The sequence below is a fragment of the Benincasa hispida genome, chromosome 8 (genome assembly GCF_027475165.1).
Source record: "Benincasa hispida cultivar pf3 chromosome 8, pf3_genome.v1.1, whole genome shotgun sequence".
Classification (NCBI taxonomy): Eukaryota; Viridiplantae; Streptophyta; class Magnoliopsida; order Cucurbitales; family Cucurbitaceae; genus Benincasa; species Benincasa hispida.
In genome coordinates this window covers 42,552,197-42,624,285 of record NC_143485.1, presented here as the reverse complement: position 1 = coordinate 42,624,285, position 72,089 = coordinate 42,552,197, and the positions used below count along the sequence as shown (strand labels likewise).

General features: G+C 35.2%; 4 protein-coding genes across 9 annotated transcripts; 2 read left to right on the top strand and 2 right to left on the bottom strand.

Moving 5' to 3' along the window:
• Window positions 1-18,100: 18,100 nt before the first annotated feature.
• IQD31 (IQ-domain 31) lies at window positions 18,101-23,582 on the top strand. 4 transcript variants are annotated; one of them, XM_039038664.2, is made up of 8 exons: window positions 18,352-18,442; window positions 18,566-18,622; window positions 19,363-19,463; window positions 19,877-20,173; window positions 20,490-20,693; window positions 21,149-21,229; window positions 21,742-22,834; window positions 23,176-23,582. In XM_039038664.2, exons 3-8 carry the CDS (start codon window positions 19,380-19,382, stop codon window positions 23,205-23,207), a joined length of 1,791 nt encoding a protein of 596 aa, XP_038894592.1. In that variant the 5' UTR covers window positions 18,352-18,442; window positions 18,566-18,622; window positions 19,363-19,379; the 3' UTR covers window positions 23,208-23,582. The 4 variants fall into 4 exon arrangements, with proteins under 4 accessions (XP_038894591.1, XP_038894592.1, XP_090172576.1 ...); XM_039038663.2 differs by lacking the exon at window positions 18,566-18,622 and having other exon boundaries at window positions 18,101-18,442; XM_090316450.1 differs by lacking the exon at window positions 18,352-18,442 and having other exon boundaries at window positions 18,450-18,622.
• A 1,988-nt stretch (window positions 23,583-25,570) lies between these two features.
• On the top strand, window positions 25,571-34,105 carry LOC120083882 (ABC transporter A family member 7-like). Of its 3 annotated transcripts, none has more exons than XM_039039788.2 (18): window positions 25,571-25,981; window positions 26,468-26,849; window positions 26,980-27,059; window positions 27,213-27,357; window positions 27,587-27,706; window positions 27,832-27,956; window positions 28,726-28,884; window positions 29,218-29,380; window positions 29,458-29,583; window positions 29,659-29,742; window positions 30,191-30,546; window positions 30,925-31,125; window positions 31,327-31,436; window positions 31,519-31,603; window positions 32,531-32,659; window positions 32,738-32,843; window positions 33,113-33,201; window positions 33,633-34,105. In XM_039039788.2, the coding sequence occupies exons 1-18, from the start codon at window positions 25,904-25,906 to the stop codon at window positions 33,930-33,932; spliced, it is 2,838 nt and encodes a 945-aa protein (XP_038895716.1). In that variant the 5' UTR covers window positions 25,571-25,903; the 3' UTR covers window positions 33,933-34,105. The 3 variants fall into 3 exon arrangements, 2 of the variants coding, with proteins under 2 accessions (XP_038895716.1, XP_038895719.1); XR_005483571.2 differs by having other exon boundaries at window positions 25,695-25,981; window positions 32,531-32,609; XM_039039791.2 differs by having other exon boundaries at window positions 25,753-25,981; window positions 26,468-26,888.
• Window positions 34,106-35,924: 1,819 nt separating this feature from the next.
• On the bottom strand, window positions 35,925-36,602 carry LOC120084054 (uncharacterized). Its single transcript, XM_039039955.1, has one exon. The coding sequence runs from the start codon at window positions 36,600-36,602 to the stop codon at window positions 35,925-35,927; it is 678 nt and encodes a 225-aa protein (XP_038895883.1).
• A 7,428-nt stretch (window positions 36,603-44,030) lies between these two features.
• LOC120083681 (putative serine/threonine-protein kinase PBL3) lies at window positions 44,031-48,790 on the bottom strand. The gene is made up of 6 exons (XM_039039520.2): window positions 48,442-48,790; window positions 46,706-47,040; window positions 46,484-46,619; window positions 46,155-46,291; window positions 45,767-45,890; window positions 44,031-45,112 (listed from the first exon to the last, which is right to left on the bottom strand). Exons 1-6 carry the CDS (start codon window positions 48,665-48,667, stop codon window positions 44,691-44,693), a joined length of 1,380 nt encoding a protein of 459 aa, XP_038895448.1. The 5' UTR covers window positions 48,668-48,790; the 3' UTR covers window positions 44,031-44,690.
• Between the last annotated feature and the right edge of the window lie 23,299 nt (window positions 48,791-72,089).

The window sequence follows — 72,089 nt, the reverse complement described above, 5'->3', positions numbered from 1 at the left end:
GCCTTATTCAGCTGTCTATAATCGATACACAATCTGAGGGTACCATCCTTCTCTCTTTTTTTTTTTTTTACAAACAGGACTGGTGCTCCCCAAGGCGAAACCCTAAGCTGATGTATCCCTTATCAATCAATTCATATAATTGCACTTCCAATCCCTTTAGTTCAGCTGGCGCCATTCTATACGTGCCTACAAAATAGGGGTTGTACCTAGGATTATGTCAATAGTGTTCTACTTCCCTGTCGGGTGGCAAACCTGATAACTCTTTAGGGGATACAACCAAAAACTCCTGTACTACCAGCACGTCTTTAGGTTTTAGCTTTTTATCCTAGAAAATCATTACATGAGCCAGATAGGCTTTACATTATTTACTCAACAGCTTTCTAGCCTTCCATTATTGATATTAAACTACGTAGAAGTGGTCCTTTATACTCTACTATTAACATCTCCTGCCTACCTAATCTCTCGAACATTATCTATCTTTAAAAAAATCCATAGGGTCGTAATATTTACTCGGGAAATCCATGCCCTATGGTGGCATCAATTCTAGAAAATCTAACGGAATTACTTGATAAACTATAGTTATCAATAACTAACCTAGGGGGCCTGTAAAACTCTTATACTATTACAACCTCTCCCACGTCATAAAAATAACTACTTAGGGACATGCTCTCAAGCATCTTCTCTACATGCAATGCAACATGCTAGATACAAATAAAGGCATAGCACCATAAGCAACTATTACATAAATAAATTGGTACATAAAGTTACTTTACCATTGACGATATTATAAGACTCCTCTGCCTCCTGGTGGGTCACTTTGTAAAACCTGCCCTGCTGCTGGGGTCTTCCTGCTCCCTTTCTCATTTTTCTTCTATGGAATCCTTTCCTCTAGCTTCTGAGTCACTAGGCTTATCTACATTTTGTAAAATCATTCTCTGTTATGTCTGGACTTTTCGACCTAGCTGGGGACATTCGTTCTTGAAATGTCCTGCCTATCCGCACTAAAAACAGACGTTTTTCCTACTGTAACACGTCCTCTGATGACGCTTACCACAATTCGTACGTAAGGGTTTCTTACCTGTACTAGCTACTGGCTCGTCAAGACGCCCAAACCCTGATCTATCACCCAAACTAACCACAGGTCTTGACTTCTTCCTTCTTACACTTTGTTGACTTCTAGGTCTCTGTCTCTTCTTAACTGCCTGACCAGAAAATGGAGGTATAGAACTCTCACCTTTCGACTGTGTTGAAGCTTGTTGTCGTTCTTTTTTTGCTTCCTATCCTTGGTTAATATCTATTAGGTTTTTCTCAATACCGTACTTCCTTTCCAAATCCGCCTTTCACAACTTAATTGTTTTCAATATGGGTTTTTCCATTGCATTGAAAGTGGAGTTATTATTCCCAAAATTCATTCTCTCTTTTTTTTTCTTCAAATGATCGTAATGCAATGAACGCAATTCTCCAAGACCGCTGCCACCCCCAAACTTAGAGGTTGACAGCGTTCTCACCGCAAAGCTAAAAATAAAATTACAAGAATGTGGTAATAAATGTTTGAGCAAAGGTTTACACAAAATAAAACTCAAGACTTTCAAAATTTGAAGAAGCTATTAAAAGTAAGGAACGCCTTGCGATGATTAATTAGAAGATGCGGTGAATTATACGTACCATCATAGAAACACCACAAAGCAACGCAATCGGGAAAAATAGAATTTCGAAAGGATAATGCATAACAAGAAAAGAACCTCAGGCGAAATAACACATGCGATTATGCGTTGGAATCCATGCAATCGAAGCCATACGTTGAAGGATGAAATGAATTCTTCTGTTGAATTGTGCACCGAGGAGACTTATTTTTCGCACCTAAAAAGAGAAAACGCACACAACCAAGGAAACAGCCATATATCCAAAATAACAATAAAAATAAAAATAACCTAAACTAAGAAAGCAAAGTAAAGATAGAATAGAAGACGTCCCTGGAAAATTAGGAGTGTTGCCACCGTAAGGAGTCTTCCATGCAGAAGATGGCTCTCAACTACTGAGGTCAAGTAGCTTAGCCTGACCATTGGAATTTTTGGCAATTGTTGGGCGCATGCGGCCGTCATGTGCTTAGAATTACCTTCAGCTTTTGCGACTGATTGCCCTTCTACCTTGGGGTCAATATTGGCCTTTGGCGCATCGCCTACACTTCAATATTGTTTGCAACCTAGTCGCACAAGCTGCAAGATAAAAAGGTTGCCTGCAGAGGCACAAAACTCAACAAACAATTAACTGCCAAGTCCCCAGCAACGGCGCCAAAAACTTAATGATGGGAAATTAGATGTCAATTACTCGGCAATTAAAGTTCCGTGGACACAATATGCGATGCATGTTCTTAATGTATGCATTGATTATCATGCGTCGGTGGTCATGCGTTGGAATGATTATGCATTAACAAATGTATGCGATGACCATGCGTCCTGTCACAAGTTTTCTTGCGCTCACACCAAGTATAACGCGAACGTAAGTTTCTCAGGTGATCCGAGGTCGAACTCAGGGACTTGTAGCTGGATGAATGCGGTAATGTTCATGTGGCGGTTGAATAAAAGAATGGATGGGAGGTTTATATGCTAACACTACTCCTACTTCTAAGTAACAGACAACACAATGAGAGTGTGAATGAGAGGTAAAGACACGACAACTCTTGACATGAAACAAATGAATGGGAAAATAGATAAAATGTGGAGATGTCTTTATTGCAACCATTAAGAGTGACCGCAAGGGAAACCTTAGTCAACGCAAGCCATGCGATCATGCTACACACACTAAAAGCCTAAATCTAGGACGTATGCGGTGTGTATGCATCGTGTCGAGATGATCGCATATAGCCACCATATCCTACTTCCTGGACACATCCATTGTCCTCTCCGTAGGGTGCATACGTTGTGTAATAACAAATGGAGCTTATTCCTAAGTCTTCATTCTTGCTTATGCAAACCTAATCTAGCCCTCTCGAGCATCAATTCTAACCTATCTCTCTCGATTCTTAGGTTCTTTCTTTAGACTCTCTCTCAAGCAGCTCTAAAGGTGTGATGGGCGCATACATAAGACAAGGTAACCACACAAACTTGGCTGACGCAAGATTATTCCTATCTCTAGTGAACAATAACTTACATTGCTTAATGCGACCAACCACTTACCTTCTCGGACAGTTAGTTGTTGTTGACTTTACTCATAGACAAGCGTTGCATCTTCCTATAGACAGGCGTTGCTACAGGTTCACACCAAGAAAATAAGATTTTCTCACACACTCACGCAATGCGCACATCTCTCGGTGATTTGTTACATGCTTCATATCTCTAATCCACATGACTAAGTATGTGATACTCTAGCAATCTCACTAAGTGATACAATGAAAGTTAAGGATGCTAAGTAAAGAAGATGGAGATGGAATTGAAGGAAACACAGAAATGCATTGAACACATAATGTATTAATTCCTTAATCACAAAATGTAATACAATACAATGTAAGAAAAGAAGAGAAAATGAAAGGACCAGCAGGAAGCAATGACTTACTCCCAGCGGATGTGCGTCAAGGCTGTCGGTGGTGCCATGGATGGGCAGTGGAGCTGACTCTTTCGAGATCTAGCTCCGATCGAAGGCTCCGGTCGTCACTCGGAATGGAGGAAGGTGATGAAGAACTCTCAAGCTTTCTTCTCACCCATTAGTCTGGATCGCAGGGATAACCCTGGATTGTAGGGATAATCCCCGGACCAGTTGGAATTCAGCTCATCTGCTTCTTTATATAGAGCTTGGATCGCCAACAACATTAATGGACTGCTCTAATTCTGACATTCGCGGCGCATTTAGTCCTTTCTGAATCTCTGCTGCTAATGGCGTGGTAGGTGAAATGTCAACATCATCTTTTGATTTTCCCGAGGTAGATGCATTGATGCATTCATTCCACCAACCTTGCATTAATCTCTTTATCATGCGTTATCGTGTAGCCGCCATCATGCAATGACCGCAACTTCTACACGATGACTGCAATCGCTTAATGAGCGCAACTCCCATGCGATGGACGCATGCGGCTGATTACCACAACACCCATGTGTTGATCGAACGTGTTCGCCTTTGCGATGGAGAGCTTCTCCGCATGCGGTCATCTATGCAGTAGTCTGGTTTCCGCGTTTGCGTCCACTTCCTGTGTTAAACGCATAATAATGCATAATAATGGGTTAGCTGAGATTCTTAATGCTGAACGTTGCAAGCTTAATTTCTTATGAATTCCTAACATAATTGTCGCATATTCTACTTAACAATCCTCATAATTCTAAATAAAAGGCCTAAGATGACATGCATTTTTGCCTGTCATCAACTTTCTGTCAATCTCTTGGCGATCCTGTTAAATATTCTATCTTCTAACTGAGGATCTATTCCTATCTGTGGAATCTTCGACTCCCCTTCTGAAGTCATTTCTTTAGTTACTGAGTATTTACCTTTCCGTTCACTAGAATTTAGATTCCCTCGAATCTCATAACTTCTAAAAGTAGGGTCAGGGTCCCTATCTGCTGTCTGACTACTCTGTCTGCCACTTTTTCTCAGCATCCTTGCCTAATTATGTAGTACACATGTTAGGAACTTATGTTAAAGGACCTAGACTCGGGCATGAACTCTCTCTTCCTCTCAAAATCTTATGCTCTAATACCAACTTGTCACAGCCCCTCCCAAATTACCCTCTTAACCTGAAAAGAAATGTGACGGCAGCAGTTTCGACCGTCTCACTGGCATTTACTGCCTCACTTACATTTATAACCTGTTTTAAAACCCTAATATGGATTTATGACTTAACCGTAACAATATTTTATAACAGGACCAGCAAGTGCAACATATTTACAACCTCAGAGCTTAACATACTAAACGTACTGAATAGATTAACCGAAACTTAACATTCTTACATCAACAAGGTTCCATAGCTACTATTCATATTCACAACTATGTACACTATAAAATCCAGTGAGCCCATGACACTAAACTTAGTCCCTCTACGCACAAAACATGTGTACTAGTATTTACAAAACAAAGACCTGTGTACTAGTATTTACAAAACAAACACCTAGTCTTTCTTTAGCCTTGAGTCTTTGAGTGGCAAAGCAACAACAAAATTAGCTTCTGGGGAGTTGACCGCTACCTGGGAAGGAAAAACATTTAAAACGGGGTGAGCTACTAGCTCAGTAAATGACTTAATAAGAACATAAATCTCATGCTTAAACTGAAAGCTAGAAAACTGAATACTAAAACTAGAAACTTGCCAAGCAAATGTGAACATAAAACTTTTAAAACCATCGTATCTGAAGCTGAAGTGATTCCTAGTTGAGAGAGAACCCTTTTGCTTGATCTCTCAACGTCGAATATCCTTGTTTAAGAGAGAACCTTTTTGCTCTATCTCTCAAACATAAGCTTGGGCTAGAGTGAGAACCCTTTTGTTTAACACCTTTCAGCCAATGCTGGGAGAACCCTCGTGGTTCAATCCTTACTGAACTGATTAACTACATACATGCACTAGAGCAAACTGGATCCCTATATCAAGGATCATAACTGAAGCAGGGTACCACTGCTTGTTACTAAAATTGGGTGAACTATTCTGATACCTTCTCTGAGTATTTCGGTATCAGAATTATAGCATAACTGAAAACTAAGTAGTACAACTCAGATACCTTCTCCTCGTACATCCGTATTGAGCTAAACATACCTTATAGGAAAACATTTTCATAAAATAAGCTTACTAAAAACTTGATCTTTTAAAACATAGCTTTCATAAAAACGTTATTTTCTAATGTACGCTCGTAAACATTAAAAGCACATAAGCTTTTAGAACATCATAACAAATACTTGTAGCTTTAAGCATGCCATAGAAGCTTCCTTTAAAACTAGCATGGTTCAACAAATGTACTAAAACATACTTCATAAACTTGTAATTAGCATGCATTTATATCAGTAGGGAAAATGTGTTGCTTGGAAACTTAATGTCAAACAACTAGTATAAAGGTAAACTTTCAGTACAACATGGATTACTAAAGAATTTGTAAAACATTTATAAATCATTTATAGTCACTCACGGTTTTTGGGCAATCCTTTAATGGTTGATATGCTTCCACTATTGATATCAATCCTGAAAACATAACATTATGCTTTAGCTTCCAGTAATGGTCTCCTTTTAAGGGTAACTCTCCTAAATAAGCTTGCATTTAGCGTTTCCTAAAATGTTTTCAAACCAACGCATACCTTACTATGCGTTCAACACTTAGCAAATTCCTTGGAGCTTTAATTCCTTACTATGCGGCTAACATGCTTGATCAACGCATCCCACAAGGCACCATTGCATGCTCCAAGTGTTTCTTCCAGCCGCACATGATCGCCCACACTACCACCTATGTGTCCAAGTTCTCAACACATGCCCTCTCTGCCAACGTATAGAATTTAACATAGTGGCGTTCAGCCTTGCCTCTGCCCGTGCGCCAATTTGAGTTGCTTGCTTATTCAACCCAAGCAGCTACCTGATTATTCAAAGAATTTCATATTTGACATACTTTCTAAATAACTCAATTTCTGGAGCTTATATCAAGAAACTTCCTTCTACAAACTTGTTCAAAAATGTCTTAGGAAGCTTACCTTAAAATTTCAGCCCAGAAATCTTTGTAGTTTAGTCAGAAGCCTCAAATCTTTAACGGTGGCCTTGGATTACCCGAGAGCTTGTCCTTTCTTCAATTCTTTAATTTTTTTTCCAACTCATTCCTGGTGGATTCTTCTTCCGGCAACCCTACACCATCAACTAAACTTCTTCATCTAAGATGGCCTTGGAATTTCTTCAATTGCTCGAGTGGTTTGCTCAAACTGAGCTATGAAAATGAGCCTTCATTTTTATACCTGAATCTGTTGATCACGCAAGGCTTAACAAGCTGCCACCTCCACCTTTAAGTATGCTTAACCCTCAAGATTAGGACAATTGGTTTCCATAAACAGTGGTTAGTATTAATCAGCTTCCCTTTCTTTCAACGCAAGTCTTGCCTTCAACTAGCTTTAACGCACATAACCCTCACGCATGCCAACTTCAACACATGTCTTAGAGACCACCTGTGCCTTGGCCTCTTAGCTTCAATCACCATTGCATCGCCAACCCTTAACCTTGCAAGGCCTAACCAACGCAAGCCTTACTCACCGCACGCCAAGCTTGATCATCGCACAACACCAAGCCATTGCCCAAGTCAATACTCACTCAACGTCCATGGCTTGTCTTATCGTGTGCCCCTCATCGCATGCTAATCTCTATGGCGCTTGTCAATGCACGCTACTCTCATGCACAGCCCACGGTCATCGCATCCTTTACACGCGTGCGCTAGGCTCAGCACCTAGCCTTATGCCATTGCCCGCATGCTCACTAACCTCGCAAGCCCCTTGTTGTCGCATGTCTTGTCAACGCATAGGGTTGCAAGTGCTCAACAAGACCACCTAGGCGTGCACAACTCCAACTCATAGCTCCACCACACTCGGCCATACTTGGCCTCCACAAGAGCTCGTCTAACTTCTAAAAGAAAGACTAGCGCATAAGAGCTTATCTCCAATGCCCAACACAAGGCCAACACATAGGCTACATCCCAACAACACTTAGCCAAATTTTCCCTTGTTAGGTTCTCACCACTTCACCCGAGAGCCAAACTTGCACCCTAACACATTTTTCCCTTTTATTTCTTTATTCTTCACCCATTTCCCTACAATTACACCTTAATTCTAATATTAAACCCCTCATCATACTAATCACAAAAGTAAACATACACAAGTAGGGAAATTAGGGTTCAGGGTTTACAACCTACGTCATTCAGCTCGTGCGCAACCCCGCCCCGTTATGTTATGGAAGAATTGAACTTATTGTGGGGCTAGTTATTCAAAGCTAGCAATTGGCTGTCAGATTTCGTCCCGCAGCTAGAGTCGTTGTTCATGGTCGAGCATCAGAGGTTGTTCCAACTCAGTCCATAGATCTTCTTGAGAAATTTCCAGTAAGAGAGTGAGATATATGTGGAAGAGTTCTTAAGAAGTTATGTTACTTGCCATATAATTCATATCAAACACATGCAAATAATTTCATGCTTGCAACTATTATATGCATATAACTAGTCATGCTTCTCAACATTGTCGAAATAAACATAACATTATCATGCAGTCTATGTCGTCTGGCTCAAGGGCGATTTTAGTAGTAATATTATTTACCTTGATATCATGTCCAATTACGTTCAAGCAAGCTCATCTCCCCTTTGCAAAAAAAAAAAAAAAAAAAAAAAGGGAAGAAGTCCTTGAATGAAGCCCTGAAACTATAAACCAATTTAATCCCAACTTTAGGCCAAATTCCATCACAAAATTAACTTAAAAAGTTTCGAATAAATGCTTACCCAAAGTATGGCTTGAACCAATACCACTTCAAACCTTAATGAAGAACTCCACCTTAAACATAGACCATATTAAGGATTTTAAACCCAAAATTAGAGTAACCATAATGAACCTTTATGGATTTTGGAGCATTAATACTCACCAAAAACTTATCGAAACACCCCTGAAACTATTGGACAACGAATCTAAAGGCTCCAAATTGCCAACCTAACCTCTAAAATATCATAGGCATCAAGGGTGTTAGCCAAATTTTCCTTTGCTAGGAACTAATTCCCTGAAATGAAGAACAAACATGGTTAGTGCCAACCTAACCAATATTCAATGGCCACTAACCATGTTTGTTCTTCATTTCAGGGAATTAGTTCCTCACGGCCACTTGATGCTGGTGAGATGACGATGTGAGTTGGAATCGGGCACGTCATCTCAGTTGTGGCAGTGGGAGGTCTCCGATTATCTTTACAGAACAAATTTCTCATTCTGAATGATGTATTTGTTGTTTCTGATTTAAAAATGAACTTAGTTTCTGTAAAGTGTCCTTTAAAACATAAATATCAGTTGAAATTTTCTTATAATGAAGTTTTTATCACTAAGAATGGTGTTGATATATGTTCTGCTAAACTGGAAAACAATTTGTATGTGCTAAGGCCGTTAGCAACAAATGCCCTCTATAATATAGAGATGTTTAAAACTATCGTAACTTAACATAAAAAACCTCAAATTTCTCCTAAAAAAAATGCTCAACTTTGGCATCTAAGACTAGGACACATTAATCTCAATAGGATTGAGAAATTGGTGAAGAATGGACTTTTAAGCGAGTCAGAAGAAAATTCGTTACCTATGTGTGAGTCATGCATTGAAGGCAAGATGACGAAAAGGCCTTTTACTGGAAAATGTCATAGGGCCAAATAACCTCAAGAGTTAGTGCATTCAGACCTTTATGGTCTGATGAATGTAAAAGCTCGGGGAGGTTATGAATATTTCATTACTTTCACTGATGATTATTCTAGATATGAGTACGTTTATTTAATGCAACATAAGTCTGAGTATTTTGAAAAAAAAAAATCAAAGAATTCAAGGCTAAAGTTGAAAATGCATTAAATAGAACGATTAAAACATTTCGATCTGATCGAGGTGGAGAGTTTATGGATTTGACTTTCCAAAAATATTTGATAGAACATGGAATAGTATCCCAACTCTCAGCACCTGGTACACCTCAGCAAAATGATGTATCAGAAAGGAAAAATTGAACCCTATTGGACATGGTTCGATCTATGATGAGTTACACTTCCTTACTTTACTCGTTTTGGGCTTATGCAGTGGAGACTGCAGCGTATATCCTGAACTGCATTCCCTCTAAGAGTGTTGCCAAAATACCCCTGAAGTTGTGGAATGATCATAAAGCTAGTTTACGTCATTTCAAAATCTGGGTTGCCCAATACATGAGTTTGAGGCCAATCCTAAGAAATTAGAACCACGTTAAAGATTATGCCTATTTGTAGGCTACCCCAAGGGAACAAGAAGTGGTTATTTCTTTGATCCTAAATAAAACAAAGTATTTGTATCAACAAATGCTACTTTTCTTGAAAAAAGACCACATAAGAGAGCACAAACCCAAAAGTAAAATCGTGTTGAATGAGCTTTCCAAAGAAACTACTAAATCTTCAATAAGAGTTGTTGAATAGCCTATTACCTCAACAAGAGTTGTAGAAGTAGGTTCATCTAGTAGGTCAAATCCACCTCAAGTGTTGAGGGAACCTTGACGTAGTGGAAGGGTTGCAAACCCACCTATTCGCTATATTGGTTTAACTGAAATCCTAGCTATGGTAGCTGATGGCGAGGTTGAGGATCCATTGTCTTACAAGAAGGCAATGGAGGTTGTTGACAGAGATGAATGGATCAAAGCCATGGATCTCGAAATGGAGTCTATGTACTTCAATTTAGTATTGGATCTTGTAGATCAACCTAATGTGGTTAAACCTGTAGGTTGTAAATGGACCTACAAGAGGAAATAGGGTGCTTATGGAAAGGTGCAAACCTTCAAGGCTAGACTGATGGCAAAGGGTTATAATCAGGTAAAAGGAGTTAACTATGAGGAGACTTTCTCATCTGTTGCCATGCTGAAGTCTATCCGAATCCTCCTATCCATTACCTCATATTATGACTATGAGATATGACAAATGGATATCAAGACTGCTTTTCTGAATGGCAATCTTGAGGAGACCATTTATATAGTGCAGCCCGAGGGATTCATAATCCAAGGTCAAGAGCAAAAGGTTTGCAAACTTAATTGGTTCATTTATGGACTGAAACAGGCATCTCGATCTTGGAATATAAGGTTTGATACTGCGATTAAATCTTATAGCTTTCATCAAAACATTGATGAGTCTTGTGTTTACAAGAAGATCATCAACAGTTCAGTAGTTTTCCTAATGTTGTATGTAGACGATATCTTACTCATTGAGAATGATGTAGTTTTACTGACTATAGTTAAGAACTGACTAACGACCCAATTCCAAATGAAAGATTTGGAAGAGGCTCAGTTTGTTTTAGGTATTCAGATCTTTCGAGATCGAAAGAACAAAATGCTAGCATTGTCCCAGGCATCGTATATTGACAAAATGCTTGTCAAATATTCTATGCAAAACTCCAAGAGGGGTCTATTTCCTTTAAGGCACGGAGTTACATTATCTAAGGAACAGTGTCCTAAGACACCTCAAGAGGTTGAGAATATGGATGGATCCCCTATGCATCTGTCATGGGCAGTTTGATGTAAGCGATGTTATGTACTAAACCTGACATTTGTTGTGCAATAGGGATAGTCAGTAGATATTAGTCTAATCCAGGATTAGATCACTGGACAGTCATTAAGAACATCCTCAAATATCTAGAACGAGGGATTACATGTTTGTGTTGGTTCTAAGGATTTGATCCTTACAGGATATACGGACTCTAATTTTCAGACTGATAGGGATTCTAGGAAATCCACATTAGGATCAGTATTCACTCTTAACGGAGGGACAGTAGTATGGTGAAGCACCAAGTAGGGGTGCATCATGGACTCCACCATAAAGGCTGAGTATGTAGCGGTTTGTAAAGCTGCTAAGGAAGTCATTTGGCTCAGGAAATTCTTGACTAATCTAGAAGTAGTTCCAGACATGTCAAAGCCCATCACACTTTATTGTGATAATAGTGGTGCTATGGCTAATTCCTGAGAGCCTAGGAGTCATAAGCGTGGCAAGCACATAGAGCGAAAGTATCATCTCATCCAAGATATTGTGCATCGAGGGGATGTCACGAAGATAGCTTCGAAGCACAACGTTGTTGATCCATTTATGAATGCCCTCACGACTACAGTGTTTGAGGGTCATCTGTAGAGTATGGGTCTATGGGACAGACCACGGCTGGACTAAGGCAAGTGGGAGATCTTGTACTGGGCGTGTTATGCCCTAGTTTATTGTTTTGTGTACTTTGTATTTGTTTATATTGTACACCCTCACTAGCTTTAGGACAAGTGGGAGATTGTTGGGGTTGATACCCTAGATCTCGTAGGGTTCTATAGTCTGTAAATAATGTATGAACAAACTCTTATGTGATTAATAATATATGATATTTTATTCACTTTGTCTATAAAATATGTGATATTTTAGTTGCATTAACCACAAACCAATAAACTTACATCCAAGGTTATCATTGTAACTTAAACGTGTATGTGGAGACATACAGATGGATCATGTTTAAGTGATAACCTAAATGGTCTGTAGTATATGGATAAGGCTGGGAACCTTATCTTGGTGACATGAGTATGGCTCACTTTTTAGATGTTACAATTGTTGTAAAGTGCTACAAATGATTTAATAATGATCATTCATATATTAGACATGCGAGTGGGGATATTCTATACAAAGGAGTTTGTATAAAACCGGACCACAAAATGTTTAGTCTCATTATATAATACCATTCATAATAGAGACTTCCATTTCACCAGGATGACCATAGGTAACATGACATCAATCTTGAGTAAGTTGTGAACTCCTGCCTATGAGGGCAGTCATTTAATTTGTATGGATGAGAATGACCAGATTGCTGACTCAAGAAGCCTACCATTCTGGAGTTTCGTCTGATTGGGGAGCTAGGAACACAGCTACACAAAATGGAATTCACTCATTCCTCGAAGTAGGGGTAAGTAGATAAATTGATCCCTTAAGGGTTGATTCCAGGTCTTGAACAATGTGGCGCCACACCCTCTCCTGACCCGAGAGAGGTTTAGTCATAGTAGGACTATGATCTATTGTTCATTAAAGGGATCAGTGGTATGTAAGGAGTTAGATGTAACTATAGAGGCAAAACGGTAATTTGGCCCAGCTATACTTACGAGTAATTTGTAAAGGGACATCGTACTGTTGATTGGTTATATCCAATGGATATAGAAATATATTTGTAGTGTGAATAGTGCAGCTATCGGTCTTTAGTGGAGTGTTCGACAGTTAATAGATGGTGGATAATGTAATTAAAAAGTTTGATTAATTATTCATGTATCGTTGGAGCTTTAAGCTACAGGTCCATAAGGTCCCATTGGTAGCTCAAAGGATTTAGTTAAGAATCAGTTTTTGGGTTAATTTGAATTGTTCAAATTAATTAGAGGAATTTAATTATATATGCTTCAATTATATATATGATATAATTGTTATAATGTATTTGATACATTATAGTTTAATGGAGGAAATAAATATTTGAATGAGATTCAAATATATTTTCTATGAATGTGATTCGTGGTTGTTAAATTTAATATAAATATGATTTATATTAAATGTCATAAAATAGAGAAAAGAAACTATAGTTTATATTGTATATGATACAATATTAAAACTATAGGTTATATATTATATTTGATATCACATATAATTTAATATGAATATAATATGATAAGTTAGTTATCATATTTATTTATATTATTTTATTATTATTTAAATAATAACTTCTTTTTTTCTCTCCAACCACCTTAGTGGGTGGTTATCAATCTTATGGCAAGAAGAATAAAAGAAAAATTAGTTTTTCTTTTTTTACTCAGTGAATTGTTGAACGATTGTTTTTACAAAAACGTTCTGTGTGATTCAATATTCTTCTTCCTCCAAACTCAAACGATCCTCCTAACCAAAATAGTCTGAGCCCACCATTCATGGGTTCTTACCCCTAAGAATACCAAAGGCTCGTTGTGGTTGTGTCTTTGTTTGGCTTGAGAATATCTTGAAGAAAGTCTTCAAGAGGCTGAGTTCGTGACTTTTCGAGGGAGTTACGTGAAGAGAAAAGGTCTTCCAAAGGTAATGTATCTTGAACCCTTTTCTTGTATCGAGCATGTTGTAATTTATTTAGAATTCATATCTTGTATGTTTACTGTAAATTTAGTTTTCAATAATTAATGAAATTTAAACTATCCATTTTCGCTCAAGGATCTCCTTCAGAACAAGTTCCTTCATCTAACACCAAAACGTGATGAGTATTAATAAAATGAAGCCAAAACTTTGTGGGTAATAAAGGTCTATAGGATTTAGGGTTGGCAATGGGGCCGGGACGGGGTGGGGGGCATCCCCCGTCCCCGGCCCCGCGAGGGAAATTCTCCCCCATCCCCATCCCTGTCCTCGCCATTTGAAGGTGGAGACGGGGGCGGGGATTCCCCGTTGAGAAAATGTGATGAATATTATTAAGGTAATTAAATTAAAACTACCTGAATCAATTAAAGAAATAATAATTAAAAAAAGGACATGAATAAGAGAGATTCTTTTTCCTCTTTTAAGTTTAATAATTAAAGTGTTATTTATTGAAATAAGGTGGAATTTACCCAAATAAATAAAAAAAAGTTGGAAACAGAACAGAATTTACACAAATAAATAAAAGGTGAGGAAACAAAAAAGTAATGTTTTGGATTGATAGCATCTCCAAGAGGTTTGGTTGTCTTGTCTGATACAAATTAATATCATAGCTGAAATTATATGGTTTGGACTTATGACAGTGACATTTCAACCAACTTTATGTTTTAATTTATTTATTTTTCATTCGAAGCATATGTTTAATTTGTGAATCGTAAAATGAAAATTTTACTTGTCTGTCGTATTTCGAGATTTTCGAAGAAGTTGTTATAAAGTAGGATTGGAAGTGTCGGTGTTGCATTTGGACAGCTTAACTTAATCTGTTTGTTTGTTTTACTTTTCACTTGTTAATTAAAGCCTAGTTGCGTTCTTAGCCATTTGACAATGAAATTAGGAATTATTATTAGAGATTATATCAAATATAAGGGATTTCTTACAAATTTGATAAAATAAGTTTTAAAAATCGGGCGTGTAGTCTATATTTATTACTTTTACAAAAATGGTAAAAAAAAAAACAAGCCCAATTCATAAAAAATAAAAAAAAAATACGGATATACCTCTTATTACACATTTGATATACGTAATACAGTGATACATTTGATACACTAAAAAGTGTCATATCTGCAAAATAGGAAAAGTGTGTGACATATTTTAATTATCTTTTCTTAAATTACCATAGGTGCAATTTCCCAAATATAAATAGATGTTTTCTTTTTAAAATGAATAAATAGAAACACGTGAGAAGCACGCGCGGAGGTTATGGGCCCAGTGGGCCTTGAGGAAGTTGGGCCGAAAAGGAGTGGATGATAAGATAGAGATGCTTACGTTGGCCGACACAAACTGACAATCCACGTTCTGCTTCTGCACCCCACTCCTTAACGGTTCTTTTACTTCTCTTTTTATTTTTTCTTATTGTTTTTACTTTTTTCCAACCAAAAGAATGTTAAACTTATATTTTATAATTTGTTTAATCACATTCTTTTTAAAAGTATTTTATGATTAAGATATTTGGGTATACTTTTGATTCTTGCCGTTTCAAAAGTTTCAATTTAGTTCCTATAAGTTGAAGTTTGTTTTAATTTAGTTTCTATAATTTTAAAATATTTAGTATGATTTTTATAATTTTTATTAATTTCTTAATCCATTTTGTATGATTCGATAAAATCTTATAAGTGGTTGATAAAACTATACTATTTACCACCTCACAAATGGTTAATTTTTTCGATAATCCATTTTATATGATTCGATAAAAACTTACAAATGGTTAATTTTTTTAATCCATTTTGTATGATTCGATAAAACCTTACCAATGATTAATGTTTTTAATTCATTTTATATAATTCGATAAAACCTTAGAAAGATTCTTCCATTTTCTTCCGTTGCAGTTAACTAACACAGTTAGTATTGTTATAACTTCATTTGATAACCATTTGACTTCTGAAAATTGTGATTGTTTTCTCACAAATTCTTATTTATGGTTATCATATTTTCTATATGGACATTAAGATTGTTAGACCTTTTTTTTTAAAAAAAAAAAAATGCTTTTTGAAAACTATTTTTTTAATTAAAAAAATTAACTATGATTTTAAAAACACCCTTAAAATGTAAATAACAGGCATTATTTAAAAAAGAAAAATCAGATTATTATTAGACAATACCTAATTAAAAAGGCTCATTAATATAAACGATAATACACGTGTCAATTACGTAGTTAAAGATGTGACTAATTGAAGTTTGAATGATTTATTAAAGTTTGACTTAATATATAGAAACCATAAAGTGAGACTTTTAAAATTAAAGGGATCAAATTAAAATGAAACTCAAAGCAATAAGAACTAAACTTAAGCTTTTAAAATCACGATGATAGAAATGAAATTATCTTGAACTATAAGAGTTTGTTTGGACCTCCAACTTCAATTAGGTGAAGCGGGTTAAGTGGATTATTATAGCTCGGTTCATCTCTATGTTTGGGTTCTATTTATAATAGTTGGTATTTTCAACTATTATAATCTATAATTAACTATAGAGCTATTTCATATATATATATATATATATAGCACTTAAGTATATACCGTTTATGTTATTAAAGAAATGATAACGAACAATAATGAGACATTTTTCAAAATATCGCTCGCATCAATATTAAGAAAGAACGAACTAATATGCTAGCTAGGTGGACTAGAATTTGTTTGATTACATTGGTAAAAAACATTGTCTTTTAACATTGTATATATACTTGGATTAGACGTGGTTTCCCAACAACTCTTTTTCCAACACAAATATTTTGTATTCTCTAATTTTTGGTTGTCTCAAACATTCTTTAAGAGTTATGCCTTTATAAAATGATTAATTCAACCAATAATAACACTCTTTTCATTTAGTAATTCACAGAATACTTCACAAAAAAGGACCCATGCAATGAAAATATTCACTAGCTCTTCATCATTTATAAATGAAGAATCTCTCACCAACCAAAAAACCAAGTTTTGTTAGTTTTCTTTCTCTTATTTGCATCATTGAGTTGCAACCAACACCACATCAATACCCAATTAGGTTATTTTTTAGTGGTTTTTGGTGTCCTTGCCAACTAACATTCAATATATTATGATATATATAGAAACTTGCCCCCACAAGTAGCAAACTACATTATTATTAAAAAAAAAATGCAATATCAATAAAAAAAAAAACAATAATTTCTCTCTCAAATTTTTGTATTAAACAAATTATATAAAAAATTAAATATACCCTAACCTACATTAATTATGGCTCAATTTGTTATCGAGAGATTCCATTCAAATTCTCACCCTCATCTTGTTTTTAATATAATTTAAAAATAGAGAACAAAAGCTTAAACACCATTTGATAGTCATGTAAACCCATTTAAAAATCATTATATATATATATATATATATATTTTAAATGATGCTAATTTTATTAAGATTTCTTTACCACAGTCCACACCTTCTATTTTTTCCTACTAATCATTTAATTTTTTAGCTATTTAAAAAAAACAAAATTTAAAATTTATTATTATTATTTTTTTAAATTAAAACTTTTGCTTATTCATAAATAGAAACAAAAACAATAAAAACAACACAGGAAACTTATACGTGGAAGGTACGTGTTAAGTATCAACATAAACATAACACAATTAACATAAAATACATAATCTAGACTAAGAGATTAGATTAGATATTCGAATCACCATGGGTACATTATTGAACTCAGAAAAAAAAATTTAAAAATGTTCATTCATATGAATTTACGAAGGACCAAGTTTAGGATAAATATGTAGAGGAGTGAGAAATTTACATGGGAGAAACTAGTTTGATATGTTAGCCAAACCTACCCAAAATTAAAACTTTCATTCCGAACTACTCTAAGATATTTAATGATGGAGAAATATTTGAATTATATTAAACAATACAAGAAAAAGGAGCTATTTATAAGTGAATGTGATGCCCCACTCTAAAGTCTATGTCTAATCATCATAAACTAATTTTAAATAATCAAAATTAATATAATTGAGCATTACTCAAATGACCGTACGAGCTCCTTCCAGCGTGACCCGCATGCAAAGCCTCTACAACTTCCACGTGCACAACCCGACATCCTCCCGCCACTCTCACGCGCGTCGTGGGTACGATGTCTGTGACCTTCACTACCGTCACCTACTCTCTCCTTTCCCTACGCGCTTCTCCCGCGCGTCATCTTCAAAACCACCGCTCGCAGGGCTAAACCCGTAATTTCATCTATGCTTCCGAATAAAGAAGCCCTTCCAACACTTGGTTCCGAAGTAACTGCCCCGGGGACCACTCACCACACCTTCCCTTCTTTAATGAACACAACTGTTTTTTCCATTTATTCTCACCGTCCGATCAAAACGACTCTTACATTATTCCAATCTGACGGTTCAAAAAAATTCCCCCACTGCATTCTGCTGGATAATACCGCACCGTAGCGGTTTTGTTATTTTTTTAATTTAGGAGTTTTTTCAGGGCTGGGTAAAATTATTAATTATTATTACTATTATTTTTTGAACTCACCAATGTCAGTATGAGAGCAGAGTAAAGAAGCTAATCCAGAGCAGCTAAAGAAAAAGGGGAAAAATGAGAAAAATTAAATTGATGGAGCTTTGAAGTTCACGTTTTTCCTAGTTTGTAAGCTCCGTTTTCTCTTTTCCCATTTCTCATTCTCGCGCTTCCTTTCCTTTCTTGCTCTTCCCTTTTGTATTTTTTTAAATTTTATTCCATTTTTTTTTTACTTTCTTGGCTACTGGGTAGACCTCTCTCTGTTTTTCCAGCTGCTTGTTACAGCAGGCTGCAAGTTTGGTCTGCAGGGTAAGATGATGATCTTGTTTTTCTGGGGTTTTGTTTTCTTTTCAGGGATGGTAGAATAGGGTTTTTTGTTTTTGTTTTTTGTTTTTTGTTTTTTTTTTAAGTGGGCACATTGAGTGAGGTGGGTAAGTTTCAGATCTGATGCTTTCTTGGATACTGAAACTTTTGATTTTGTTGGTAGGGTTTCTTAGATTCTTGGGTTGGTTTATTTTCTTCATGGGGTTTTCTTAGAATTTTGCGTTTTGGGTTTGTTGTTTCTCCATTGGTCATGATCTATGTGAATTGGGTTTTGTTTGATATGCTCATTTGTGATTGTGATTTGTGGAGTTTTGATTTTTTTCTTCTCTCGGTCTTTTCCCGACAACTCGTTTTTTTTCGAGTCTTGTGATGGGTCCTTGGAGCATTTGGACCCTCTTGAGACTTTGGATTTGGATGCTTTGATCTGTTGAGTGGCAATGCTTGAAGTCACTGTGGTATGTCTTTCTGGGCCAGTGAAGTGAACTGAGATCATTGACTAGGAATGTGAGAGGATTGAATAACTTGTGCTACTTTGAATTTTGGTAGCTCATGGGAGGGAGAATGTTAGTTCAAGGGATGATCTAGTAGAATGTCTACTGTACATTAACTGTAGTACCTACCAATTTATGTTTAGTTTGGTGATGTTGTGAAGCGGAGTGAGTAATTGAAGTCTTCTTATTCAAATTAAATGTGTTTTGATGTTCACTAACATTCTATCTTTGCAGAGCTTAACGTATCAGCAATGGGGAAGTCGCCAGGGAAATGGATCAAGACCATCTTGTTTGGGAAGAAGTCTTCCAAATCTAATCTTTCTAAGGGCAGAGAGGTGATTTTCATTTTATTGTTGTACAAATGTTTCCCAGTATAACATAGGCATCTAACCGCCAATTTTCTTTTAAGTTCCTTAATATTCACTCGAGTTGTGGATCCATCTGGTTGTATTTTTGTGAGCCTATATCTCAATTATAAAGTATTCATATAATCTCTTCCTCATTTTATGAAAAGTGTACCTGTAGAAACATCAAACATGTCCACTTATAGCATTATGCAAATATGTGCACAATCGTTGTTTAGCTACATCCTGACTTGTAGTCCATGAGTTGAACTTTCACTTTTCGTCTATGTACTTTTCAGTTTCAAGGCTGCAGATTGAGCCTCTCATTGTTGATGATGTCTTTGGTAAATTAAGTTAAACTGGGGTACCAAATATTTAATACTTCTCTCTCTGATACTGTGTAGAGAAATGGAAATGAGAAAGAAGTATTGGTTTCTGCAAAGGCATCAGAAACTACCACTGTTATTAGTCATCCTGTAGCTTCACATCCAACCCCAAGTACCATAGATACAAATGAAGGGGTGCCAAAAATTACCAACAATGAGGCAACTAATGTGTTGCATGAAAGATCAATATCAATGCCAGGAAATCAAGATGCAGAAATTCAAGGATCTACCTGCCAAGATGCACCATCTGATCCTGAGAGAATCCGTGAGGAGGCGGCTGCAACTAAGGCTCAAGCTGCTTTTAGGGGTTATTTGGTAAGTCCGAAGGATGCTGAAAACTAAGGTTCTAGTGGTCTTTAGGTGTTATTTTGTAATCTTCTAGTGTGTCAGTACTATTTGCTCTATTTAGCCCACCTTTTTACTCTTGTCTCATAATAATCTTTTGAAGCTGGACTCTTGTCCCCTTCAAAGTTGTGATTATTGGGACTTGATGAAATAATATTTTTCTCTTACTGACAGAGGCACGAGCCTTAATTGTTATACTTGTATGTTGTCTCTCTTAATATGTTTGGTCTATTTTCATCTGTTTGGCAATACTGAGAAATTTTACTGATTTGAATTTTGATTGAAGGCTCGCCGAGCATTCCGGGCTCTCAAAGGTATTATTAGGTTGCAGGCGCTTATTCGTGGTCATTTGGTAAGGAGACAGGCTGTTGCCACTCTATGTTGTATGCTTGGAATTGTTAAGTTCCAGGCTATTGCTCGGGGAAGAAGGGTGAGGCTTTCTGATGTAGGGTTTGAAGTGCAGAACAAATGTAGATTAGTACAGATACAGGTAATTCATATAAGCACACTGTTATCGTTATCAACATTCATTTTGTGTACAATTAAATAGACGTATTTTGTATGGCCTCTGCAATTTCTTTTGGTTTCCCATTTCCTTCAATTCCTTCATAATGAATTTTATATCTCAGATTCTCATATTATTTTTTAACATACACCTTTATCTAGCACATTTTTGTTTAAATGTCGCATTGTGTTAACAATCATCTTAATCCCATATTCGATGCACTGTACATGTTTTCTAGCTATGTATATGGGCTTTATTTATGGGAAAGAAACTTCTCTAGTGACTGTAAAACAGAATTGTTTGCATATTTGAAGTGAGCTCATTCATACACAGATAGGCAGAGGCCTTGTAATTCTCTTGTGAGTGTCAGAATTGTTACTTAGAAAAGTAGTTGACAAATCTACCGTACTCTAATCATTTTCAAAATTTTCCAATATCAGGATCAACTATCAGTGGATCCTGTTGGAGTAAGCCTCTCTACACGAATGGCAAAACTTTCTGCAAATGCTTTCACTATCAAGGTAAGTTTACCATCACCTCCCTCTCCAGACATGGTTCTACCTATGTTCATCAGTTAAATCAGCATTGAGTAGAACTCTTCTAAGCCTGAAGGAAAGATATTCCTAGTATCCTTTGTTGCATACCACTTCTCTTACAAACGTACCACTTCTCTTACAATGACCATTATGGTTGTCATTAGAATGAGAATTGTTTGATTTGATGTACTTTTACCTTCTCTCTGTATTAGGCCTATAAGTCCACTGTCTTAAAGCCTTAATTTTATGTGTTCATTCTTGTTTCTAATGTAGGGAATGATTATAACATTTATGGAAAATGTTCAATGATTGTATGCATTCCCTATCCAATGCCTATTAACTAACTATTGATCTTTTGGTGTTGGGGGGGGGCGGTGGCTGGCTTTGGAAACTTGTTTGGCATGTTTTTTCATTTTTTTTCATGAAAGATTTACAATTGCCACTTATTTATTTTGATCTGTACTTGATATGATTTGATATGTGATTTGTTCTTGTAGCTTGCTTCATCTACAACGTCAAAACCTATGCAACTCTATTTTGATAATGGAGATGAAAATTCAGTCTTGAAATGGTTAGAACGCTGGTCAAATTCTAGGTTTTGGAAACCAATTCCCCAAGTAAAAAAAGCCCCAGAGTCTAAATCTCAAAGAAGGCTGAGCACTGGTCAAACTGGAGAGGCACATACCGTGAGATCAAAGCGCACAAGGAGAGTTCCTACTGCAAACAACGACAGTGCTGCTGTCCAATCATCTACAGAACTTGAGAAACCCAAACGGAATTTTAGGAAAGTCTCTAGTCATTCCGCTGCCGAGCAGGTTCAGGAGAATCCCCAGATGGAGCTTGAAAAGGTCAAGCGTAGTTTAAGAAAAGTCCATAACCCCGTCCTTGAGAATCCTGCCCAAACGGAAGTTGATGCTGAGAAGGCCAAGGAAAGTTTGGAGAAGGCTTCTAATGGTCTAGGCCGTGACCTTTTGGCAAGAGGTACTAGTAATTCTTCTGAGAAGATGAAAAAAGAGGCAATCTCAACGATTCCCGTCCAGCCTGATTTGGAAACAACGCCTGAGCCGTTACCAGCGAAAGAGATAGTTAATGTACCTAATAGTGATCCAGTTGTAGATTCACAGCCTTTGATTGAGAGCAGTGACAAAGATAAAAGCATTGCTGGAGATGAGGCTGCTGTAGAGACTAAGCCTTTGACAGAGAGCTACCCTAAAGATGAAATCAATCCATTACCAAATGGGGAATCAAACCACAAGGAAGATTATACTAACAACGAGAATCTGAAATCTGGCAGGAAATCCTCTACTCCAGCCAAGCAAGAGCGAGTGGAGAATGGTTTGCAGCACAGTCCAACCTTACCTAGTTACATGGCAGCAACTGAATCTGCAAAGGCAAAACTGAGAGCACAAGGATCTCCAAGATTTGGACAGGATAGTGAAAGAAATAACCTCAACCGACGTCATTCTTTACCATCACTCACAAATGCTAAAATTAGCTCACAGTCTCCACGAACACAAAGACTCGTTCAAGCAGGTGGCAAAGGAGGAAATAAAAATGACAAGGCACTTCTGGGATCAAGAGATGGAAATGGTAAGCATTCCATTCAATATAAATATTACTTTTTCTTATATTCATGTTAACTAGCCTGACAACATGTGCATAACGATCCTTGTGAGAGTGTATACCCAAATTTTGATACTACCTTTCAGTTAGAGATAAATTAACTTTTCCCGATCATACAACTCTTGTCATTCATGCTGAACAAATAATCATCATCTTGTGAATCTATATATTAACTTCAACATGAATACAGATGTGTAATTCCTTCCCAACGCTAATCCTTGGCATAAATTTGAAAAGAACATTAAGAATCCAAAATAATCTGTCTTTGCATCCTGCTAAAACACCATATCTTTTGATATCTTATGTAGGAAAGGTAATCCAAGCAGATTGGAGAAGGTAAATTTGGGTTTTCAGATGTCAACAACTATTGAGGGGTGAATTTCATCTGAAAGCTTTTTTGATTCATACATTTGTGATCAGCCATCACCTATTCAGTGACTGGGTCCATCTTCTTCTCAAGGGGGGCTGCTGAGTCCAATATGGTCTTATCTGATTATCCTTTCATCTTGGTTGTTTGAGTGCATGTACATCATAGGTTTTAAGTTTTTTTCTTTCTTGTTTTCTGTCCTCCCCGACCCCACCCCCCCACCCCCCCAAAGTTTTTTGTGCTGCAATTACACATTATTTAAGGCTACTCTGTTCTATTACAGGTTGTTTATACTGTATCTGATTGTGATTATCATGTTCAATGGACACCTTAATTATGTTGGTCTCATGGCTATTATTATGTGAATTTGCAAATGTTTATTGCCTTCTACACCTGATAAAGTTGTTTTCCATGGAAACTGCAGAAACATCAGCCACATCCATGGAATATGTTAGTTAATACTTGAGCATCCTTTTACCAGAATCATAACTTTCTGCTGTTCTTCCCTGGATTTCACTCATCTCCATGATTCTGATTCAGATATTGTCTTTTGGTTTCTATCTTTAGAGTGAAAGTAGAAAGTGGAAGTAGCATATATTCATCAAATGTGTATATCTAAATATACCCCGAGGACTTGAGTTGATTGGAACTTGATTCTTTTTAATCTTCTCTCTTTGAAATGCTTACTGTTCCACCATCAATCATAAGCAGAAATGGTGTTCCTTTTTCCCTGATTAAAGCAATGAATTGTTCTTTTATTTAAAATACTATGTTACAAATTAAGAATACTATTGATTAATTGGGTTAGGTTGAAGTTGACAAATGAATTGTTTTACTCGTTTATTGTGTGTAGAACTTTTTTTCCCCTCAGAGATTGAACTAGACTTTCATGATTTGTTATTGGTATCATATCCACTCAAATTGGCTTGTGTCGAAAAATATATTGATACAATGCTTTTTTAGTAGTCTATTAGTATGATATAATGCTTGATACAATGAAAATTTCTTTATTCTTCTTAGATTAATTTATTTAATTGATGGGCATTCTTTGTAATATCCTACTTCTTTTAGGGAATTAATAATTGTCATGTTTGATTTGTTCTTTGAGGTGGTAAACACTTCTATATAATTGGGAGAACGTGATTATATATATGCAATGTACAAAATTTGAGAATACGACGTTACAAATGTAATTATATATACACGTTTATACCTGTAAAAAGTACGTGTTGGTCATGTACTATTTACAAATTGAATATATTCAGTTGACATGTCGAAATTGTAATAAAAAAAAGAAAGTAAGACGAAATGACTCAACAATAGTATTTTACGTTTATAAAGACTAGAGGGAACCAAAAAATTGAATATTTATATACTAAAATAATATTTACATATTGCATAAATAGAATAGAGGAGCAAAAGAGAAAATATGATGCAAGAAATAAATTTTGTATGGTTTGACCTAAATTCACACCAAAATATTGTTTGACCCATGGTCTACAAACAATAAAGAAAAATCTTTTATTGGTATCACAAATCACTCGTCAACACTTTCTTCTCCCCCCCCTCCCCTTTTAGAATGGCAAGTACAATTGCAAGAGAGTCACAATTGTCCTGGCAACGTCACTGTTGCTTGTCATGAACTGCCTCCAAGTGTGAAGACTATCTCTACAAACCAATGTGAGCCATTTCAAAATGTTTTATCTTCACTCACATGCTTTCTAAGAAAATTTCCAAGAGGTCATCCAACATATAATTGCTCTAAACTAAGCCTGCTTAAGTTTGGAGTTTCTGTGATTAAGTCACTGAAAAGAAAGGTACACCTTATTGTTACGGAAGTGATTCTCAATTCTTTTAAGTTTTTTCTTAACTATACTTTCATGTCTTCAAGATCTCTCTCATTCAGATGTAATTACGATTCATTCATGTCCCTCTCCTAAACTAGGTGTTATAGGAAGAGCCCTAATGCACGAGAGCATTATTGTATTGAATTAATTGAGTGAGAGGACAAAGGAGGAGAGCAAGCTCAAGAGTGTCTACGTAAGCAAAAAATTATATATTTTTTTTATGAATGTCTGAAACAAACGACTGAATTTGAGTCATCTTTATAAAAATTTCAAGATTATTTTATAGGTAGAAATAAAATAAGATAGAAAAAGGGAGAATAAATTGTGGCAGTGTAAAATAAAATAAAATATTTATAAATATTGTCAAATGTAGTTTATCGATGATAGATATTAATGGTGACATTTTACTATATTTGAAAATATTTTAAGCTGATTTTCAATATAAAACAATTTTCCAATAAATTACTTAGATTCACAATTATCCGGAACAACAAAGAGAAATTCTTACTTTCCAAAAGAAAAAGGAAGAAAGAAAAAAAGAAGAGAAAATTCTTACAGTAGAATTTTCCTTCAAGAGAAAATTCTTAATAGTAGGATTTTCCTTCAGGGTTACGTAAAGGAAAAGGCTTAGGCTGCTGAAATAGACATAGCAATCTATGTCACTGAATTTTAGCTCATATGGCCGAATTTCGTTGATTCTATGGGCAATGTGAGCGGGTGAGCTTTTGATTTCGGCCAACAATCGTCCATGGAAGATAATTAGAATTCATCTACTTTCCTTCTTCATTCTTCAGAAATTCAAATCTTCCGGTTTTGATATCAATGGCGAATACACCAACTGAGGCCGCAACCTTCTGGACCCAAGCAAATGCTCTCCTCAGGAAAAACTTAACCTACCAGGTCCTCTCCTTCCTTCTCTTTACAGCTTCTGTCTAATTTACTGCATCTAAGAAATCCTTACATGTCGGTTTCCTTTTGCATTTTGCTAATTTCGATTTTCTCTTTATCCTTGGCATGTCTGCATTTTGAAATCGACTTGTGAAATGGTATAATATGCTCGATAGGACTTTTTGAATTATATCATTTGTTTTCAGATTAGATTTAATTTGTGTAGTTGCCTTATGCTTAGTAGTGATGAACATATGTATTTCTCACTCTATGTTTAACTCGACTCCTTTAACCAATATGAACAGGGATTTTATTTGACCAAGTAGTAGTTGACAGACTCAAAATATTTTATAATAATGATCAATCCTGTCATCACCAGTTCCACGTTTATTTCTACCTATTATATTATGATCATTGCTAATCAATCACTATTGCAACTATAAAAGGGACAAGAGACAAGAAATAATATGGTCAAACTTTGCTTCTTTTTTCACTCAGAAACGAAATTTGAGGACAAATATTCGTCTCATTTCCTTCCCATTCATCCTTTGTTTATTGCTCGTTCTACTTCAAATAATAGTCAACGACGAATTGGATAAGCCGAAGAACAATTGTGGTTGTGTTTGTGTTGATACGAATGGAGATGGTGTATGTGAGAAAGTATGTGGGTTAGAGTACTCAACTTTGATACAAGCAGTAAGCTGCCCCATTCCAAGTCCTCCACAATGGCCTCCCATATTGCAAATGCCTGCTCCTGATTTCCGTGCTGTGAGAACAGATTTTCTTCCATATACAGACTTGTCAAATGAATCATGCAGGGAGTCAATGTCATGTCCTGTTACTATGCTCTTCACTGGAAATAATCGCTCTCTTGGAAATAGTATGACCCATTTCTTTCTCCAAGTACATATTAACTAAGGTGTTAAAGTTATCTTCGTGCTGTCTGCTTCAAATTCAATTTGAATTGTTGAACTTAACTGGTAATGAAGTTATCTTGTAAATGTGGGTAGTTTTGGCTGCAAGTATGGTCCCAAGTTCTTTGTCTTGGAACTCTTCTGACGTTCTATATGGAGCATCTATTAACGTTTTGGTAAGTTGTCTTCTTCATCCACTGCTCTCTCTCTTTCCTGGTCCATATTTTTAATGTTCTTGCAGTTCCATCTCTAATATACATTGTTTATCCAATATTGGACGCAGCCATATCATTCACTTTCTCTGTAATTGTGTGGTCTAAATGTTTCAGGGATCAGCATCAAGGCCTAGAACAAACAATTATCTTGATCCTGCTTTCTTTTCAGACCTTCCTTTATATTATATGCAACGTCAGTGTGTGGCAGGCTCGACATTGTCAATTCCTGTTTCAATATTCTCTCTTACAAAGATGCAAGGTAGTATGTCATAGACTACCCACCTCAACAAACTTTCTAGCTGTCCCATTCACTATGTAAGGTTAACATTTATGTTTGTGGAGCAACATGGATGCGTATGGATCTATTATTTAGTTGTATAATTAAGAGAATTTGATAAGCAACAACTATATTTAATATATTTATCATCCTTTGCTCTCTCTCTCTCTTTTATTAAATAATTTTTGGCATCCTTTGCTCTTGAAAACAGATATTGCATGTGTTCAAGGTCTACAATTGTGGCGCAATAGTTCGTCAGAGGTGAATGATGAGATATACAGAGGTTACCAAAACGGGAATTCAGAGGGGAAAATCAATGAGATTCTTTCAGGTTTGTTCTTTTGTTCTTTTCTTTTATTTTTATTTTTATGAGAGGAAGATTCTTTCAGGTTCATTAGACCTTTCTTCTTGATTTGAAGAGTTTTCATTCCATTCTAAGTACTTGCTCTTTTGCAGGTTTTGATTTCTTAAATTCGGATGGGAACAATTTTAATGTGACTATATGGTATAACTCATCTTATAAGAGCAATGTTGGCCGTTCGTCAAACGTTTTGTTGCGGGTTCCACGTCTGGTTAATCTGGTACATATGAACTTGTGAATTGTTGAAGTATCCCTCACTTTATCCCCCCACTCCTGATTTGCGACATGTAGTTTATTTGCTCCAAAATAAAAAAAGAACATGTATACATCATTACAACTTTGCCTATTTCTTTAAGTTTAGCCTATGCAGGAGCATGTAATGCATTCCTGTAGTAAATAAATTAGCCTTTATGTTCGCTGTTAGTAAGGCCATCAGAACTATGAACAACCATATTAGCCTACTGGCTGCATTTAAAACTTGAATAAGAAGGTTTAATTGCAAATTTAATCTCTGAAATTTGAGATTTGTGTCCATTTGGTCCCTGAATTTTCAAAATTACAAATTTAGTTTATGAACTTTCAAAGTTTTTAAAATTTGTAGATCTAGTAGACAAAAAAGAAAGTTTAGAGTTCTATTAGATACAAAATTCAAATTTATATCTAATTCATCAATTATCTTTTAAATTTTATGAACTTTTCACAAACTTATTAAACACAATTGCTATCAAACAAAAAATTGAAAGTTTAGAGATCTATCAGACACTTTTGAAAGTTCAAGGACCAAATAGACATAAATATCACAATCTAGAGACTAAATTATAATTTAACCAAATAAAAATATAGGTTAGGATTGCAATTTGTGTTACCGAAGATTTAAAAAATGAAGACCCCCCCTCCCCCCATATCTCATAAAAGTCATTTTGCATTACCTTTATACTTTCCTGGTATGATGAAGGCTGACACGTGCAATCCTCTCCTTATGTTCATAGGTATCCAATGGCTATCTTAAGTTTGTGTTAGGAGCAGGCACAGAGATGCCCTTTGAGTTTGTCAAAGAAATGCCAAAACCTGCAACAAAGATCAGGCTGGATTTCTCTTCTCTACTTGGTGCACTCTTTTTTACGTGGGTCATCCTCCAGCTTTTCCCAGTAAGTAGATCAAAGTTGGTGCATTTTTTCCCCGCTCAGAAACACCAAGGCTTACTGAACAAGTAACGAAGAATTATCTATTGCAGAAGTCTGTCTAGTTGTAGGGAACATAAAAAATATAATAAGTTCAGTAACTAATTTCTCTGCAGAAGAAATTTTTAAACATAGTTCGAGTATATGACCCTCTTAAGTCAAGATTGTCATAATAGCGGTACTTTTCATACTGCATATAGTTCTATCTTTGGTTCAACATCATAGGGTGTTGTAACTTGCTATGAAGGTTATTTTATTTCTTCATTTAATTTTTAAAATATTTTATTTCTATCTTGTCAGGTTATCTTGACGTCGTTGGTATATGAGAAGCAACAGAAACTGAGAATCATGATGAAAATGCATGGGCTTGGTGATGGGCCTTATTGGATGATCTCGTATGCTTATTTTCTCACCATTTCTGCAGTATACATGTTTTGTTTTGTGATGTTTGGTTCAGTTATAGGTAACATATATTTCTACACTTCTAACTTGTACATCCCGACCTTGTTCCAAGCTTTAATAAACTTTACTTCCTTGCAGGGCTGAAATTTTTTACAATGAATGACTACAGTATCCAGTTTGTGTTTTATCTCTTATTTATAAATTTGCAAGTCTCCCTGGCCTTTCTAGTGGCTGCCATGTTTTCAAATGTCAAGACTGCTGAAGGTTCGGTTTTATTTAAATTAACAGGACTTAGTATCAACTTAACTTTAAGCTAACACATGTGTGTCACTTTTGCAGTTTCAACATATATATGTGTCTTTGGAACAGGGCTCTTAGGTGGATTTCTCTTCCAATTTTTTATTGAAGATCCGTCATTCCCACGTTAGTAAATATCTCCTCAAGTCAGGTTTTATTGACTAAGAATTTTGATCAACGTTTGTTATGAACTGTTTTTAGATTGTTTTTGAGAGGTTCCAAGCATTCAAGTTGTCTCTTAAACATCTTTCGTATTCTTTCATTAGATTTAGATTGTCTAGATTGAGAGTCAGAGAATTGAACTTCATAATTATTTTGCAGCTGTGTGGCAGCTTAAAAAACTACATGTAGAGTGACTATTACGAACATCAAGACATTCCAAATATCTGGAAGTTATCTTCATCTAATTGCTTAATGGAATTTTACATTATTACTGAGATCTGATAATATCTTATGTGATAATGATCCTCATGGTCTCATTTCATATTGATTGGCAAAGCTCTCTCCAAACCTGTATGAAGTTTAAGCTTTTCCATCTAATGTTTGCTTCTGATATGCATTCTTTGTGGTGTAGGTCGCTGGATCATAGCTATGGAGTTATATCCTGGATTTTTGCTATATCGTGGGTTGTATGAGTTTGCAGTTTATTCATTCACGGGGAATCTAATGGGGACTTATGGGATGCGCTGGGGAGATTTGACTGATAGTACTAATGGAATGAGAGAAGTCTTGATCATTATGCTTGTTGAGTGGATACTGGTGCTTCTATTTGCGTATTGTATTGATAAAGTTTTATCATCGGGAAATTGGAAGCATCCCTTATTTTTCCCGCAAAGACATGACAAAAAACATCCATCTCAGAATCCTGGTTTGGAAAGGCAAGGACCAAAAGTTTTGGTTCAAACTGATAAACCTGATGTTAGAGAAGAGGTAAGTTTTTCTTGATACTTATATCTATTTTACCATTACATTTTTTTAAGTACTCACGTATGCATGCTTCTGGAGAGCTTCATGATCTATTCATCTTTTGCTTTTTATCAAGTATTTCTATTCCTCATGATTCAAGAGAGATTCTGTATTGGAATATTGTAAACTTGCTTTGCGAACTTCCCTGTGAATATATCTTGTCATATTGCAACTGTATAGCTACCTGTTTAATGAGTACTATCCTCTTTGTGAGGTTGCACAATTGATTTACTACGATTGTCTGAATTGTTAGGTGAAATCTATTGATTATTTTCTTTGAGAGAGAGCTGAATCGTTACCACTTGAATTATGACTTCTGTGATTTTTTACTTTTCCTTCCAGAAGGAGAAGGTTGAACAGTTGCTAAAGGAAGGAGATCCAAGTCATGCCATCGTTTGTGACCATCTCAAAAAGGTGTATCCAGGAAAGGATGGAAACCCTGACAAGTTTGCAGTTAGAGGATTATCTCTTGCTTTGGCCCGAGGAGAATGCTTTGGGATGCTAGGTCCTAATGGTGCGGGAAAGACCTCCTTTATCAGTATGGTGAGCGAAAATTTCTCCTTCGTACTTTGTTTTTGGTGAATACTGGTGACTTGCTATTTGCTTCTTTCCCTTATTTCTTTGGAAATTTTATTTTCTGGTTGTCAATGAACCCTCGTAAGAGCGTATCACATATATTCCGGTGTGAATCCAGATGTTCTTTTTTTACTTGTAAATTTCTCTCACATGAGGATCCTTTTTCAGATGATTGGTCTTATAAAACCAACCGCTGGAACAGCCTTTGTTGAAGGTCTGGACATAAGGACTGAGATGAATGGTATATATGGAAGCATGGGTGTTTGTCCACAGCATGAGTAAGCTTATATACATCTGGACTTTTCTAGGCTGATTCTTAAATTTAACATTCTTATGTTTTTATTTTTGGGGATTATGTAGCCTGCTATGGGAAACCTTAACAGGAAGAGAGCACTTACTCTTTTATGGCAGAATGAAGAATTTAAAAGGTTCTGCTTTAATACAAGTAAGCATAATATTAAACTGAAATCATCGTGCTAGTTGATAACATGAAATCTCAGGCTATCGCGTGGCTTGAAAAACTGTTGATCCTATGAAGTTTGGGGATCTAGCTAGCATGACATTCGTATCTTCCACAAACAGAATGTGCACCTCTCATCCTAAAAAGAAACACGCAGAAGATATTATCATTTAGAAAAGTAATAATATTCTTATTTGTTTTACTTAGAAAAAAGAAAAATTAAAAAGAAAATCTGTCTTTGTATAAAGTTCAGAGAAGCTTTTTAAAACCACCGTTTGTTTATTTAGTGGTCGAGAGTCCATGTAAATAATAAAAGGCTTGAAGTAGATAAGTTCAAGTCATGATGAGCATCTATCTTGGGTTTAATATTCTATGAATTTCTTAGGCAACCAAATATGATAGAGTTACACAATTGTCTCCTTGAAGTAGTCAAGATGTCCATCAACTGGCATGAAAACTCCAGAAAAAAAATAATAATTGGAAAGATTTTTAAAAGACTCATATATTAGTGAAGGTTTGAACCTGAAAACAAGAGACAGATGATGAATTGTAAAACAGAGAGTAAGCATGAGGAAATATCCATCTATAGACTGGATTTTAAAAAGATGAAAGTAGAAAAGTAGAAAACTTCTTCTCCATTGAGAATAAAATTGTACCGTCCTCATAATAGATGAGGTCATTTTGTTGCGAGGAAACACATTTTATGTTAATGTACAAGCATCCCAGCGTATGCATATCAAAGGATATAGATCCAATATCTTAATATTGGTCTATCTCTTAGAAAAGTGAGCACGCATGCAAAGACTTGCATACAGATTTTTTGTATTTTTGTTTTTATTTTTAGTAAAACAATGGAAAATGCATTAGATAAAGAAGTATTATGTCATCATCATTGCTCTTTAATTGCTTCAGGCGGTGGAAGAATCTCTCAAGGGTGTCAACCTCTTCCATGGAGGAGTAGCAGAAAAACAAGCTGGGAAATACAGTGGAGGTATGAAGAGGAGGCTTAGTGTTGCTATTTCACTAATTGGGGATCCTAAAGTAATGTATCGATCTATTTCATTTTTATATGTCAAGGCCCTTTATATATCTGAAAATCCCACTAATAACTTTGTGAAGGTTGTTTATATGGATGAGCCAAGCACCGGCCTAGATCCAGCTTCAAGAAAAAATTTATGGAATGTTGTGAAGCGTGCAAAGCAAGATCGAGCAATCATCCTTACTAGTATGTTTCGCTTCACTTTCCAGTCTCTTTTTCCATGTAGAATTTAAACATATCACTTGACTTGACAGGTGCTGTATCAACTATAGAAATAGAAAGATTTTTCTCATCCACATGTGGACGAATGTGATATACTTCTCCGTGTTTAACTATCATCTGTTCATTTTCATTTATTAGAATTATAGCAAAGTTTATATTGGTGGCGTTTCCTTATTCCATTATTCCTTTCTGATTCTTTTGGATATTGAAAAAAACCTTATTTATATCATCAGCACACTCTATGGAAGAGGCAGAAGTCTTATGCGATCGGATAGGATTTTTTGTAGATGGTAGCGTGCAGTGTATTGGAAATCCAAAAGAGGTAACTTATTTGATCTCGCAGCTAGCTATAGATAATGTAATTTTGGTCATCAAACCTTTCAACCCAAAAAGCCCCTTCTACTTTGATTTCCATGAGTAACTTCCTAGATTCCCGATATCTTTGAACTTCCTTCCACATACATTATTCCTTTCTTCCACCGTCTTCCCTTTACCCTTACATTGCTTTTCCATTGGAGTTTGCAGTCAAATTTGGAGAAGGAAAAAGAAATACTTTTCCTACAAATAGAGAGAAAACACGCACACACGCGCACACACATGTTAGAGATGAAAAGGCAGTTTCTTTCTCTTGATTCCATGCAACCCAAAGTTTTGTTTCCTTTGCCTTCTGCTGTGATGTGAATCACTATAACATGCATTAAATGCCTTTAAGACTTTCACAAGTACTTCACTAAATTGGCAATCTTTGGACAGCTTAAAACCAGATATGGTGGAGCTTATGTATTTACGATGACAACATCCCCTGTTCATGAGAGAGATGTTGAGAACATGGTGAAGCATTTGGCCTCTGGAGCTAGCAAGATATACCATTTATCTGGAACCCAAAAATTTGAGCTTCCAAAACACCAGGTTCGGATTGCTGATGTGTTTCAAGCTGTTGAAAATGCCAAAAGCAGGTTTACAGTATTGGCTTGGGGTTTGGCTGACACCACTTTAGAGGATGTCTTTATCAAAGTTGCGAATGACGCTGAGTCTTCAGATATGCTTTCTTGACTCCTTGTTGCTTTCTCTTTTTTCAAGTTTAAAAAGAGAATGGAGATTGAATTTTCTTCTCTAATTTGTACACTAACCCGATCCTTTGATTGATTCTATTAGACACTATTGATTATTTTAATTGTTGTACTTGTAATATTTATTTGAATATGATTAAGAGGATGGTTATCTTAGTTTTACGAGCAAAGTAGCTAGCACTCATTTCTCAAGTGTAGGTTAAAATGTCATATATATATATATATAAAGGTAGCAATAAATTAAAATGTTGAAAATTAGGAGATTAAATTTATACATTTGAGAGTACAATAGAATAAGTAGTGGAAATTAGTTACGAGTTTTGGTGTTGCAAAGATTTTTGCTCACTGAACTTGGAAACTCGGTCTTTTTAACAAAGAAAATAAGTCATGATTGAAATTTAGCTTGTCTTTGGTAACCTAATAAGAATTTAGGTTCCGTGTGGTAACTATTTTTTTTTTTTTTTTTTTTTTTAAATTAAGCCCAGGGGCGCTATTTCCATTTCTAAATTTATTCCTTTGTTATCTACTTTTCACCAATGGTTTAAAAACGAAGTCAAATTTTGAAAATTAAAAAAATTAGATTTTAAAAAGTTGTTTTTGTTTTTAGAATTTGGTTAAGAATTTAACCATCGTATTTAAGAAAAATGTAAATTATTGTGGATGAAGTAGGCTTAATTTAGAAACAAAAAATCAAATGGTTACTAAAATGAATTTTTTTAAAAAAAATTATTCTTGATTTCTTCCGAATACCTCAAATGAGTTTTTGGTCAAATTCTAAAAACAAAAAGTGTTTTAAAAAACTACTTTAGTTTTCAAAATTTAATTTAGTTTTTAAAAACAATAATAAAATAAAGAAATCCATGTGTAAAAGTAATATTTATAAATTTATTTTATTTTTTTTAAAAAAATAGATAATTAAGATGTTGAAAACTACTTCAAAACTTGACTTAATTTTTAAAATAATGGTAGAAAATGTATAACAAAACAAAAAGCGAACTGCATTATAATTATTGACTTAAATTTATCTATCATGTTGGCTGGTGCACCTAAAAGTTAGGTAAAACAGTTGACTTTTTAAGGCCTTTGCTTTTTATCTGTGTTTGAAATTTGAATCCTACAAAACTAAAAGCTACTTCATTTAAAATTTCAATCAATATTCTCTTTGTCAGAAGAAAGAAACAAACATTTTTAAAATAGTAAAAAAAACCCATCAAATTTTGTCATAGGTCACCTAACTATAAAACATCAAATTTAAAATGTCGATGAAAATATCGAAATCTTGATTTTATAAAAATTTCGATAGAAATATCGATAATAAATTGATTTCGATGGATATTTCTAAAAAGGTTATAAAACTAAAAAATTCAAAAAATAAATTTAAATGAATTAAAATCATGTCTAATATAAATTATAGTTATATTAGTGACATTTTGTTGTTTACTGTTTTTATGTTTAATGAATTTTTCTACGATATAATGGAAATATCGATTCCCCTTTAAATCCATATCGAACCCATTGAAATATAAAAATATCAATAAAAATATCTAACATGTTGACCAGAATTTTATGCTGTGCTTGAGAGAACATAATAACAAAATTCCATCAATTGTTTGAACTTATCCAAAGATAACCTTAAACCCAAAATATCAATATAAATAGAGTTAATTTTCAGAAAATAACTATAAAATGAAAGTATTTACACTTCATCTCCTTCACCACATAACAAATCATCAATAATCTCTTAACTCAATTCTTGGTACCAAGAATGGTTTGAGAATCATACTAAAAAACAGAGAGAAGCAATTGTTCAAAACAGAGCAAACTATCATATAGTTATTGATAAATCATTTGCATTATAAGTCGTTAGAAATCTGGGGTTCTCATTCATAAACCTTCCAAAGGAAAAAAGAAAAAAAACCCAAATAAAGAAAAGTAAATATATTACAGAAAATTGAGCAAGAAGAAAAACAGAGCATCATTCCTCTTCCAATGGCATCTGAAACCGACACAAAGGGCAACGGTTGCTGAATTCTAGCCATTTGTGAATACAATTTCGATGATAAACATGTAAACAAGGCATTCGAACTGCATCTATTTCATACCCAATTGAAACAATCTCATCCAAACAGATAACACAATCACTCAAAACCCCATCAATTTCAACTCTCTCCATGTCCTGAATCGAAGCCCTACTGGCCCGACCCGACACAATTCCCATGTGGGTATCGGACCCATAACTGGAATCCTCCATGGCTTCCTCGGGGAGCATGAGCTCGACGACCATGGGAATGGTGCGGGAGAGAGCGTTAATCGGTTCGGTAGCGATTCCCCGAGCCCTAATAGAAATTTGGTGAATGAAAAAGGGTTGAAGATGATAAGGGACATTGGTTTCGGAAAGCATAGAGGAAATTGCAGACCAAGAGAAGGAATCCTGAGTTAGAACGTCACATCTTTGGCGGAAATTCTTGTAACGAAGCGTGCTGATGATTTCGTCGCCTTGTGTTGCGTAAGAGGAAACGTAGAAATCGATGAAGAATTCAGGGGGTTGAGATTGAGAAGAAGAAGAAGAGGAGGAGGGAGTTTCAGAGAAATCTTGGGGCTGCCAAACCTCGCAATGGAGGCCGGAGTTGTTGTTGGCGGCGGCGGCGGCCATGGATTTTAATTTGTTAATTTGGGGGAAAATTTTGTGAAGGGATATAAAAAAGGAAGGGATTTTTTGTAATTGGATGGGAATCGGGAGATGGAGTAATGGAGAAGTAATGGCGTGGCTTTTAAGCTAAGAAAGAGATGTTATTTTTTAAATTTTAATATCTTTTTTTTTGTCCTTTTATTTGTAGGATTTGGATTTGGATTTTTCTTTTTCTTTCTTTATTATATATTTGTTTAGTTTAACTAACTTTTATTTTTTTTATAAAATAAATATGTTAACTAACTTCATCAAAGGAGATGCTTTGGTTGAATTTTATTTTGTTCTTGCTATTTAACACTCGGTTGGGTTTGGTGTAGTTCGAATGTTCTAGTTTTATCATATATATATATATATATATATTTATTTGGTCTATTGCATTTAATTATATTTAACAAGTCTATAATGCTACTTATATTATTGGATTTAAATGTTTTTTTTTAGTCTATCTACCCTTTCATTGATATTTGTATGTTCGACATAAATATGAATGATAAATCAACATTTTATTATATCGTAAAAGACTCATAATAAATATGTTAACTTTTTTAAAAAGGCATATGCTTATTTATTACTTTATATATTTTTTAGATTTTTAAATAATTTTTTCACAACATTTTAAACCTTGAATTAATTATGGAGAGAAGAGATCAAACTCTTCCATCTTAAAAGAAGAGGTAGATGATGCCAATTATCACGAGTTGCTCTCATTTTGACATATATGTTAACTAACTTTAATAAGGGAAGATGTGTTGGTTGAGTTTTATTTATTTTTTATTTTTACATTTTGCTTAATTTTCAAAATTAGTTGTATTCTATGTACTTTTGTTTCTTAAGAAATGGTCAAACAAAATTTCAATAAGGTGCATTGTAACATCCCGAATTTTAGAAAAATTTAAGTTAATTATCTAAAATTATTGAGTTTAAATTTTCCTTTTATTTGGAAAATTGGGATTAAATTGAAATAATTGAAAAACTTTTATTGGTTAAATTGAATTTAATTAATTAATTAGATATTCGAATTTTGCTTCCTTTTGATTTTGGATTTTAGGGTCAACTTAAAAAAAATTAAAAGAGATAATTAATTTCATGTAGTTTTGAATTGATTTAAATATTTGGAAGGATTTAATTTGTATCAAATCAATCTTATGCCTTTAATTTTGGTTTTTGAAGCCTAAATTAAGATAATTTGAAAAATTAATTGATTTCTAAATTTAATAGAATCTTTGGAGATTTTGGAGATATTGTGATAAAATATTTTATTTATATTTTCAAAATTTGAAAAAAAAAAAAAAAAAGAATTGAGATTTTTTCGAAATTAAATGAGAGTGAAAATATGACAAAAATTGGGGGAAAGCAATTCGTTTTTTCAGCGACAGCTTCCACAAAATTGTCGATTGCCGGATTTTGAACCCTTGGATCGTGCTCAAATTTGGTTAGTCTGTTCGAGACACATAGATTTCATTTTGAACGGTTGGATCGTTGTTTGAAGCTCTGGTTTGTTCGTAATCGTTGCTGAATAAAAAATTATAAAACTAGAAATTCCCTTTCTCTCTCACTCTCGCAAACCCTCCTCATGCAAGACCCTCACTATCAGCCGCTAGCCAAAACAGTTTATGTCGTCCGACAGCAACATCCGCTGCCTATCCATGGTAGCCACGAACCGACGCGCCATCAGCCACCACTGCCCGATCTTTGCCGGAATCTTGAGAAAAACTTTGGGTAAGACTTATTTTCCTTATAATTTGGGAGGTGAAATTCACCCATTTGATTTTGGGTTAAATAGTAACCTCTCTTTGGTATGAAACTTAGATTCAAGATTTTGAAGTTTTAAGGCATTGACCAAAGCTAGAGACCATTTTTTTCGTTTTGTAGGATTGGTAAAGATCGGTTGTTGGTTGGTTATTCTTTTAGATTGGGAGTAATAGTGGAAAAATTAAGTTATTGATTTTGGATTTAATTCTTGATCAGATTGGCTAACTGAATCAAGTTTTGGAATTTGTCTTGGATCAAGCCACAACTTTGGGTTGATTCAAGTTTTCCAAAGGTTTTAAGGAATGATTTGCATAGACTTTTGTGACCAAATTGAGGTAAGTGGTACTATTACTGGTGCCTTCGTGTTAGGCGGCCTAGATTAGATTTACAAAGTTAATTAATGGACTTTAGAAGCATGATTTTGTCTTTGTGATATACTTGTTGCATGCCAGTTATAAGTATTATGAGCATGTTTGAATTTCTAATCAGTACTGAAATTATGTATGTACCAATAGGGCAGTTTACCGTCTTGCCTTGACGCATGTTTTATTTCAGAGGACCGACGGGTCTAGTTTCATGTTTGACTATAAATTCTATTAAGGATTACTAGATATTAAAGTCAAAATGTTCCAAGAAAATTTTTGAAAAGATTAATAGGTCATGATCACTTTCATAGTATTAAAGTTGGTGGAGCGAGTAATGTATGGTGTTTTAGTTATTTATTAATGTGCCCAAAAGGAAGAAGAATTACTAGATGGAGCATAAAACGATAGTATGAGGAACTCTTTACAAGACCTAGGTAAGATGAATTGGTCAAGGAATGCCAATATGGTTGAAATTATAGTTGCCTTTAGATGGGAGAAAATGGGTTATTAGATTGAAAAATTCTTAAGGTGCTTGGGTTTGAACTATGTGTTTGTTTCAATAAAAAGGTTCAAGTTTAATTAACCATACCAAGAGGAAGGATAAACGTTTTGAAGTTTAAAAGCAATGTTATCTTGTGGGGATACTCTACTAAAGTTCCAAGTTTGGAATGAAATTTTTTATTTATGGAAAAGGTTATAAAGGGTCATATATCTTAGTTTAGGGATTATGTTTCACTCGGAAAGTAAAAAGTACACTTTCAAGTTGTTGGCTTAAGCAAGGATATATGTGAAGAAAATAATAGTATTTAAGGAAATGTTTTATTCATTTGGGGAGATAAATGGAAATTAATGTGTTCAAGATTCTCAAATAGTTAAGAAAGATTTGGATTTTAAGACATGATATGGGTGAATACAAGGCATGGTTTGGTGTAAAATAGGAATCTTTCATTACCATTTGGAACTTTGCACTGCAGTATGCAATGTTCGAAAATAAAATATATAGCTTGCTTAGGTTGTTGGATTGTAGACCGTGAAAAGGGATTCAAATAGTCACATGTTTTGGTACAGATATATTTCACTAGGAAAGTGAAATAGAGCATCTTGGATTTATTGGTCTTGAAAAATATAAGGGAAGATGAAAGGATTTGAAAAATATTTTGTTGCTTTGAGAAGGTAAGGGGAATTGATGTTTTGAGATTAAGAACAAAAGTTTGGTTTGGTGTCCAAGATAGGAAATATGTGTTTACGAACCTTTAGAGTTGGTATGAACAATCTCGTTACTATTTGGAACTATGGATCTTAGTATTTGTTGGTTGAATGGATATCCTGCCTAAGCTATTCGTCATGAGAATTTGATTAAGCTAGACTATCACGCGTTGGAAGAGTGCTTAGCAATCTTCTTCAAATTATAGTGGAGTCGAAGGAAATAACGTTTTATGAAAGGATGTTTAGTAGCAATAGTTGCTAGAAACTATGAAAATGGAAGGGGTAAGGCCTCGTTAAAGAGAGGGAAGATGTTGAAAGGTATTAGCAAGGTTTAGAGGTTTTGATTGTGGACACGAATATCTAGAACAAGGAATTAATGAAACCATCGATTTGATTTGAAGGTGAAAGTAATCTAGCTCCAAGTAAGAAACAAGCTATATGAGTATTAAGGTTGAGTAAATATCCCAGAATGACTCTTCGCACTAGAGATGAACTTGAGTTGCGAGCAACTCCTATCTTTAAGGCTCCTCATAGAAGGACTCTAGTAGAGTTGGAATAGCCTAAGTCACTGATACAAGAACCATTTAGCAAAGTGTTTTATATGTGCCTTAATGTTTTTCCTTGGAGCACATCAGCTTTGTTTATTAGGAAAAAAATGATTCACGCGACTTTGTATCAACTATTACAGATTAAATATGATAGCATATCTCGGTTGTAAGGGAAGGGTAATTAGTTGCCGAATCCGAATTCTGAATCCTGGACTTGAGATGCCATGAGAGATATGTTTTTTGTTGCATGGACAGTGAGGTGACCCACTCTATGGAGTGTGAACATTCTCAATATAGATGTATGCAACATGAAGGTCTTTATCTTAGAAACTAACATCAGGTAATTGTTATAGCTATTATGAGGTTATGGTGATGTATTTTGGAATGACAAATGCTCTACAGTATATGGGGACTTCAAGAGCTTCATTTAAGTGAGATTTTCATACTTGTGCATGGGAGGTCTAAATGGTGATATGTGTTTGTTTTAAGATCAAAAAGTAACATGATATTGTCTCAGATAAGTTATACAATTCATGGTAGGAGGTGAATACTCTCTGAAACGTGGAGTTAGTGCTAATTAAAAGTTTTTTGGTAGAATTATCGGTCTGAAGAAGAGATTTGGAAACATAGGGATGAGACAAGAACTAAGTATCACGAGCCTTTAAGGACTTGAACTTTCGAGGACAAAAGTCTCTTTAAGGAGGGAAGAATGTAACATCCCGAATTTCAGAAAAATTTAAGTTAACTATCTAAAATTATTGAGTTTAATTTTTTCTTTTATTTGAAAAATTGGGATTAAATTGAAATAATTGAAAAAAACTTATTGTTTAAATTGAATTTAATTGATTAGATATTCGAATTGATTATTTTGAAAATATTAAATTTTGCTTCCCTTTGATTTTGGATTTTAGGGTACTTACAAAAAAAATTTAAGTGATAATTAATTTCATGTGGTTTTGAATTGATTTAAATATTTGGAAGGATTTAATTTATATCAAATTGATGGATCTTATGCCCTTTAATTTTGGTTTTTGAAGCCTAAATTAAGATAATTTGAAAAGTTAATTGATTTCTAAATTTAATAGAATCTTTGGAGATTTTGGAGATATTGTGATAAAATATTTTATTTATATTTTCAAAATTTGAAAAAAAGAATAAAAGAATTTAGATTTTTTTAAAATTAAATGAGGGTGAACAGATGCCAAAAATTGGGGAGAAAGCAATTCGATTTTTCAGCACTAGCTTCCACAAAATTGTCGATTTCCAAAGTTTGAACCGTTGGATCGTGCTCAAATTTGGTCAGTCTGTTCGAGACATATAGAATTTATTTTGAACGGTTGGATTGTTGTTTGAAGCTATGGTTTATTCGTAATCGCTACTGAATAAAATCTCTAAAACTAGAAATTCCTCCTCTCTCACTCTAGCAAACCCTCCTCATGCAAGACCCTCACTACCAGCCGCTAGCCTAAACAATTTATGCCGTCCGACAGCAACACCCGCTGTCTATCTATGGTAGCCACGAACCGAATGGTGCTGCCACTGCTCGATCTTTGCCGGAATCTTGAGAAAAACCATGGGTAAGACTTATTTTCCTTATAATTTGGGAGGTGAAATTCACCCATTTGATTTTGGGTTAAATTAGTAACCTCTCTTTGGTATGAAACTTAGATTCAAGATTTGGAAGTTTTGAGGCATTGACCATCAAGCTAGAGACCATTTTTTCCGTTTTGCAGAAAATTGGTAAACATCTGTAAGTTTTGGGTAAGTTGTTGATTGGTTATTCTTTTGGATTGAGAGTAATAGTGAGAAAATTAAGTTATTGATTTTCGATTGAGAGTAATAATGGGGAAATTAAGTTATTAAGGGATTGGCTAACTGAATCAAGTTTTGGAATTTGTCTTGGATTAAGCCACAACTTTGGGTTGATTCAAGTTTTCCAATGGTATTTGCATGGACTTTTGTGACCAAGTTGAGGTAAGTGGTACTATTACCGGTGCCTTCATGCCAGGCCTAGATTAGATTTACAAAGTTAATTAATGGACTTTAGAAGCATGATTTTGTCTTTGTGATATACTTGTTGCACGACAGTTATAAGTATTATGAGCATGTTTGAATTTTTAATCAGTATTGAAATTATGTATGTAATGCATGAATAGACCAATAGGGTAGTTTACCGTCTCGCCTTGACGCATGTTTTATTTCAGAGAACCGACGGGTCTAGTTTCATGTTTGATGGTGTGCCTACGGGTCGCTAGACATGCGTGAGTCGACAGGTTTACGTTCATGTTAATTTTCATGTTTGACGGTGTGCCTACGGGCCACTAGACATGCATGAGCCGACAGGTTTACGTTCATGTTATTTTTCATGTTTGACTGTGTGTCTACGGGCCGCTAGACATGCATGAGCCGACAGGTTTACGTTCATGTTATTTTTCATGTTTGACAGTGTGCCTATGGGCCGCTAGACATGCGTGAGCCGACAGGTTTACGCTCATGTTATTTTTCATGTTTGACGATGTGCCTACGGGTCGTGAGTTGATGGGTTCACGTTCATATTATTTTCATGTTTGACGGTGTGCTTATGAGCTGCTAGACATGCGTGTCAAGGCAAAACAGTACGTCTTTTGGTTTCTTTTCATCATCTAAGACAGATGTAGTTGTTTGGGCCACAGGCCCATCATTTTCAACTCGTGGATGCATAGCCTGATCCCGGTAATGGGATCACTTACTGAGTATTTTATACTCAATCTTTCTTAATTTATGTTTTTCGAGTAATGATAGGAACGGACCGGCGGGTGACGAGAGGGACCTGTGATCGTGCCATATGGGACATGTAAATCGCTTCCGCTCAGTTTAAGTTTTCAAGTTATTTAAGAGTTTTGATTTGAAACTTGATGTTGGTCAAAATTTTATTTGTTTAAGTTATTTTTTTCTTCATTATTTTAGGGGGTTTTACTTATTTGTTATTTATTTTGGAAATTTGTCTTTACTATTTTAATGAAATTTATTTTCCTCAATGGTCAAAATGTTTTGAATGTAAATGTGTAATCATGAGTAACGACCGTTATCAGAGTACTCAAAAGGTCGGGTCGTTACATGCGTTATATGATTTTTCTTGCCGTATATTGTGATTTCTAATATTTGACGTCTAGTCTACATTCTTGCCCGTCTAAAAGGGCAGTTCCCTGCCAAGTGTTCCTTTTTAGATTTGTCTACAGTAACTCTACCCAACCCAAAGGGTCGATCATATGTACCTCACCTTAGGAGACCTGATTCGTTCGATTTAATACTCAAACTCATTAAACCATTTATTTACTTTTACCAAAAACCCAACCAATTTCTTCTATTTCTTGCTCAACTCAAATCTTCATGGACATCTGACATGGCCAAAATATTTTGGATGATAATACCAAGTTATAAGAACAATAATTGAAGGTAAATTGAAACCAATTTTTAACAATAAAAACTAAAATAACTTAAATCTATTCAAACTAATCGATTACTTCAGATGACAGAATCTCTAATTCTGAACTGTGACAACCTTTTGCTTTTCAATGTGTGATTAGTCAATGAACAAAGACAACAAAAACTGAGCTTTGGTTGGTTGGCTTGCCTACAACATAAGAAATTATGAGCCAATAGAAACCTTCCATGATATTTTAAGGTTTGATTATCAAATCTCAAATTCTGAACACCAATCCCTCATGGTAAAATGCCAACTAAACCAACTCTCTTTAATCACTGATGCTACTCATTATTTCCATCCCTTCTATGTAAAGGTGAAATATTCTCTCTACAAAATTTATTATGGCAGCTGCCCAAGATTCCCCCCAAACAAACTCAGCGCCACTTCATCTTTATAAAAACCCAACAAATTGTGACTGTTGTGCTGTTGTTGCTTACAAGAATCAAAACCAACAATTTCAAACTCAGCTTCATTGGCAGATTAGAAACAATTGATCAGGCTGATGACTATATATATATCATCATCATCATCATCCTCTTCAGTCAAAACATTGGACTCTTTTCCTTGTTCAATGTATAGTCAAAGACGAAAGGGGGAATGAGATTTTTCTGACCGCTACAGTCTACCAACCAACCGTGCCTAAGTCAAAAATATATATTTACTTGGGTCATTGCTAAAAAGATGATCCCTCCCTTCTCAAAGGTCCCTATGGTTATCATTTGGATGGTAATGGAGAGCTTGCTTTTGGTGTAGTCGAATTTACAGGTGAAGGGTACTTATGTCTTAGCGGGGACTTCGGCCCTGGACTGTTTGCTCTTTGGTTATGGACATGCTTAACCAGAGGGAGCTGTTCAAGAGCATATAAAACCTCAGACATCTGTGGTCGGAATTTTGCCTCTCGAATGCACTGCAATGCAAGGACTGTAGTCATGTAAGCAGCTTTTTGAGGGTATTGACCCTCTAACTTAATGTCCATTATCCGAAATAACTTGCGCTTATCAGCCAAGTAAGGTCTTGCCCATTCCACAAGATTCTGTTCGACGCCGACTTTAGTTTTATCAACAGCACGGCGTCCTGAGAGGAGCTCCAGCAGCACAACCCCAAAGCTATAAACATCACACTTAGCTGTTAACCTACCTGCAATTGGAAGAATAGAGATATATACATCAACTGCTACAATAAAATTTCAGAAATGTAATGTATAATGGGAAGCTCTAAAATGAACATCTTTTGCCCGGTTGCTGAAGCACTGTATTTTGAAACAGACATTTAGAAATCTGTAGTGTCTAGACAGATTTCATAGACAAGTAGTTGCTAATTTTATCCTAGTAGCTGGAAAACTTCTCAAGGATTTGCCAACCAATTCACTTTAAGAGAAAAAGCAATAATGATTTCCCCTAAGAGATTTATTATGATTAGATTTCATCTACCAGACAAACAGGCAGATCCAAACTTTAGCAATGAATCCAAATAGAAGATGGTGAAGAAAAAGTCAAATTACTCAGTTTGGTAGCTCAATGTATCTATCAGGAAGTTGAGTAATTATGAGAATACATATTGGGGCAAGGGGAATGGACTGTGGACATCCCATGAATCCATGATCTAGAATGCCCATGAACCAATGCCTATAGGAAACTTTAAATTGCACATATCCTACAGTAATTCCACATATAAGACTGATATCTAGAATAAACTCAAATCATATTTATGCAAATTATATCCTTTTCCTTACTAGAAATTAGAATAACCTTGAAGAAAAACAAAGATTCTTAAAAGGGTCAGAAAACATACCAGTGGCAATATATTCTGGAGCAGCATAGCCTTGAGTACCCATAACTTGAGTGGACACATGAGTTCGATCACCAGTTGGGCCTGCTTTTGCCAAACCAAAATCTGAAAGTTTTGCATTGAATTCCTGTGTACACACAATAATTTCATACTTACTAATTGGACAGATGAATTTTAATTATACATTCACAATAGCTTGTGCTTGTGACCTAAATTCTTGATTCTTCGTATTTAATAGATTAGAAGGTGGATGAGGAAAAAGAAGTTAATCTTCTCTCTACTTGCTATTCTGTCACTCAATTTCTATGTATTTCATTTACTTGTACCCGTTTTGATTTTCACAAGATCTAAATAACAGAAGTCTTTGCCATGAAGGATATAAATGACATACAGAATCTAGAAGGATGTTTGATGCCTTAAAATCCCGATAGATAACTGGTTCTTCAGAGTCATGCAGAAAGGTAAGCCCTCGAGCAGCACCTATAGCAACTTTGATCCTTATTGCCCAAGAAAGTGGTCGAGCACCCCCTGTATTATTGAAATGACAGATCTAATTAAGAAAATTCAATGCCATTGCACACACAACAACCGAAGTTCAGAACCTAATCAATTACATAATGAGTTTATCATGCCTGTTTAAACACAGTAAAAACATTGCCACAAAAAGGTAAATGATTGCAGCAAGGTTCCAGTTACAGTTAGCCAAAACATTCGACTTACTTCTAAATAGATGATTTTCAAGGCTGCCTTTGGACATATACTCATAGACCAAAAGTCGGCTATCCCCATCAAGGCAGAATCCAATTAGTTTAACCAGATTAGGATGATGAAGCTGACCAAGGTAATTTACTTCAGACTGCAATCAATAGCAACCTGATTTATAAAGCAAACTATTAAGCCAGAAAGATCAAAAGGACATGTCAACAAGAAAGAGTGAACTACCAGCCATTCCTTGTGTCCTTGAAAACCTTCAGGTTTAAGCTTCTTCACCGCAACAACCATTCCAGCTCCAGGCCTCACAGCTTCAAGTGTATGTTCATCAATCCATCCTTTGTAAACATGACCAAAACCTCCTTCTCCAATTAGACTGTCAGGGCGGAAGTTTTTAGTAGCATTCTTAAGCTCACTGTATGTGAAGGCTTTCAGATTTGGAGACAACAATATTTCACCTTCAGATCTATGAACTTGAAGACCTCTAGATGGCGTATTCCCACCAAGTGATGGAGCTCTCAAAGAAGCAGATGAATGACCTTTCCTATCATGATTTTTTGGTTCTTCTGCATGGAATAAGAGTGATGATGATTACAATGACTTAATAGTGAACAAAACTAAACTAACCTTAATTATACCAAGCAGCAACAATTGATACAGAAGCTCAAAAAACAATATTTAAGCCACAGCTCATTAACAAGCACATACATCCCTTGTGCAAATCCTGTTTCTAATTTATTCAAGTAATTATTGCATTGTATCTTACAAATAAAAAGTCACCACAATAGAGAGAAAAAGGATAAAGTCAAGTAAGACCCATTCAGTTTTACAAAGATAACAATAAAAAAAGTTAGACACATTCACTCTTACACACCAAGTCTCTGCATCAATTCACACTGACGAATCCCACTAGGTTCAAATGTTTGCAGTAAGTATACTGTATGTTACACTCATTATCACATTCATTTAGAGAAAGATTCATATGGAGGCCAATTTACACTCAATCATCTCTCAAACTCCAGTACATCAACCATAAACAATATTTTCTATAAGATTGCTCCAAAACTCCTTAGCTACTACAACTTAGCTTAGGTTTAGTTAATATTCACACAGGTACGAAAGGAATATGATTCCTTGTGCATTTTCATACACCGAAAAAACTTGGGAGACAGTAGGAGGCTTTTACTGGACACCGTCACCATTTGTCCAACAATCACCATCTATCTGCCTCCTACCAACTCCAATTTATTCCTTCCTAAATTTATCATCATACCATCATCTGCAATACCTTCGACATCAGGCTCATGATCAATAAAAAATCTCAGAGTGATTAATAGGTATTTGTTCTACGTACCCTTAGACTACATTCACAAAATGAAAATGATAAACCACATTATTCGAAAAGAAAACTTCACCCACCAGTTGATACATCAATCCCGTTACAAGATGGGATACATTGTGTTCAATTATGAAGGTCATATTTTATTCAATTTATAGAATCGCCCAATCATTTAGAATTTTCATTAACTTGATATTCAAAAGACTAGAACAATTCAAACTTAAACGAAAATCCACTTGCCCTAAAAACAGAAAAATTCTTTGTGGGCTTTACAAGTTGAGCACTAAGATCTCTCAGTACCATGGATTGTTTACTCAACTTACAAAGCTAAGAAATACATGGGATTTGGGAATATCATAAAACGCAATACAATACCCAATAATATTCCAAGAGAAAGCTAAAGGCTAAATGGGATTTCAGGAAGCTACAAAATGGCGAAAAAGGGGGAAAATCCCTACAAGGCGTTGATGGAAGAAAACCCATTTCGCGAAACACCGAAACAAAGAAACCCAGAAAGTTACAAAATCGAAAAAATGCAAAAATAAAGAAGCCCACCAGGAAAAAGAAAGGGGAAAAGGAGTCCATGGAATCAACAATGAAAAGGAAACAGGGGAAAGGAAGAAATTACCTGAATTAGGAAGGGAGTTGAGAGAGTTATCGACCTTAGAGTGAGTTTTTTCGAGGCAATTACCCATTGAAAAAGAGAGGGGAAAGCAAGAAGAAGGCAACAAAAGAACTACGAAAAACTCTCTGAAATTTTGCAGAGAAGTTGGAATCGTTCGTTCTATTGATGCTTCTCTCGCTGCTCTTCCAGCATCAGGTTCCTCTCTTCTCTCAGTTATCGAGATTAGCATCAAATATCAAATCAATACAAGAAAATACTAAGCCTTTTTTGGATTAATTAAAAAAAATTAATTTTGTTTATAAATTAATAAGAAAAAAACAGAGATAGCGACGGAGAAAGAAAATTCGATTGCTAATGAGAAAAGGAGAAGGATGAGAATGTTGACGTCAAAAATGACAATTTGCTGACGTGTAACTACAATAACACACTCCATCGGACAGAAGCAACTCCGTTAACTCCTATTTTTACTAAAATGCCCCCCAATTTTAATTATATTTTGCATGAAAAAAATTATATCAAATATTAATTTATACCCAACTTGCATTAATTAAAACTCCAAATTAATGATGCTATTAATTTAATTGTAAATTTTTATAAGAATCAATTTAGGTCCATATGATGACTTCTTTAAATGCAAAAATTAATGTTAATTAGAGACTCAAATAGACAATAGCAGTTTTCCATTAAATTTGAGTGTTATTATTTTTTTTTTCTATTTTAGTGATTTTTTTTTTAGATAAATAATGTTAATTCAGGTTATTTTGAACTAATTTAAAATGAAATCAAATGAAAATAGTCACAAACTATTTCAATTTATAAAAAGTTAAATTTTAATTGTTACAATTATTAGTTTAAAATAAAATTGATAATTGTCTAGAGAAAATCATTTATTTATGTTCTCAGAAGAAGAAATGGTTCCCAAAAAAAATCGAGAATTTTTTGGACAATGTAATAAATAAATGGTGGGAAAAAGAGAATATGACTCAAAAAAGAAATTCATTGTTTTACTTTAGAGAATGGGGATTTGATACAATTTTCAACTTTATATGGTTCAAATTATAGTTGAAATGAAGAGGATAATGAAATCTATCACAATTAACAAGTTATCTGGATGGATGACATTAATGTACTAAAAAGGAAAAAGAACATTTTAAAGTAATAGAAACAAATTGAGAAATAATTTATATCTAATTGACCAAAATGATACATTTAGATAGTTAATTAAGTTTCCTTAAATAGAACTCAAAGTTTACTATGAAGGCTGTTAATTTATATCATCCATCTTTTTACTTACATTTATAGATTATGGGGATCTTAACCATTTATTAGTATATTTGTTGATCAATATATATCATTGCACTGTGTATATAAATACAAAATACATCATCATTACCGTTACAAGAAAGTTGTTGTTATCTTAAATGCACTCATACTAGTTCAAATATTCATGAATATTGAGAAAACGACAAATCACATTACTATATATTCAAATTAAGTAATGTTTCTTTGTCCAGTACAGGTAAAAGATGCTATAATTAAACATCAATATTATTATAGATGATTTTAGTAAGGGCAAAAGCATAAAAGATCATAGTCCAAATCAGCTAACAGACGAAGATATATAAATATAAGGCCAAAAGGGGCAAGAAAGCAGACACAAGAATGGGCCAAAACCCAAATTATGAGGCTCGACCGAGGCCGAGGCTGACCTAAAGAGAATGGCTCAATGGTGGGCTGTGCGTAGAGATGTCTAGAAAAGAAGATTCGGGCTTGGAAAACAACTTGAAAACCTAAGAGGAAAAGGCTCGAGAGAGGGAAGAGAGAGGGGGAACTCGATAAATAAAAGGTTAGAGATGAAGTAAGTTCACTCAGATACTAAAATCTCCTTCTTGTTTCATTGTCTTCCTTACTGACTTAAGCATCGGAGCCCGTATGGCTAGCACCACACGGGTGTTCAGTTTTTCTCTATTTTACAAAATAGGTTCTTCCTTAAATTACAAATTCGCCGTTATTGTTACGTGGAGATCAGAGATCCTAAACCTGATCAAAATTTGGCATCAACTGTTGGTGCCATCTTTGAGAAAAGTTAACTAAAAGCAATTTTTGAGTAGAAAGGTTCAGTGCAAAAGATAAGCATGAGGTGTCAAGGTATGAATCTACATGGCAAAGAGTCAGATTAAGACCGACACCCATGATGATTCTGGGAGAAAACACCTCATCGCCCTCGACCAGAGGGGGAATAAGTGGAAAAGAACTCGAAGCTCTAGAACAGAAGGTTAATGGGACAGACAGGAACATCGGGTTATTAATCAAGGTCCTTGATCAGTAGAGTCGAGGGTCAAAAGATGAGCTTGTTCGCGATTTGGCAAAAGGAAAAACTTATTTGATTGAGAACATGGGAGAATTGCATTCCCAAAGGCGATCATGTGGTAGGAACAAACAATAAAGGCATAAAGGGGCAGGAGAAAAGGATCCCCAAACATTTCAGAATAGAAATCCAAAGATGAATGAAGCGGTCAGGGTAGCAACTAGTAGTGGGTTGAAGTTAAAAGTACGCAACGAAAAAAGAGATAGAGATGAAGCCTAGAACCGAGGCCAAGGGTGTAGCCGAGGCCCACCCTTAGGTTCAACAAATGAGGAAAATCGGGTGAAGGATATTCCAAACATAGACTTAAGAAACTATTTGGAAAAGAAGGGAAGTAAGAAAGAAAAAGAGGATTAAACAATTGAAATTTGGGAGAAGCCATAAAAGGCAGATCGCTTGAAGATATAAGATAAGATAGGGAATATGCAAAAAGTCAAGCTCCACGAGGGACTTGATTTGGAAGCCCTGGTTGAACAAGTGGACCCTTAATTCGCCGATGAGATTATGGATGCAAAACTCGTACCAAAATTCAAGGTACCTACGATAAAAACATATGACGGTAAGAGAGATTCAGTAGAGCACCTTGATATGTATCGATCTTGGATGGAGCTTCAGGGAATTTGGGATGCAATACGTTGTCGAGCTTTTTCTTTCACTTTAATTGGGCCAGCCAATGAGTGGTTCCAAAAACTAAAGCGAAAGTCGATAGGCTCGTTAAGAAGTTGGCAAGAGCATTCATAACCCAATTTATTAGGGGGAGGGATTAGAGAAAACTAACAACTCGTCTACTGACAAAAAAGCAAAAGTCAAGGGAGACGTTGCAGGAGTACATAATTCGATTCAATAATGAAGCCTTGCATGTAGAAGGATATATGGATGAAGAAGCATTAATGGTCATAGTAAATGGGTTAAATGATAAAAAAAAATCAAGGTCATTAGGAAATAAGAAAGCGATATCTTATGTTGAACTTATGAAGAGGGATCAGAAGTATATGAGTGTAGAAGAATTGCTACAGTGAAAAAGAGTTGGGGGAGATTCAAGGAGAAGGTCGCCACGCCCGCATGATAGGGATCTGGATAGAAGGACAAAAAGAGGGGAGACGAGGAAGCGATGACTAGATGAGAGGGAGTCGGCATGGTTTCAACCAAGTAACAAATTTGAAAAATATACTCCAACGATGATAGAGGCAGAAGAGATACTAATGGAGATTAGACACATGAATTTGTTGAGAGAACCATAGAAGATGAAGGTAGGGCCACACATGAGAGATAAAGACAAATATTGTCTCTATCATGACGATCATAGGCACCTCATAAGGGAATGTATTCAATTGAAAGACGAGATCAAAGTGTTGATCAGGAATGAATTCCTAAAAAAGTATGTAGGGGAGACAAGTGGAAGGAGGTCGAGGCCGAGCATAGGAGAGTTGAGGCGGACCCAAGGAAATTAATCTCCAAAGTAGAAATACATCCAACTATCAAGGGAAATCGGGGTGATCGTTAGAGGCCCAACAGGAGGAGATTTGAGCAGGAAGCGGAAGATGAATGCATGACAAGCAAGATATGGGCTGAATGGAGTAGAGGTGTATTAATGGTGAGTAAGGACTTAGATTTGAAATTGAAATTTTCTGAGGTCGAGGCTAGGTTCCTCCACCAGCCCCATAATGATGCTCTCATCACGTTGAAGATAGCTAAGCTTAGGGTTCATATGGTATTGGTGGACGAAGGGAGCCCAGCTGATGTTTTGTCTCTTATCACCTTTTCGAAGATGGGATTGGAGCAAAGTTGATTGAAATGAAGCTTCATTCCATTAGTGGGGTTTGGAGGAGAAAAGGTGCATCTAGAAGGTCTTATCAAACTAGTAGTGACTTTTGTGAAGAGCCTAGAATAGTGACAATGATGGTAAATTTTCTGATAGTTAATTGTTCATCAACATATAACGCGATCTTATAAAGACCAATTTTGCTTGAGCTAAGGGCGATCCCGTCAACCTACCATTAAATCATGAAGTTTCCAATAACAAAGGGGGTTGGAACGATCAAAGGAGAGCAGAAGACGTCAAGAGAATGCTATGATACTGTATTATGAGAGATGATCACTTTATTGAACGAAAGCAAGATTGCATATAATAAAAAGAAAAGAAAGTAGGCATAATGAGGAATCAAATAAGGACTCATTGAAGGAAAGCTAGCATAACTTTGAAACTGGGTACGATAGCATGTGACAAGACAAAAGCAACTAACCAGAAAGAAAGTACAAGCATCATATTAGAACACGACGAGATAGAAGAGACAAAACGGAAAGAAAATGCAAACATCATATGGAACATTAACAATAAAAGGATGAAAGCTTCACTCAGCACCAGAGGGATTATGAGTCATGGGATTACGCCCATCCTGATTAGGATCATCAAGTTCAAATACATAGAGATCTTGACGGTACTTCTCAAAATCATTAAGTAAGTATTGGAAATTGATTGGAGGTTGACTGGTGGAGGTTGCTGGAAGTGGTGGCCGGAGGTTGGTTGGTAGAGGTTTCCAGAAGTGGTGGTCGAAAGTTAGCTGGTAAAGGTCACTGGAAGAGGTGGTCAGAGGTCGTTGAGGCTGGCTAGTGGCGATAACCAATAGTGGTGGCCAAAAGTTGGCCAATGACAGTTGTCGGAGGTGGTGATTGAAGTTTTCATACAAATTAGGGAGAAGATTAACCATTAAACACTCAAAATTCATTTATCTAAAAGATTTTTTAAGTATTTATCATGAACCAACTTATTTTATAAACTCATTTTTCCAAAATCTATTTCAAGTAGTTACCAAACACATAGATTTTGATGTAAAATTGATGAAATTGAGAATTTACTGTCACAATTCAACCTCTACATATTTATGGGTAAAAAGTACATTTTTTCTCTTTCTTTTTATAATCTATAAATAATTAAGAATATTTAGTATAAAAAATAATAGCAATATATATATATATATATCTCATCGATCCTTTTCCTTTAGTGTGATATGCCAACCAAATAAACAAAATATATTAATATAACAATACATCATTTAGACTTTTGCCGTGAAGTTTGGCGAACATCACGATGGTCGAATTAATTAATTTGAACAACATAATAATAATTGTACGATAAAAATGAGGATATTTAATTCCAAAAAAGTTAAAACAGGATAAGAACTCATAGAAATTAAGACATTTTATGATGCGCTGTTTGCAAATTTAGTATACATAATAACAAATACCATAATTTAACATCATAATCATATTTACTATTCATTTAAAATGTTGTTATATACTTGAATGGTTGGATATTTATAGTATAATGAAAGAAAGTAAACATTTTGAATTTTGAAATATAAAAAAATAGATTTAATTATATATGTAGGTTAAATTCTAATTTGGATTGAACGTCAAATTAGATGGTGTTTCATGTATAAATTTAACATATATGAATGTTAAATGTTAAATTTGTAATTTATTTAATTTGAATGAGTTATGCTTAATTTTGGTCAAGGAATAACTCAATTGAATTAAATTTAACAAATGTTTCAATTTTTTTTATTTATTTGATTTTATTTTGTATTTTGGAGAGTTACTAAGTTGCTAACCTATAAATATGCAATGTATTTCTTCATTTGTAGCATCTCATTCCAAATTGAAAATTTTACTAATTTCTTTTATTTTTTTTATCTTAAATTAAGTTGAGAGCAAGTATCTAAGAGTTCGGTCAAATTTGAGTAGTTCGAGGTTACAGTTCTACCTGAACATTAATTATTGTATCTTGATAAGACAATCACTATAATCTACTTCCAGCTTGTGCAGAGAGAACAATTATCTTCAAGATAGTGCTTATCAAAAGTGTGTCTCAACTACCTTAGTTTTTTTTTTTTGTATAAGTTATTGCTTATTTCCATTTATAAGCCTTGTTATATCACTTGACTTACATTTGAGTTTGAATATCATTACTTATACAGTGTGTGCACTATATCTTGTTGAGGTGTAATCAGTTTGCTAGTGTGTTTAGTTCTTACATATCATTTCTCCTAACAATTATTAATATTAAAAGTACTACCCATTGCAATTATCTTATTCTAATATAAGATATTAAATGAAAACTAAAATACTTAAATTATTTATACTCTTTTATAAGATTAAACGATTTGTATTCATTAAGTAAATTAAATGATGGTATAAATTAAAAAAAAAAATGAAACATGGGATGTCCATAGCTAGATGCAATAATAGCAAGCATAGTGCAAAAACAATAGCAAATTTATTAGTTGCTTGTTGTAATGGTAGATCTAATGGCAACATATAGGGAGTGAATAGAGTTGTCTACCAATTTTAATTTTAAAATTTTTAGGGGCCATTTATTTTTTGGAAATGTAAATTACCAGAATATTTAGATGTCTGAAATCATAGATAGTAGGAATTGCAGATATCCAACATCTTTAGATAACCATGTTTGTTTTATAGAAATATGTTTTACGGATGCCTAGAAATTATTGATAACTGTGTTTGTCTTGCAGGATTTGTACATGAGAATCTCTTACATTTATATAATCTTCCAATAATGTCCATTCAACCATTCATGAATTTTTTTCATTAATTTAATATAATTTGAAATTTGTTTTTCTTATTAATTTGAAATTTGTTTTTATATGTCATTTTTCTCACCAAATTAATTTTTATTAATCTAATAATTTATTTTAATAAAATAATATTAATTTGAATATAATATCTTTATAAAAAGAAATAAAAAAATTACGATACAACTAAAATAAAATTACATAGAAAACATCCTTATTCATTTCATAAAACAACGATTCATATCTCTTATCCACATATAAACAAGAGAAATAATAAAGTATGAAAGTTTTTTATTCTTCTAGTTCTTCAAACAATAACAAGGACAACTTGAGACCAAAAAAAAAAAAAAAAAAAACTTGAATCTTAATAGTTCTTATTACAAATAAAAACACAAAAATTGAAGATCCTTTTCGACACAAAATAAAATGTTTTTCACATATCTTTTTATAGGCTAACTTTATCTTGCCAATAACTGTAATATAAACTCCTTCCTATAAAAATGTGGTAGCGTAAAGAAATAATGGGTCTGATCATGATCCTTTGCTAGAAGTGCACTTGCTCAAACTCTTTGAGCATCTATTAGCCCATCAACATCTACTAGCTCCTTTCAAAAACAACAGTTTGAGTTTCAAAATACTTAGCTACCTTACCAATGTTCTCAATTGTTTTCTCATACATTGCACCCATATTATCCAAAGACTTAGTCACGATTTCAACTAGTTTATCTTCATTATTTACCTTTCTCTTTGATAATTTACGAGTAGTTTCAGACTGGGTTGGAATACTTGAATTAGGTTCATCCATGGACATAAAATCTACCTCATCAACTCCTATTTGAAGCCTATTTACCTCTTCAGGTGGGTGTGACACATAATAGTCAATGAAGTAATCTCATATCCTATTGTTTGTCTCCATATCTATTTCTTCAGCCATATCTTCTGGTCCTTCAGCTCTTTGGCCATTTGCTCGATCATTGCCAAATATTATTACCATTTCATCTAAGTATGAGAATGACTAGTTATGCAACTCTTTTGCACTTAGGTGACTCTGCAAAAAAAAATTATGTAATATTATATTAACAACAAAAGTATATTAATGAATGTAATGAAAAATATAATTTTCATACCTTAACCCAATCATCAAAGACATCTTTTGAACAATTAGTACACTTCTCTCTTTCATTCCAACCAAAACCACTACAATTTGGTCCCAACATTTTTGCAATTGCATTATATTACTTCTTCAAAATTTTCACTCTTGATTCTATGTAAGATTGAGCCTTCACCTCACATCCAAAAAAAGTTAACGTCATCATTTGCTCCACCTTTTGTAGGTAATCTGATCTAAATGTTCCATTATCATAATGGTATTGGCTTAGACTTGCTAATTCCATTAGACACTCAATCAACTTGCCATCCTCTTCTTTAGTCCAAACATGTTTTTTTTTGTTTGAACTCCGTCTATATAGATCATTTTCTTCTATACCCTTTCACATGTTTTGAATTCAAATTTAACAACTAAACAAAATACCAACACTATTATAAAGGTACATATTGATTACAAGATGTAGAATACAACATAAGCATGTGATCAAGTTTATATAAAATAAATCATATAACAACAAGTAGAATAATAACATTTTAATACACTTGATTATAAAAATTAGAATTAACAATTGAAAAAGGTATTTAAATAATCCAAATCAATGAATTATAGAAATACTTTATACATTCCTAAAAACATAAATAGTAGGTCGTCCATTATATTGTAAAAGATTCATTAATTCATTCTATATCTCCATTCATCATATATCTATTGCGCTAAGTTATCTCGCCAAGCGTTCCACTCATTCGATATTTTCACATAAGTGATTGGGTCTAATTTAGGTTCACTCAACGTGTTATGAACCAACTCATCTTCTATTAGATCATCAATGGCCATTTCTTGTCTAATTACGTTGTACAGCAAACAACAGCCTGTTATTATTTTACATTGAACTTTGACGGGATAATATGATTTTGATCTAAGAATAGCCCATTTTCCTTTAAGAAGGACAAATGTTCTCTCAATTACATGAAGGATCTCTTAACGAAGAGCATCCATGAGCGCGTTCGGATCTTTCCAATTTCACCGTGACCGAAATACAACATATACATTCTCAGTTATGTAAACGAACAGTAATTAACAGCATGCTTTGAACACTAAAGAATAAGGGAAAGAGTTCTCATACCAGTTGAAGACGCTTTTCAAGCTTTGGAACTTAGATGCAGCGGAAGACCTCTACGCGATCTTTATCGCCCAACAAATAAGTCGTCTGCAGCAACACGAACTATCATGAACAAGTGAATGCAGCGGGGACGACACAACCAACAGGAGCCCTTGGTATTCTCAGAGTGAGAATCCAAAGTGTGGTATTTGATGAGTTTGGTAGAGGTAGAAGGAAGAACAAATCATGTAGACAATAAGCAAGTGAGAGAGAAAAGAAAGCTATCGTATAGCTAAATGCTTATCATTTAGAAGAAGCTACACGATCATGTAGGTTTTACTAAGCGATCGTTTAGAAAAATGTGGATGATCTTTTAGAAAAACACGACATACTACGCAATCGTTTAGGAAAGCTAAGCGATCGTTTAGGCCTGAGGTGTGCGATCGTTTAGGCGTTGCGCGACTATCGTATAGGCTCTCGACTTATGCGATCGTTTACGTTTCCACGCCGATGCCAAATTTTTTGAACTTTTGTAAAATGAAATTAATTTTCATTTTATTCTTCGGTTACCATAACCGAAGCGACTGCTCCCACTAACGCACGACCGAGAGAAATTTTAGGCCAATGATCATATAATTAACCAATTTAATAATTAATAAATATAATCATATTATATTCTTACCCTATAGTTTGATATCACATATCTACTATAGTAATTTTCCCTTTACTTGATATAAATCATATTTATATTTAATTTCCTCCAAAATAATGTATCTCATACATTTAGCCAATTATATCATATATAATTAACCAGTCCAATTATATCATATATAATCGAACTTTCTCTTGTAAATTTGAACATTTCAAATCAACTGATTCTCGACTTTATCCAAGCTACCCAGGGGACCTAATGGACTTGTGGCTTGAAGCTCTAACAGTATGTGAATAGCTGACTAAACTCTTTAGCCACGAGATCTACCATCTGTTAACCGTCACGCATTCGACCAACAGCTAAACTCTTCTTACCACAGATATATTTCTGTGTCCATCAGATATAACCAATCATGAGTACGATGATCCTTCACAAATGCTCGTAAGTACAGCTGGGCCAATTTACCGTTTTGCCCTTATAGTTACATCTCACTTCTTAAGTACCACTGATTCATCTAATGAACAATACAACATAGTCCAACTATGTGTGAATACCTTTTGGGCTAAGAGAAGATGTGTGGCGCCACATCGTTCAAGCCCTGAAATCAACCCTTAAGGGAGCTATCTATCTACTTACCCCTGCTTTGCAGAAGAAGTGAATTCAATCTTGTGTAGCTGAGTTCCCAACTCCCAAATCAGACGAATCCCCAAAATGGTAGTTTTGAATCGACGATCTGGCCACTCGTACCCATACAAATCAAAGGACCACCCTCAATGGCAAGAGTTTCCAACTCACTCAGGATTGAGGTCATGTTACCTATGGTCATCGTAGTGAAGTGAAGTCTCTGTCATGAATGGTGTTATATAACGAGACGTTAACACTTCGTGGTCAGGTTTTATAGAAACTCTTTGTATAGGATGCCCCCGCTCACATGTCCCCAACACGAATGATCAGGATCAGACCATCTGTGACAAGTCACAACACTTGTGACCATTCCACATAGCGGGCCATATCCGTAGCGTTACTAGGTCCCTCCTCTATCCATATACTACAGAAAATTTTGGTTATCACTCAAGACATGATCCACTTGTATGTCACCACATACATGCTTAAGTTATATACAGATAACCAGGGATTTTATGTTTATTAGTTTGTGGTAAAGAAAATAAAACATGGAACTGAGCAAAAGACAAAATGTGAAGCAAAATATCATATATTATACAACACAAGCGTTTGTATAAACTGTTTAGAAACTACAGGACTCGAGATTTTAAGGCATCAACCCCAATAATCTCTCACTTGTTCTAAAGCGAAGTGGGGTGTACATAAAACTAGTACAAAACAATAAACTAGGGCATAAAAGCCCAGTATAAGAAAAATCTCCCACTTGCCCTAGTCCAGCCGTGGGCGATCCTGTAGACCCAGACTCCATAGGTGACCCTCAAACACCGTAGCCATGAGAGCCTTCATAAACGGGTCAACAACATTGTGCTCCGAAGCGATCTTCGTGACGATCACGTCCCCTCAATGCACTATCTCGCGGATCAGATGATACTTTCGCTCTATGTGTTTTCCGTGCCTGTGACTCCTCGACTTCTTGGAGTTCGCCATTTCCCACTATTATCACAATAGAGGGTAATGGGCATAGACATATATGGAATAACTTCTAGTTCTGTCAAGAACTTCCTGAGCCAGACGGCGTCCTTAGCAGCTTCGTAAGCCGCTACGTACTCTGCCTCCATAGTGGAGTCGGCGATGCACCTATTTTTAGTGCTTCGCCACACTACAGCTCTCTCATTAAGAGTAAAGACTGACTCTAATGTGGACTTGCAAGAGTCTTTATCAGTCTGAAAGTCAGAATTCGTGTATCCAGTAAGGATCAAATCCCTAGAACCATACACGAGCATGTAGTCTCTCGTTCTCCGAAGATACTTGAGAATGTCCTTCACTGCGGTTCAGTGACCCTGCCCTGGGTTAGACTGATACCTACTTACTATGCCCATAGCGTAGCAGATGTCTGGATGAGTACAGAGCATCATGTACATCAAACTACCAACAGAAGACGCATATGGGACCCGTCTCATCTTCTCAACCTCTTGAGGCATCTTAGGACACATATCCTTAGACAAAGTGACTCCATGCTTGAATGGCAGTAGGCCTCTCTTGGAGTCTTGCATCGAGTACTTGAGCAACATTTTGTCAATGTACAATGTCTGAGACAGTGCTAGCACTTTTTTCTTATGATCCCGAAAGATCTGTATACCAAGAACAAACTGAGCCTCTCCCAAATCTTTTATTTGGAATTGGGTTGCCAGCTAGTTCTTAACTCAGTCAGTAGACCTACATGATTCCCAATGAGTAGTATATCGTCTACGTACAACACTAAGAATATCACTAAAGCGTTGATGATCTTCTAGTAAATACAAGGTTCATCAACGTTTTGGTCAAAGCTATACGACTTGATCACAGTATCAAACCGTATGTTCCAAGATCGAGACGCCTGTTTCAGCCCATAAATGGATCGATTCAGTTTGTAAAATTTTTGCTCTTGACCTTGGGCTATGAATCCTTCGGGTTGCACTATGTCCATGTAAATGGTCTCCTCAAGATTGCCATTCAGAAAGGTCGTCTTGACGTCCATTTGCCAGATCTCATAATTATAATAACCTACAATGGACAGGAGGATGCAGATCGACTTTAACATGGCAACAGGCGAGAAAGTCTCCTCATAGTCGATTCCCTCTACCTAGGTATAACTTTTTGCCACAAATCGAGCCTTGAAGGTCTGTACCTTCCCATCAGTACCCTATTTGCGCTTGTAGATCCATTTACAACCTATAGGTCTTACCCCATCAGGTTGATCTACAAGATCCCATACTAAGTTGAAGTACATCGACTCCATCTTGAGATCCATGGCCTTGACCCATTCATCCCCGTCAACATCCTTCATTGCCTTCTGATAAGACAACCAACGTCGCCATCTTCTATCATAACAAGGATTTCTGTGAAACCCAGATAGTGAACGGTGGGTTCGCAACCCTCCTACTACGTCGAGGTTCCCTCAACTCTTAAGGTGGAACCGACCTACTAGATGAACTCCCATTAACAACTCTTGCTGATGTAGTAGGCTCTTCAACAACTCTTGTTGAAGTTTCAGTAGTTTCATTGGAAAGCTCATGCAACGCGACTTTACTTCGTGGACTGTACTCCTTTATATGATCCTCTTTTAGGAAAGTAGCGTTTGTTGAAACAAATACCCTATTTTCTGTCGGATCATAAAAATAACCCCCTCGTGTACTTTTGGGGTAGCCTACAAAGAGACATAACCTCGACCTTGGTCCCAACTTCTTGGGATTAGCCTCAAGCACATGTGCAGGGCAACCCCAAATGCGGAAGTGACGTAAACTAGCTTTACGCCTATTCCACAACTCCAGAGGTGTTCTCGCAACACATTTGGAGGGAACACAGTTGAGTATGTATACCGTAGTCTCCACTGCGAAACCTCAAAACGAGTCCGGTAAGGAAGAGTAACTCATCATCGAGTGAACGAGTCTAACAAGGTCTTATTTTTCTTCTCCGCTACACCATTTTCTGAGGTGTACCCGACGCTAAGAGCTGGGAAACGATTCCATGTTCTATCAAATAGTCCTAGAATGCTGAGTCCAAAAACTCTCTACCTCGATTTGATCGAAGTGTTTCAATCCGTCTATCCAATGTGTTTTCAACTTCAGTCTTGAACTCTTTGAACTTTTCAAAGGATTCAGACTTTCGTTGCATAAGATAAGCATACTCGTACCTAGAGTAATCATTAGTAAAACTGATAAAATATTCATAGCCACCTCGGGCTTGCACATTCATAGGACCACAGAGGTCAGAATGTACTAACTCAAGAGGCTCTTTGGCTCTATAATCTTTTCCAGTAAAAGGTTATTTAGTCATTTTACCTTTAAGGCAAGACTCGCACACCGGTAAAAAATTTTCTTCTCACTCACTTAGAAGTCCATTCTTCATCAATCTCTCATTCTTATTGAGATTGATGTGCCCTAAACGAAGATGCCAAAGTTGGCCATTTTATTTTGGAGAAATTCGTCGATGTTTTGATTGAGTTACGGCAGTTCTAAACAATTCAGTATTTTAGAGGGAATTAATGGGTAACGGCCTTAGCACATAATAAATTAGATTCCAGATTTGCAATACAAATAAGAACACCATCTTTATGAATAAACGCTTTATCCACATTAAAAGAGACAGTATATTTACATTGCAATCAACACTTTACAAAAATTAGGTTCCTCTTAAGTTCGGGAACAATATATACATCATTCAAAATAAGAAACCTATTCTGTAAAGCTAACTGAAGCCCTCCTACTGCCACACCTAAGACGACGTGCCCGATGCCTGCTTGCATCGTCATCTGACCAACCTCTAGCTATCGCCAGGATCTAATCCCTTGAAAAGAAGAACAAACATGATTAGTGGTGCCCGAATCAATAATCCAGGCAGAATCATCATTTTCCACTAAACAAGTTTCAAGTACAAGTAAATCATATTTATCTTTATTTGCCTTGGCCTTAGCCTTGGTGGGTTTCCTCTCTTTCAGATAACGAGGACAGTTCCTCTTCCAGTGTCCATCTTGGTTGTAGTGGAAACACTTTCCCTTTTCAACCGATAGATGCCTCCTTGGGGCGACAGGCGGTGGGTTAGCAGGCGCCTTCCCTTTTCCCTTACCACCCTTCTTCTTCTTCCCCTTTGCAGAGTTAGAAATAGAAGGTGCATACTTCGTTCCTGAGGTTGAACCTCTAGGGAACATCCTGGAGGATGGAGCAATATTTGTCTTACCCTTCTTCCTCTCCTTACTTTTCAGTAAAGATTGGTAGGTCTACAACTCATTGGGGAGAGTTGTAAGGTTATATTTCACTTTGTTAAGAATCACATTGCTAACAAAGTGCAGGAAGCTCTCCGGCAAAGAATGCAAGATTATGCTAACCTGGCTGCCCACATCGATGGTAGACCCATTCAACTCCGCCACATTAAAATGGACCATCATGTTAAGCACATGTTCACGAACAGAGGTGCCTTCTTTCATTTTGGAGTTGAATATATATTTAAGAGCTTCATGTATAAGCTGTTCAGATGGTTATCCAAACATTCCCTGCAGGGACCATGATCTCACACGCTGAGACCATAGGCTCGTGTTTCTTAGCCAAGATTTCAGAAAGACTTGCCGAGATGTAGGCTCGGGCCTTCTCATTCGCCTTTGTCCATCGCTCGTATGCCTCTCGAACATTTTGAGTGACATTTGGAGTTGAAGTAGAAGGACAGACCTCAGTGAGAGCGAACATGAGATCCTCGATGATTAGGAACGTCGTGATCATATGTTTCCATGTTGGGAAATTAATTTTTCGGCACTTAACAAAGCCAATGTAGCCGTTGCCATTTTGAAAAAGAGTTGTTTCTTAAAATACGAACAAACCTTTATTAGATTTTACTAAACCACTTTTAAACCAATCAGTTTTGCAAAATAGTTCAAAGTACCCTAAGTTATAGACTTCTATTTTGCAATGATGCCCCAGTGAGACAGGACAAACGTCATCGATGGGGTGATCAGATGCTCATTCGCTGGGATGAGACATTCTCAACCATTAGGCAGAACCAACTCTTGAAATTGAACCTAATAGCCACCATTTTTCGGTCCAGAACTGTTAACCTTTAACAATTCCGTGTAAATGTGGCCCCTCGCTTTCGGTGCCAGAGTCCCATCCTAATGAGCCCACCGTAGGGAAGAAGCATATTAGGACAAAAGACTAAGTTACCTTATCCTCTTACAGGAGATCAAATAAAGAAATGCGTAAAACTACCATCCTTTAGGGGGACACTCCCAGGGTGCCTCGAGGCGATATGTAGTAACTTTATTCAACCTAATGAGGGAGACCGGGGGATATGCTATCGCACTTCCCGCTCCCACTTACTATGAACGCTCTCTCCATTCACCTTGATATTGACCTACCCAAACACCATCCGTTAGGAGGACATGCCAAAGGTGCCTCGAGGCCGAGGGTAGATCTCACGATGTGAACTATTTAGGAGAAACGTGAAATGTTTAAGTAAAGCATCTTATGCCTCATGTACCTCCCACTAAATGTTCTACCTAGGGATTCATTAACCTAGACAATTCGGCTACTGATTTTAGTCTAAGTCATCTTTTTAAACTCTGCTCATAAACATCGTTTGTCTATGAAATATAAACAAGTTCAAGTAGTCACATTTAAACACTTTAATGGATTGTCCTTAACTTGCATGCATGCATCAAATCTATCCAATTCACCTTTTCAGGTAAGTTCCCAAGTAGGGGTGTTACGTTTCCGTCAACTTAAATACCCCAGCCTAGATAGAACCCGCCTTAGACAAAAGGTCCCTTATAGATAGATTTGCTACACTTTAACCTTTTATTAGTCAATTTAATCCTATTAAACTGAGTAAAAAATTAAGGTCTTAGGGTTGCTAATTATATTAGAATCGTGATTTTAGGTCTACGTGATCCAAGTTTTAAACATTTTAAAACATGAATTAAACCTATGTGAGCATGCATGTCTTTCTTATTTCTTTTAGTTCTAATTTCTCTTTAACTTTTAAAAAGAAACAACTAAAAAACATTGTGCACAAGAGGTGTTTATAACAATTATAAAGTAACCTATGTGTCATGCTTTATGCAATGTCCGGACATTACTATACATAAGTTTTATATAAAGCGGAATAACCAAGAAAACATGCTATCATTCACCCTTATACTATAACAATTATAATATAAAGATGATGCATGTTAATGCTTTTTATGCATGCATAAATATAACTTTTATATTATATGATGCATGAACATACTTTTACATAATTAAATCACGCGTCTCTAAATTATAACAATTACAATAAAGAGATGATGCATGACTAATGCATAATCTAAGGTGAGAATTACTATATGTGCATACCATATGACATATTATAAACATACATCGCATGTAATTAATAAAGGATTAATGGACCGAGATGAGCCTTTACAAAAATTGGAATGAAATAACCCTATCTATTACATTTTTCATCGAGCGAACTAGTTCACAGGCGAACCGGGTCTTGAACCGCCAGGAGGAATCCATCGTGTAGTAAACGCTAAAGGTAGACGATCGCCCAGTGCACACTAGACGATAGATGCATAAGCTAAACGATCGCTAGACAACAACAAGGTTGCGAAGCCTGATCATCTAGGCAATCGCTTAACGCGGCGACAAGTAAACGATTTACCTTGTGTTACTAAGTGATCGTTTAGTCAGTTACTAAGCGATGAAGCTTGCTGAGTTAAACGATCGTCTAGTACACGTGCGCGTTAAACGATATGTGAGTATCCCATCGTCTACACAAACCGATACTCAGCGATCACTTACCCCATCGTCTACATGATACGATCAACCCTTGATCATCTCCTTCCTCGAAGAACTGCAACGCTTGCTCCGATCTTCTTCACAAACGACTCAAGACTCAAACAAACTTTAAATTACAGACTCGATAACGATTATTAATCATAAAAAACTCAAGGGCCTTTACAAACAACTGCAAATGTAAAAGAATTAAATCAAAATGAGGCTTACATCCACGAAAACATCCATTAATCCGCACATCCATAACAATTTAACAAATTTAAACAGAACAGATATGCACCCACCAAGAATGTATATGTAATTTGTTGCAACAATGAAATTGGAATATCAGAACTTGGCTCTGATACCAATTGAAGGATCCTTTAACAAAGAGCATCCATGAGCGCATTTGGATCTTTCCGATTTCACCATGACCGAAATACAACATATACATTCTAACATACAGTTATGCAAACAAACAGTAATTAACAGCATGCTTTGAACACTAAAGAATAAGGGAAAGAGTTCTCATACCAATTGAAGATGCTTTTCAAGCTTTGGAACTCAGATGCAGCAGAAGACCTCTACGCGATCTCTATTGCCCAGCAAACAAGTCATTTGCAGCAGCAAAAACTATCACAAACAAGTGAATGCAGTAGGGACGACACCACCAACAGGAGCCCTTGATATTCTTGGAGTGAGAATCAAAAGTGTGGTCTTTGGTGAGTTTGGTAGAGGTAGGAGGAAGAACAAATCGTGTAGACGATAAGCAAGTGGGAGAAAAAAGGAAGCTATCGTATAGCTAAATGCTTATCGTTTAGAAGAAGCTACACAATCATGTAGGTTTTACTAAGCGATTGTTTAGAAAAAGGTGGACAATCGTTTAGAAAAACACGACACATTATGTAATCGTTTAGGAAAGCTAAGCGATCGTTTAGGCACGAGGTGTGCGATCGTTTAGGCGCTGAGCGACTATCGTATAGGCTCTCGACTTATGCGATTGCTTACGTTTCCACACCGATGCCAAATTTTTCGAACTTTTGTAAAATGAAACTAATTGTCATTTTATTCTTCGGTTTCCATAACCGAAGCGGCTGCTCCCACTAACGCACATCTGAGAGAAATTTTAGGCCAATGATCATATAATTAACTAATTTAATAATTAATAAATATAATCATATTATATTCTTATCCTATAGTTTGATATCACATATCTACTATAGTAATTTCTCCTTTGCTTGATATAAATCATATTTATATCTACTTTCTTCCAAAATAATATATCTCATACATTTAGCCAATTATATCATATATAATTAACCAGTCCAATTATATCATATATAATCGAACTTCCTCTTGTCAATTTGAACATTTCAAATTAACTCAAACACTGATTCTCGACTTTATCCAAGCTACCCAGGGGTCCTAATGGATATGTGACTCGAAGGTCCAACGATACGTGAATAGCTGACTAAACTCTTTAGCCAGAAGATCCACCATCTGTTAACTGTCAGGCATTCCACTAAAGACCAACAACTGAACTCTTCTTACCACAGATATATTTCTGTGTCCATCGGATATAACCAATCATGAGTACATGACCCTTCACAGAAGCTCGTAAGTACAGCTGGGCTAATTTACCGTTTTTCCCTTATAGTTACATCTCACTCCTTAAGTACCATTGATTCCTCTAATAAACAATACAACATAGTCCAACTATGTGTGAACACCTATCGGGCCAAGAGAAGGTGTGTGGTGCCACATCGTTCAGGCCCTGGAATCAGCCCTTAAGGGAGTTATCTATCTACTTACCACCGCTTTGCAGAAGGAGTGAATTCAATCTTGTGTAGCTGAGTTCCCAACTCCCAAATCAGACGAATCCCTAAAATGGTAGGTTTGAATCGGCGATCTGGCCACTCGTACCCATACAAATCAAAGGACCACCCTCAATGGCAGGAGTTTCCAACTCACTCAGGATTGAGGTCATGTTACCTATGGTCATCGTAGTGAAGTGAAGTCTCTGTCATGAATGGTGTTATATAACGAGACGTTAACACTTCGTGGTCAGGTCTTATAGAAACTCTTTGTATAGGACGCCCTCGCTCGTATGTCCCCAACACGAATGATCAAGATCAGACCATCTGTGACAAGTCACAACACTTGTGACTATTTCACAAAGCGGCCGCATCCGTAGCGTTACTAGGATAAGGTTTTCCTCCTATATCCATATACTACACACCATTCTGGTTGTCACTCAAGACATGATCCACTTGTATGTCACCACATACACGCTTAAGTTACATACAGATAACTAGGGATTTTATGTTTATTGGTTTGTAGTAAAGCAAATAAAACATGCAACTGAGTAATATACAAGTTGTGAAGTAAAATATCATATATTATACAACACAAGCGTTCGTACAAACTGTTTACAAACTACTGGACTTGAGACTTTAGGGCATCAACCCCAACATTACATTCCTTGTAGAAGAATGTTCCATGTTGAAAAACTCCTCTGGTGAAGTTGGTGTATGACCTCGTTGCCATTCATTATTATAACATTGTCCTCTATATGATGTCAAAAATCTCTCTCCATTTGTATACCAACATCACATAAGTAACAAAATCCTACAAATTGATTGAATCAATCAGAAAACAATTTAACATATACAGACATTATGAGAACATTTGAACTATTCATGTAGTTACTACCTTTTAGGACTTTCAACCCATTCCTCCTCGATATAGCATCTCTTAATACTAGAATCTAAACCAGACCTTTCCCATCTAGGTAAGACATAAATAAATTCCATATTTTGGTTACAAACACCCAACGTATTTGTGGCTATTTCATTCGTTCGTGTTCTATATCAAGGTCCATCAACGCTATTGACATTAACCTTAATATGAGTTCCTTCTAATGCTCTCAAACAATTCTAGAAAAAAAAAAGATTGTTTTACCTCATTTAAATAAGTATCACTAATGACAAATATTAAGCGCTCATTACTTCAAGTCATACCTCAAACCATCTCTATTTTCCATTGGATGAATTTGTAGGTACATGGTATGGTTTCTTTAGTACGCACTCATGAAAGTGCAACATCGAATTAAGAACTTCATTAAAACATCTATTAATTGTTTCACTCTATTTTTATATCATGTGCAATGATGTATAAAAATATTGCCACCATTTCTTCTATCTTTATATGTTTAATTCCATTTAACTTACCTACAATCTTGAGCGTATAACAAAGTATACTAAATGTTCTTCTATTCATATGAGTATTCTAAAGAATGCAATATTATTCATCAATCCCAAAGTACATGATCCATATCTGCAAAAAAATGTAAATACATATTTTTCATAAATAAGCTTCAAAACATTAGTAATATGAATACTAAATTTACCTTGTAAATGTCTCAAAGAATAAGAGAATTTTAGTTAAAAAAATAGAAACAAATAATTAATTTTCAAAAGTTAAAATTGAAAATATAATTTGAAGAAAATGAAAATACACAATCTAATTTGAAGAAATAAAAATACCTAATGTAATTTGAATCAAACTTGAACTAACATAAAAATGATATGGCCTTGTTTACTTAGATGACTGGCACTTATGTAGCTTAGATGGACTGCCAAATAAGCCCGTCAATTACAGGAAAATCTAGGGTTTTATTTAACAGAAGGATAGAACGCAAAGTAAATCAAACACTACACACCCTTTAGAACAAAGTCAAAAGCCAACACCTTTGAGACCTATATTATTTTCTTTCCTTGTGCCCAAGTTGAGAACCCAAGCAAAGTTTGATTTTAGGTTTTTTGTTTTTTTTTTTCTTAAAAATACTTTGAATCAACTGGTTTAAACGACGATTGAGGGCTAAAGCTTTAAACGATATGTGAGGCTAAAGCCTGAAGAAATTGGGGTACTGTGTAAAAAAGAATCAATTTATATTGGCTGAATCTCAGTGGTAAAGAGCAATTTTCATTGTAGAACTTAACATATACAATTAGGAAAAAAGAAAATTGAAGGAAAAATCAGAACAATTGGTCAATAGCTAACAAAAATTTATAACCAAGGAGTGAGAAGGGGAGAGAATTAAGGTGAATTTTTGCCCAGACTTGCACCAGCTGATTAAGAAAAGTAAGAAAGGGAATGTGGAAACACCTTGTAGAGAAATACAGTAGAGTGAGTTTTGTGTGAGAACCTTTGTGTAGATGAAACCTAATTAAAAAGTAAAAAGTGATGAGAGAAAGAAAATAATGCGGTGGCTAATTATACTCTAATTAGCACTAATGGTAAGAATTGTAAATTTACATATACCTGATAGTAGGGAATCTTGTAAACTCATCGATTCAATGGGAATGAAGATGCTTAAAAATGAGTGATTTAAGATGTCGGCTATCTTTGGATGCCTGACTATTTTTAAATTTTCGCAATCCAAAAAAGTTATCCAGATGTCGATGAGGTGGTAATCTATAATAACCACGAAACAAAAAGCCCCTAAATGAACTAAATATGACAATTAAGCTTGAATCTCAAATTAATAAAATGACATCAATCAATCACTTCAAATTGATAGCTAAAAACATAAGTATGCAAAACAACAAATCAATCACAAAATGCAACAAAAAAAAAAAAATTAGAGAGCAAACTAAGAGCAAAAATAAAAGAAGTTTAGGGAAAAAACGACACCAAAATTTATAATTTTCTTGATGTCAATTTACTAAGAAACGTTCTATGTGGAGAAAAAGATTAAACTCACACTTTTTTCCAATTTTGTAAGTCTCTTAGAGAACTTTCATATATATATATATATAACCTATTTTCAACACTTAAACTTCCAATGTGAGACAAAGGAAACTCTTTCAAGTGTTAGTTTGTTATGGGCCTTGGGGTTACGTAATTGTGAGTCATTCTCAATAATGTTTAAGGGTTGGTTGCACAAATCAATATCAGACTCAAAATAATAAAAGGTGTAGAACAAGGATAAACATATTAGGGATATAGTACAAGATTAGTGCTAGATATCATTGGTAGCAGCTATTAGTGATAATTATATAGGTAAATTACCAAAAAGCCCACACGTAACCCACCATTTTATGCTTCTTCTTTTGGTTTTCTCAAATTGAAAATTATCACTGATAGCAACTGATGCTATCAGTGATAGCTACTGCTAGCTACTATTAGTTACTATCCTTGATAACCGTTATCAACGATAACTTTCAAATGGCTATCATTGATAGACTTGATCAATTGGAATCAAACTAAAATATTAACATCTAAGGCTATCAGTAGATATATATGATAGACTTTTATAAGTAGTTATCAACTTTTGAAAGGGAATTATAAGTGACTATCTCTAAGATTTAAAAGATTAACATTTAAAATTATAAATGATAGAAGTCTATCAATAAGGGATCTATAAGTGACTATCTCTAATATTTACCTAACTCATATCACTAATATCACCAATATCATTCATTTTATTGATATATACCTAAATCATATCATTGATATATGGATATCACCAATAGCTATGGTTATCATTGATAGCTTCAATCGGTGGTTATCATCGATAGCTTTTAGCAGTAGCAGTGGCTATCAATGATAGACTTTCATCAAATGGAATTAACTGGAACTTGTGAAGGTCCTAAGCAGAAATGTGGGGATCGGTCCCAATTTTTATTTTTCACAGAAACCCAAATTTACAGAACATAACAAAATTATGCATTATACAGATTTAATTTACAACATGCTTAATTCATAGAAGAGTTAAGGAAGAAAATGACTTACCCTTGTAGCCAAATAATTCTTCATGTATTCCCTCGATCCATATCACGAATCCTTCGTTCTGGATCTTAATCTAAAAAAAAAAAACTTCCAGCAAATATAAATGACCACCACCAAAAGGTCACCTCTATTTTCTTTTGGGAATGAGAATCCAGGAGTTCTGGGCTCTGTAATTTTAGAAGAGACGGAAAATTTTGAGATGAGGAAGGAGAATAATTTTTCTTCTATGTTCTTAAAGAATTTTTTTAGAGATCTCTCACTGACTCCCAGAGAGAAAAAGAAGATGATGATCAGTCAAAACTAAACTATCTCTCGCCTTCTGGTTGAGAGAGAATTGAGAGGAGGGAGTTGTAACTCCCTCCCTTTAATTAAATTAAAATTAGAATTGATTTAATTTAATTAATAATTATATATATATATATACACACTGTATGTTATATCAAATATAATATATAACCTATAGTTTTTATATTGTATTAAATACAATATAACCTATAGTTTTATTTTCTCTCAACAATGCATAGTATTTAATATAAATCACATTTATACTAAATTTAATTATATGAATCTCATCCATATAATTAATATTTGAATCATATTCAAATATTTAATTTCTCTTTACCATTTATGGTATTT

What these genes read in the sequence shown, in the direction of transcription:
- IQD31 (XM_039038663.2), top strand. Translation starts at nt 19,380, where the DNA reads ATGGGGAAGTCGCCAGGGAAATGGATCAAGACCATCTTGTTTGGGAAG. An exon ending in ATCTTTCTAAGGGCAGAGAG is followed by an intron (nt 19,464 to 19,876) that starts GTGATTTTCATT and finishes GATACTGTGTAG; the next exon opens with AGAAATGGAAATGAGAAAGA. An exon ending in GGGATCAAGAGATGGAAATG is followed by an intron (nt 22,835 to 23,175) that starts GTAAGCATTCCA and finishes TATCTTATGTAG; the next exon opens with GAAAGGTAATCCAAGCAGAT.
- LOC120083882 (XM_039039788.2), top strand. Translation starts at nt 25,904, where the DNA reads ATGGCGAATACACCAACTGAGGCCGCAACCTTCTGGACCCAAGCAAAT. An exon ending in GAGCATCTATTAACGTTTTG is followed by an intron (nt 27,060 to 27,212) that starts GTAAGTTGTCTT and finishes TAAATGTTTCAG; the next exon opens with GGATCAGCATCAAGGCCTAG. An exon ending in GTATTGGAAATCCAAAAGAG is followed by an intron (nt 33,202 to 33,632) that starts GTAACTTATTTG and finishes ATCTTTGGACAG; the next exon opens with CTTAAAACCAGATATGGTGG.
- LOC120084054 (XM_039039955.1), bottom strand. Translation starts at nt 36,602, where the DNA reads ATGGCCGCCGCCGCCGCCAACAACAACTCCGGCCTCCATTGCGAGGTT.
- LOC120083681 (XM_039039520.2), bottom strand. Translation starts at nt 48,667, where the DNA reads ATGCTAATCTCGATAACTGAGAGAAGAGAGGAACCTGATGCTGGAAGA. An exon ending in TGAAAATCATCTATTTAGAA is followed by an intron (nt 46,292 to 46,483) that starts GTAAGTCGAATG and finishes TCAATAATACAG; the next exon opens with GGGGTGCTCGACCACTTTCT. An exon ending in TCCAGAATATATTGCCACTG is followed by an intron (nt 45,113 to 45,766) that starts GTATGTTTTCTG and finishes TTCCAATTGCAG; the next exon opens with GTAGGTTAACAGCTAAGTGT.